This window comes from Otolemur garnettii, unplaced genomic scaffold (genome assembly GCF_000181295.1).
Source record: "Otolemur garnettii isolate 467f Iridium unplaced genomic scaffold, OtoGar3 scaffold00106, whole genome shotgun sequence".
Taxonomy (NCBI): domain Eukaryota; kingdom Metazoa; phylum Chordata; class Mammalia; order Primates; family Galagidae; genus Otolemur; species Otolemur garnettii.
The window spans coordinates 1,539,015-1,600,547 of record NW_003852501.1 but is presented as its reverse complement, the minus strand read 5'-3'; the positions used below and the strand labels follow the sequence as shown (position 1 = coordinate 1,600,547).

Sequence of the window (61,533 nt, the reverse complement as noted above, 5' to 3'; positions counted from 1 at the left end):
GATACTTTGCTAAGAAGAACATTTTCCAGCCCCATCCATGTGAACATGAAGGACGTAAAGTCTCCATCTTTCTTTATGGCTGCATAGTATTCCATCGTGTACATATTGAATGTAGGCTTCTAAAGTGATAATTTTTCCTCTCAGGACTGCTTTTGCAGTATCCCACAGGTTTTGGTAACTTGTATCTTCATTATTGTTATACTCAAGGAAGTTAATGATTTTCTTTTTTATTTCTTCCTACACCCAACTATCATTCAGCATAAGATTAACTTCCATGCCTTTGTGTGAGGTTGAACGTTTTTGTTGGAGTTGAGTTCCACTTTTAATGCCTTGTGGTCTGAGAAGATGCAAGGTAAAATTTCAATTCTTTTGATTCTGTTCAGGTTTATTTTGTGTCCTAGGACATGATCAATTTTGGAGAATGTTCCAGGGGATGATGAGAAAAATGTATATTCTCTGTCTTTGGGATGGAGTGTTCTATATACATCTATCAAGCACAGTTGTTTTAGGGTCTCATTTAAATCTCTAATATCTTTGTTTAATTTCTGTTTAGAAGATCTGTCCAGCTCTGAGAGAGGAGTGTTAAAGTCCCCTGTTATCATGAGGTTATAGGATATCATATTGCTCAGACTAAGTAAGGTCTGTTTCAAGAATCTGGGAGCACTTCAATTGGGTGCATAAATATTTAGAATTGAAACGTCTTCTTGTTATCTTTTTCCCTTGACCAATATAAAATGACCATCATTGTCTTTTTTGATTTTAGTTGCTTTAAATCCACATGTATCTGAAAATAAGATTGCAACCCCTATTTTCTTATGAATTCCGTTTGCCTGAAAAATTGACTTCCAACCTTTAACTCTGAGTTTTAATTTGTCTTTTGATGTGAGGTGTGTTTCTTGCAGACAGCAAATAGATGGCGTATGTTTTTTAATCCAATCAGCCAATCTATGCCTCTTTAGTGGGGAATTCAAGCCATTGACATTTATTGAGATAATTGATAAGTGCGGTGGTGTTCTATTCATCTTATTTTGTGAAAGTCCATTGCTTAGTTTTGTCTTTTGCATCATTGTGGAAGCTAGGCTCTGTCCTTTAATTTCTGGGTGTTTACTTTGCTGAAGGTCCATTGTGATGTTCAGTATGTAGAACAGGTTGAAGTATTTCCTGTAAAGCTGGTCTTATTGTGGCAAATTTCCTCAATGTTTGCATATCAGTAAAAGATTTGATTTCTCCATCAATTTTAAAGCTTAGCTTAGTGGAATATAGAATTCTGGGCTGGAAATTGTTCAGTTTAAGTAGATTAAAGGTAGATGACCATTGTCTTCTGACTTGAAAAGTTTCATTAGAGAAATCCGCAGTCACCCTGTTGGATTTGCCCCAGTAGGTCAGTTGGTACTTACTCCTAGCAGCTTGCAAAATCTTTTCTTTTGTCTTGACTTTAGATAGATTCATCACAATGTGTCTTGGAGAAGCTCTATTTGAGTTGAGGTGATCAGGGAACCTATATCCCTCTGAAAGGAGTATGTCAGAATCTTTGGCGATATTTGGGAAATTTTCATTTATAATATTCTCTAGAGTGGCTTCCATTCCTCTGGGGCATTCTTCTTCCACTTCTGGGATACCTATAACTTGTACGTTTGAATGCTTCATAAAATCCCATAATTCTGTCAGTGAACGTTCTGCTTTCTCTCTCTTCTTTTCTGCCTCTTTAACTATCTGAGTTATCTCAAGAGCTTTGTCCTCTACCTCTGAGATTCTTTTTTCTGCATAGTCTAATCTGTTGTTGATACTTTCCATTGCATCTTTAAGTTTCCTAATTGACTGCTTCAGTTCCTTCAGCTCTGCTATATCCTTTCTATATTCTTCATGTCATTCATTTCTTATGTGATTCTGTTTTTGGATTTCCTTTTGGTTATTTTCCTCATTCTCAGCAATTTCGTTCATCGTTTTTTGGTTGTTTTCTACTTCCTCAGCAATTTCCTTCATTGTTTTCATCATTCGTGTTTTAAATTCCCCTTCTGTCATTCCTAACATTTCTTTATAGGTGGAATCCTCTGCTGTAGCTAACTCATGGTCCCTGAAGGGGTTGCTCTGGACTGGTATTCCATGTTGCCAGGATTTTTCTGCTGAATCTTCTTCACGAGTGTTTTCTTGTATCTGTTTCCTTGCCCTAATTTTCCTTTCACTTCAGCTTGCTCTTTAAATTTCTGTGCCTCTGGCTTAAAGTTTTAATGAGTCCATTTGGTACAGGACCAGGAGGATGAGAAGACTGAGGAGCAAGAAGGGTAAAAAGATTTAAAAAAGAAAGAAAAAAGCGAAAGAAGAGGGGGTGAAATATTGACAAAAAGGAAATATTGACCAAAGGAAGAGAGGCACTGAAAGAAGGAGACAGGAGTAATATAGGTGTATAGTAGGGTACTTTGACCTAATATTAAAACCCCCAACCTCTGGGGGTGCTGACTTGGATGGTTCCCTTGAGGTCAGCAGTTCTTTGCCAGCCTGATCAGACACAGTGCCCCACCTCCACCAGGTAGAAAGGAAAGACAAAAATACTATAAACCAAACTGAAACAAATAAACAAAAACCCTTACGGGATAAAATTGAGGAAAAAACCCCAAATAATAGGGGCAGAAACACTAGCATAAATGAAGTTCTAATTGTTAAAGAAGGTAAAATGGAAGATTGTATTTAAACTAGAATAGTGGGAGGGGGGAGAGAAAAAAGAAAAAAGGGGAAAAAAAAAGAAAAATGTTGAAACTCAGGAAAAAAAAACCTCAAAGCCCCCATAAAACAAAACCCCCCAGATCAAAAAACCAAAACAGTATATATCTATCTTGCTGAATATTGTCCAGGCAACAGGTGATCATCTGAGGTATGAGATGTTAATCACAGTGCTGATACAGCTGTACGAGATGGAGACTGGAGGCCTCTGCTGATTTCTCAGACCCCACAGGCTTGGGAGCCCAAAAGTCTCCTCAGCCCACTTATAAGACATTCCAAACTGTGAACCTTGGCTAAGCAGAATCTTTTCAAGGAAAGCACTTATCTCTGGGATCTCTCCCGGTGTGGCTGCCCACTTATCCAGTGTGCCCAAACCAGTCTCACTCTATGCCCCTGAGGGCCAAAGCTGTGATCTGCCAAACACTTAGATCTCTGCTCTTCCCCAGCGTCTCAGTCCCCACCTTTGGGCAGCTCAGTCACTAGATTACTCGCCCAAGGTCTCTCAGCCCATCCCTGCACTGCAACTGGCAGGGGCAGCTCCACCACAGAGGCTATGCGGACAGCCCATAGCTGAACGATATTAGCTCCTTTCTGGCTCAGCAACTCAGTCCGGGGCCCCAGACAACGTCAAAAGTGGTCTGCACACCCACCCAAGATCTCCCAAGGCATTTCAATCAAGTCCCCAAACCCCCAAAACAGCCCACAGGTAAGGCTTTTCCTGCTTGCAGTCTTGCTATTGCAATGGTTACAGCTGCAGGTAGCCTCCTACCAAATAAACGCACCTACCACTTGCCAGTTTTCCACTGCTTTTGTCCTCCTCATTGGGTCTAGAAGTCTCTCGCTGACTGTGTCACCAAAGGGAAGTTTCTGGGCAGGTCCCACCAGCCAGAGATGCCTGGAGTCTTTTCTCCCCAATCTCACTGCACTCGGTTGCACAGAAGCTGTTACTCAGCTGCCATGTTGCTCAGAAGCCCTCAATACTGTAATATTTTCTAACTGTGGTTGACTGTGAGTAACCGCAGCCACAAGAAGTGAGACCATAGCTGGGCATGGTTGCTCATGCCTGTAATCCTAGCACCTTAGGAAGTCAAGGCAGAGGGATCGCTTGAGCTTAGGATTTCAAGACCAGCCTGAGCAAGAGTAAGACTATCTCTACTAAAAATAGAAAAACTAGCCAGGTGCGATGGCAGGAGCCTGTAGTCCCAGGTCCTTGGGAAGCTAAGGCAAGAGGATTACTTCAGCCAAAAAGTTTGAGGTTGTTGTGAGCTATGATGAAACCATGGCACTTTACCCAGGGCAACAAAGTGAGAGTCTGTCTCAAAAAATAAACAAACAAACAAAAAAAAAATGAGACCACTGATAAGAGGGAAACTACTGTACCAAAAGAAAAAGAAGAAAAAAAACAGAGAAAAGAGTGTTGAAGATGTAACATAATTGAATGACTAATTTAGATTGGGTAAATGACACACGAAACCACAGAAACATAAATAAGGAGTCTTTGGGTACAATCCAATGTCACTGTATTAATTATTATTGATAAATAATTCTTGATATTCTGAAGTGTCCCAAATGTCTCATGTTTATTTTATGGTTTAATTCTATATAAAGTTAAATACTTTTAAAATGCTATTATTTATTTATTTTGATTTAGGGATAATGTAAGAGTAATATGATTAGGTTACAAGGTTTGCATTTGTTAGGAAAAGTTTAAGTTGTATTTGAGTCCTTCGCCCAGGAGGTGTGCCCCCACTACATTGTATCCATTAGGTGGGGACTTACTGAGTCCCTTTCCCCTCTTCCTTCCTCTTCCCTTCTTAAATTTAATTGTTTTTCCTCTCAGATGGGCCTGAAGAAAGTATTTTTAATCCCATTCTTCAGAAGTGGAACTTGAATCTCAAGGGTCAAGACACTACTAAAAAAACACAATAAAGTAACACTTTTATTAATTTCTTTTGTGTCTTTTTGGAATCTGTGTGTGATTTTAACCTGTGTAAACATTGATAACTTTTCTTCCCCCTTTCGCTCAAAAGCTAGAGTATTTGACAAACTGTTCTACATGTTTCTTTTCTTATAAAAAGATTGTGGGGATCTTTTTACGTTAAGTAAACAGTTCCTCATTCTTTCACGTGGTTTTGTAGTACTTCTTCATGTGATTAGATAATTCACTTAAAAATCCTTTTTTTGAGGGGGGCAGCACCTGTGGCTCAAGGGAGTAGGACGCCGGCCCCATATGCCAGTGGTGGCAAGTTCAACCCTAGCCCTGGCCAAAGACTGCAAAATAATAATAATAATAATAATAATAAATAAATAAATAAAAATCCTTTTTTAGTGGGCATTTGGACCAATCTTTTGCTATTGCAAATAATGCTGTGGCTTCTGCTTCCTGTTAACACATAGACTGCAAAATATCATTACACCCGGGGCTAGCAAGAGTTTGGCGGAGGGCGAGGGAGCCCGGGCCTAGACTGGAACAGGACCCAGACAATGCTGGGGAGCGGCTGCCTGCATCTCTGGGCACACCTGTGCCACCTGCGCAGGGGCCTCCGGCGCCCCGCCCCGCCCTGACCAGCCGCCGGAGCCTGACCTCCTGCATTGATCCTTCCATGGGACTGAATGAAGAGCAGAAAGAATTCCAGAAAGTGGCCTTTGACTTAGCTGCTCGGGAGATGGCTCCAAATATGGCCGAGTGGGACCAGAAGGAGCTGTTCCCAGTGGACGTGATGTGAAAGGCGGCCCTGCTGGGCTTTGGGGGGATCTACGTGCGCACAGATGTGGGTGGGTCTGGACTGTCCCGGCTTGATACCTCCGTCATCTTTGAAGCCTTGGCTACAGGCTGCACCAGCACCACGGCCTATATAAGCATCCACAACATGTGTGCCTGGCTGATTGATAGCTTTGGAAATGAGGAACAGAGGCACACATTTTGCCCACCGCTCTGTACCATGGAGAAGTTTGCTTCCTAAGGCCTCACCGAACCAGGAAGCGGGAGTGATGCTGCATTTCTTTTGACCTCGGCTAAACGACAAGGAGATCATTATATTCTCAATGGCTCCAAAGCCTTCATCAGTGGTGGCGGTGAGTCAGACATCTATATGGTCATGTGCCGAACAGGAGGACCAGGCCCCAAAGGTATCTCATGTACAGTTGTTGAGAAGGGGACTCCTGGCCTCAGTTTTGGCAAGAAGGAGAAAAAGGTGGGGTAGAACTCCCAGCCAACTCGAGCTGTGATCTTTGAAGATTGTGCTGTCCCTGTGGCCAACAGAACTGGGAACGAGGGTCAGGGCTTCCTCATTGCCATGAAAGGACTGAATCAAGGAGGATCAACGTTGCTTCCTGCTCCCTGGGGGCTGCTCATGTGTCAGTCATCCTCACCTGAGACCACCTCGATGTCCAGAAGCAGTTTGGGGAGCCCCTGGCCAGTAACCAGTACCTGCAGTTCAAACTGGCTGATGTGCAACAAGGCTGGTGGCCTGGAGACTGATGATCCGCAATGCGGCGGTGGCTCTGCAGGAGGAGCGGGAAGATGCAGTGGCCCTGTGCTCCGTGGCCAAGCTGTTCTCTACGGATGAATGCTTCGCTGTCTGCAACCAGGCTTTACAGATGCATGGAGGCTACAGCTACCTGAAGGATTGTGCTGTTCAGCAGTATGTGCGGGACTCCCGGGTCCACCAAATTCTTGAAGGAGGCAATGGAGTGATGAGGATGCTGATCTCGCGCAGCCTGCTGCAGGAGTAGCACCTGCGGGTGCGTTCTCGAGTGGCCTTCGGTGTCTGCTGTCCATGTTGAGGGCTGCCACGTGGGCCTTTCTGTTCCAGATGAATCATGGATTAGACTGGAGGGCTGAGCGCTTCCAGCATAGGACATGCTCTCTGTGTAGGCGCAGCAGAGTCCTCAGTGGAACTGGAGGAGCTGCCCTGATGAGAAGTGTCACAGGAGAACAAACTGCCTTGTTTTACTAATGCCAGGAAGGTGACAGGTGAAGATTCACCATCAAACCAAAGACCTTTCTTGGATCCACATTGTCTGCATTTTGCTGGGTCCCTGGATCCTTCTTCTAGGAGCCTGGAACTTGCATGGAAGCTCTTTTGATTATACAGCAAAGGCGTCCTGGGGAAAATGGAGGGAGAATGTTCTCTTGTCTGCTTCTGTTCTCTGTTGCACAGCTGAGCATGCAAAGGGTTTCTCTGGACAGCACTCCTCTGAACGTAAATCATGATAAAATGAGTCTTTGGGAAACTGCTCCTGAGCTGTGATTTGGGGTTTCTTTCCACTTCTGGACTACTTGAGTATCAAGGGCTGAGATTATTTGGAATTTTGAATATTTGTGGTCTTTCTTTTTTAGAAGCCTGTAGTCTAGGATTGGGATTCAAGTTTTGAATGGGTTATTCAGTCTAACCCATCCTGATAAGTACTTTCTGAGTGTTTGTTTCCTTTTATGAATTTGCTCCTTCCTCTTTTAAAATACTTTTAATCACTACATTGACAAATAAATTCTACCCCTTTCTGTATAAAAAAATACATATATATATATATCATTACACCCATGGTAACAATAGCAAGAAAACTGATAAAATGAAAACTATACTATAAAATGAAACTGGGAAAACTATGACAATTACTAAAGACCACTGGACAGAATAAGCTTTGATGACCTGATTTTCAGGGAGTGAGAGGGAGCAGAGAGTCACAGCTGCCCTGCAAGAGGCTGACTTGTCTGTGAGACGTGGAGAAGCAGGCCTCAGCTGATGAACAGGGTTGAGGAAAAATCAGCCAAACCTTTGATAACAGTGTGGGCTTTAGATGGATTTGAAATTAGAAGTGCCCCAAATGCCAAAATAAATTGTTTAGCTCAACAACCAGCCCCCAACCACCAGGATCTTATTACAAATGTAGCAGTAGAAGGAGGGGTGGAAGGCAAAGAGAAGCAATTTCACAGGCTTGAATTTCAGAGTTATATTGGAGTTGAATGTAAGGCCAGCCAAAATAATGTAACATCTCTGTCCTAGCCTCCTTTCAGCTCATACACTAGAAAGACCAGAGAGACCACTCACTTCATAGTGGAAGTGTAGGGAATTGAGGTTAGGCTAAGGAGTAAAAGAGAATGTGCTCAATTTAATTAACACTACAGCTCAGTCTCATCTCGACCTAACTCTTTTTTAAAAATCATTATTGGGGATTCATTGAGGGTACAAGAAACCAGGTTACACTGATTGCATTTGTTAGGTAAAGGCCCTCTTACAACGGTGTTTTGCCCCCAAAAGGTGTGTCACACACCAAGACCCCACCCCCCTCCCTCCTTCCCTCTCTCTGCTCTGACTTAACTCTTGATAAAATCTGAAAGATCAGATTCTCATACTAGCCACCTGGTGAAGAGAAGAGGACTTAGACTCACTGGAAAAAACAAAAAACAAATAAAACCCTCCTGAAGCTTCTTCCACATCCAACGTCCAGCATTCAGTAAACAGTTACAACGTGCGTGAAGAAACAGGAAAATGAAACCCATCATCATGAGAGAAGGAAACAGTCAAGAGACTTAGACTCACAGGTATATTAAAAGCAAAAGAGAGGGGAAAAAATAAAGCAAACTCAAATTGTAGGGAAGCTGAAGTGGCTATACTATATACAACACACCTCAAAGCAAAGAGATTACCAGAATTAAAGAGACACTTCAGATGATAAAGGGCCATTTCATCAAGAAGACATCAATCCTAAATGTATGTCCACTAAATAACCAACTAAGATCCAAAATATCCATAGATGGATAAAAACCAAACAAAATACACAAAGGCAAAATTGAAAGCACCAAAGGAAAATGCCAATTCACGTTCATAGTTATAATAACTGAGTCATTGATAAAAGAACATGAACACAAAAGTCAGTGAGAATAGGGCAGGGAAGATCTAACCAATACTGTCAACTGACTTGAGCTCATTTACATTTGTAGAATGCTGTTTCCAGGAATACACATTCTTTTCAAGTGTATTTGGAATGTTTGTGGAGAAAAAACACACTGAACTATGAAACGAGTCTCAATAAATTCCCAAGAATAGAAATCACACAATGTATATTCTATGGCCATTGCAGAATTAAATTAGATACTTATATATCTAGAAAATGCCAAATGTTTAGAAATTAAACAAATAACTCATGAGTAAAAGAAAGAATTATGAGAGACATTTAAAATCTTTTAAATGGACAAAAATGAAAACATGAATATCAAAATTTAGAGGATGTACTTGAAGCAGTGCTAACAGAAATTTACTATTTAAATGCATATATTAGGAAAAAAAATTAAAATTGATTATCTACATTTCCATCTTATGAAGTTTGGAAAAAGAACAAATGAAACTCAATATAAATGTACAAAGGAAATGATGAAAGCTTTAAAAAAAATCAATGAACTGGGGCAGCATCTGTGGCTCAAGGAATAGGGCACTGGCCCCATATACTGGGGGTGGTGGGTTCAAACCTGGCCCCAGGCAAAACTGCAAAAAGAGAAAAAAAATCAATGAACTGGAAGGTAAATAATAAAGAAAATCAAAGCCAAAACTTAATACTTTTTACCTTCATGACCTCATCTAAACTTAATTTTCTCCCAAATCTTCCAATTCCAAATATTACCACACTGGGGGGGGGGGCAAGGGGGAGATGCAGGGTAGGACCTCAAAGTATGAATTTTGGAGGGACACAATTCAGCCCATAGCATTTCTAGCAACACTAAATAAGAAAAAAAGGGAGAGAGACATAAAACATTGTTAGGCATGAAAGAGGAAATCACTGCAGCTCCCACAGACATTTAAAATGTTAATAGAAAATGTTAACAACACTGCGTAATATATATAATAGATATGATAACCCTGTCAATACATTTAATAGCTTTATTGAAGTGGACAAATTTCTTGAAAAACAACTTACAAAATGGATAAAAAATTATCTGGTAAGAAAATTGAATTTGTTACTAAAACTCCTTCCCACAGAGAAAATTTCAGAGCCAGAGACCTTCACTGGTAAATTCTATTCATATTTAAATAATAAATAATACAAATAATACTCTAATCATTAGCCTGGTACATATATCATTATATGCTTATGCAGTTACTTCTGTAGGACAATGTCTCCAAACTAGATTTGCAGAGTCAAAAAGTATGTATTAAAACATTTGTTTTAATAATTTTGATAGATATAGCCAAATTGCCTTCCATGGTGGTAGAGCCAATTTACATTCCTATTAGCAATGAAAGCCTGTTTTTATACAACTTTGTCAATGGATTTATAATAGTTTTAAAAGTTTATTAAAAATTGCACTGCTAGTTATTAAATGTGTTGATGCTACTAGAGGATTTTTCTCACTGACCGATTAATTACTTGGTCTTTTATTTTCAGAACATATATGTCTCCTTTTTACTTCTTTGTACCCTTTCTTTTTTTCCTTGTTAATTACTGGTGCAAAAATTTAAATTAAGATGGCAAGTTGGGATCAGTATGTGAAGTCCTTGGAAAGAAGTATGTGAAAGATATTTTTGGAGACCTGCATTAGAGATCACACCTCTACCAATCTCTTCCTGAGAATATGTTTTATGAAAATCCTCTGACTAGTAGAATTGTTGGTAGTTTTGAGTTTTATTTCACTTACAGTAACAGAGTGACATAGAAGAAGGAAAGGAGAGAGACAAAGATATATTTGATAATCATTTTTTCAATACTCAGGAAAACTTCTTAAGAATATATGCATGTCTTGAATTTAAAGAGACTAAGACACTAAACAGTATTCATTCAGGTGACTTTGATTCCTGGCAACATGTCAGTAGGACTTGCCCTAAAATTTCTCCTTCCCACCTAAAATATAATAATTCTCAAAAAATATCAGATTAAAAATCATGACAAGTAGCTAAGTGAAATAAATGACAGGGAAGTTTGAAAGTGCCAGAAATGAAGGGAGAACTCAAGGTTGGCACTGTGAGTAGTAAGTGGAGAATGGATCGGAATGTGGAGCCTAGAGGCTCATGCTGGTGTTAACTTCCTCCTTACAGGATTTATTTTTGCTTCTGGAGGTTGGGTTAGGGGAAGTGCTATTAATCCAATTAAGGATTAAGCTGATTCAAAGTTTAGCTTCAGTCTTAAGTGTCTTATTTCTAGGTACTCTTTGTCTTACGAATCTGTTTTGATGTCCAGAATGAAAGATTGGGGTATTTACTTCTAGTTTTTGTTTGTTTGTTTGTCCGATTTTTATTTTACAAGTTGATAAATGTCTTATCTCTTTGCTCTTCCTTTCTCTGTGGGACCTTGGCCCTTCAAGTCCTTGCTACTTTGGTATCTCTCTGATGCTTTCAAACAGATGTTTAGTTTATGCTGTTCAATTTCTCTCATGTTTTCAGCAGTAGTGTTTAACTTAGATAAACTAGCCCACTGTTATTGAACCAGAAATAATCTGCTTGTTATTTAAAATTATACAGCAGATATGTTAAAAATTCTCATCACACGTTCTAAATGTTTTGATTTTCTTTATATATACTTTGACAACATTTTAGAAATTTTTATTATTTCAGATGATCTACTATATGAAACTTACTTAGGACAGTCTTATAAGTTTTTTCTCTTTAATGAGTATAAAATCTCTTTCACTGAGTTGTGAGGTTTGATAAAAATATTGGTATTTTGGTAAAATATATATTCCTATTTTTAGCTCTTAATGATGTGACTTTTGAGCATCACTTTTATCCAGTGATTATGTTACTAGTAATCATAAGGCAGTGCTTTTGTTGAAACAATAAAACTGCATTTTATTTCTGAAATACAAATTACTAGTGATTCTTGCACAATATCAGAAATCTTCCAGGTCATTCTGATTTCTTTTGGAGTACTAGGGGTTATTCTAAATTCCTTTTTTTGTCTCTTACAGATTCTGAAGATTGCTGCTTTTGATACTTAAACATTAAAAATTATCCAAACTCTGTTCCTGAGGGATTATTTTTAATATTTTGTTGTAGGTTTCTGAATTTATAAATATAAGCCACTGCTCCTTTCCTACTCACACAAGAATGACAACTTATTCATGAGTAATCAAAAACCAAAAGTACGTAATACGAAGAAAATGACAGACTGGTGATCCTCTAAACCACAAAGCCCTGCGTGAGAGCACCTACCACAGCCAGGCTGTCCCCAGCGACAGGGACTGGGCTGACAGAGCTGCAGGACTTCTCAGGTGTCACTCACCCATTTATTTGTCAAAGGTCTTTGTGATACTCTAGGACAATTAGCTAGAACTGTGAGTTTATAATAGCATTTGCAGTATATTATTCATTATTTTTACTTCTCTCTTTTTACAGTTACTATTACATTATTTCCAACTAGTTTGGAAGCAATTTGATAATTCCACAGGTAGCATGGCTATTCCTACAGTTAAAAACAGCCCACTATTTAGTGATGGAGTATTTTAACGCACAGAAAATTTCTTTTAAGGGTAAATTAATTCTTTTTTATCATTTAAAAAAATGACAAGTAACAGATAATCAGCAAAAAAACCCAGACAGTACAAAATCGGGTAGAATAAAAAGCAAAAGTCATCCCGCTTCTCTTCCTATGAATGGGTTAGTATGTGATCATCCACTCTTTCCTCTGTGCTTTCTCTCACACAGCCTCGGGTTTGTGTGTGTGTGTGTGTGTGTGTGTGCTTGCCCTGCACAAACGGGGGCAGAGCGCGTGCTCTGTCGTATCATGCACTGCAGAGCTACCTGGTTCTGTTTAAAGCCACCTACCATTCCATAGCATAATTCAGCTATAATTTGTTTAACTGTTTCCCTATCGATTGTGAGAAAATTGTGATGGTGGAAACAGTGTGGACTGGGCTCCCCTACTCAGATCCTGCACTTGTCATTTTTTTAAATCATAAAAAAGAATTTACCCTTAAAAGAAATTTTCTGTGCATTAAAATACTCCATCACCAAATAGTGGGCTGTTTTTAACTGCAGGTCTAGCCATGCTACCTGTGGAATTATCAAATTGCTTCCAAACTAGTTGGAAATAATGTAAAAGTAACTGTAAAAAGAGAGAAGTAAAAATAATGAATAATATACAAGCCAAGACAGCCTGGCTTGCACACCCTGCAGTCTACACGGGTCTAAGGTATGTTCTTCTTCACATAAGGGAGTCAATGTTTTGCAAATATTGATACTAGCTAACATCCCTGGGTTTTTCTTTAATAATGGATGTATACATTGCTTCCATTGTTTTACTATTAGAAATAGTTTTGCAAACACATCCTTATTTTGGTATCTTTCTGCACTTGAGTGTTTCTGTAGTGTAAATTTCAAAAGTGGGATTACTGGATCAAAAAATATATTTTCACTTGTGGTAATTCTGCGGATGTGAATTTCAGAGGAGAAATTTCTGTGCTGACTGAGGAGACAGGTGGTAGGTAGAGCAGGTCGGGTGCTCCTGGAAGGGGAAGGGGACCTTTGGCGGGTCACATCGGACCTGGCCGTCGTCCACCTCCCCACTAAGCCTGAGTGCTGGGATGTGGTGTTGAGGACAGGACTTCAGACAGCATCTGGAGAAAGGCCTTGGAGAGCAGCCGAGCCTCTGTCCATGCCCCTTCCATTCCCCTGTCCCTCAGGCGGTGTGACAGGGAAGAGTCAGTGACACCAGAATTTGAGTCTTTGCTCCGCCTCTTCTCATGCTGGTGGCCATAGGTGGAGCACCTCCGCCATCTGACATCTGAGTGAGGTGGCTCTGCTGTCAGACCTGGGGTGCCAACACCGCCTGGGTGTAGAACACGCAGAGCTCGGCCTACATGGGGCTGGCAGGGCCCGTGAGCAAGTATGATTCCCAAACTGGAGAGATTCTCTGTGTGATGGAGGAAGGAATCATAGAATCATAAGGGACAAGGGACAGCTGGAGCAGGAGGGTCCACCTTTATCGGGATGTGCCAGCAGCACCCATGTCCGGGGCCTCCTCAAACCTGGGCTCCGCCACTCGGCCAGAGCAAGTCAGGACACTTTCCTGTGTGATGGGCTTAGCTCCTGACCTTTTGTCGGTATCGGAGAAGATAAGTGAGAACATTCTGAAAGAAAGGAGAAAGAAGATAGGCACAGGGAACAAAGCTAAGGAGCTGGCAGAGAAAGGAGTGAGGTCTGTAGCACCAAAGGGAGAGACACCGATCCGCCGCCAAGGATAAAGACGGAAAGGGGATCCTAAAAAGTGTTTATCAGAGGCCTTTAATGTGGTTTCCTTTGTGAGAAGAGGGACGGGCTGACCATAGGGTGCTTGAAAGGACGACTTATCCGACCCCTGGAGACCCGGCGCTGGGGAGTCCTGGGCTGGGCTTGCAGACGCTCAGGCGGGGCGGTGGCGCTGAACGCGGGCCCCAGGGCCTCTGCCCCATCCCTGTATGGAACAAGTTGCTGAAAGGACAAACTCCTGTTTTGATTCCAAGGGCTGAAGAGAGTTTATAGCGTTTATACACTAGTTTTTGTCAGCCTGTGGCTGGACGTGACATGTTGTAGAGGTTTGTCCAGAGTGGAGCTATTTCCAAGAGGAACAGCTATTTTCAAGGGACCTGCGTGAAATGGCACGTGTCTGGGAGTGTTTCTGAAGGCCAGCGGGAGGTGAGGATCTCCTACATAACTTTGAAAATGCAGAGTCCCAGGCGGGCCCCAGACCAGCTGCGGTGGCCTGGGAGAACCACTGCATTTACCTCACCGGGTCATTCCCAGGCACACCGACATGTGACAAGTTTGCCTGCTCCATAGGGACCGGGAATGAGGCTGAGTGTATAAAAGTCAAGTCTGAAGTTTGTTAAAGTACAGATTTCTGGGCTGTCAGACCAGAAATTCTGGGTTAGCAGATTTGGGGAGCCATGTGTGGAGGTTTCTATTAATTTAGTCTTCATGATCTTGTATCTGGACCTAGTGTTTGCTGTGGACTGGATGTTCACGTCGTCCCCAAAGATCACATGTTGAAATCCTGACTCCAATGTGGCTGTGTTCAGAGGTGGGGTTTTGGGAGGCCTTTAGGTGGAATGGCCTCTGTACCTTATAAAGAGATCCCGGAGACCTCACTGCCTCTCCTATATATGAAGACACAGCAAGCAGGCCCCACCTGTGAGCCAGGAAGCAGCCCTCACCAGATATTGAATTTACTGGTGTCTTCTCATGGACTTCTGGCCTCCAGTACTGTGAGAAATACATTTCTGTTGTTTATAAGCCATTGAGTCTGTGGTATTCTGTACAGCAGCCCGGGAAGACTAAGACAGCACTATTCTGAGAAACGTGCTACAGGAGAAACTTAAGCTCTTGACCCCATTAGCATTACCTCCAATTTAGGGCTGTCTGTCTTCTGCTTGTGTGAGAATGTGGCGTATGGGGAGGAAACACAATGTGGTAGAATTTCAAATCTCAAGCATCTGGTAAGTAGGTTAGAGGCATGGCACATTTTTAGTCAAGAGAATCTCTCTGATATTAATGTTGAAGTCAAATATTAGTCCTTGATGAGTTCTGGCTGGGTGAGCCCCTTCTGTGAACAGAGTCTAAAAAACTATTCATTGATCTCTCTTGGGGCTGAAAGTTGAGCAGGTGTAGTCAATTCTCCTCTGGATTCCTGCCTTCCCTTTTCTAAACATTGAATAGTTGAATAGATACCGATTACAAGTCAGAACAGACCATCTCAGGTTGTATTAATATGTTTTGAATGGGAAACTAATCTCTTAAGTTATTAAGAGATGAATGAGGGCAATGTGGTATAAAAAGAGATAATTTCTTATAGCTTAGTGCTAGCCATAATTTAAAATGCCACATTAATCCCAAATCCATAAATTTAAAAGTTAGGTTAGGTAAAAGCGAGACATAAATTATTTTGGTCTGTCTAATAAATCATACCTAGAAATAATTTAGGTTAACAAGTATTATTCCTTCATGTTTATGAGGCTGATTAATGAAAGTATCTCTGCTGTCTGTAGCACATGTATTATCTCTAAAAAGATTCTTGGCTATAGTTTCACAGTTAATTTTATTCTTCGTCTTGTTGAGTTTTTCCCACTGCACTCTGCCATCTGAATGGTCTCAAGGCATTCTGTTACTTCACCAACTTTTTTCCCTTTTCAAATGACCTGAAAAGGCCTTGGCCAGGCCACTGTGTTCCTCCATCAGCATTCACCTACGTACTCCTTGTGGGTGGGAGAAACCATGGCAACCACAGTTCTGGCACTCAGGGAAGTTGCTCACAGGATTCCAGAAAGCTACCCGTGGGTCTCCTACAGTAAGGAAGCCAAGGAGCCGTCTTCCTTTCTCCACAGCCATGCCACACATTCAGGAGGAAAAGGATTGACATCCCAACCCCAGTTGGTTCAAGATCCATTTACTGGTGCTCACTATGTGAAGGACCACACTGGGGCCAGGGCAAAGGGCATGAGATAGGCTCTCCTCTGTCCTGGAAATAGCGGGAGAACTTTGGAAAGCACAAACACTTAGAGCGAGCCTGAGGAGGAGGGTAAGGGGAGCATGGAACTGCACAATGCAAACAAAATTCTAAAAATCATTTAAGCAAACCACAGAAATCCAGGAAAAAGAAAACTGAAGTGAAAAACAGGCATAACAAAGGAAAACAAAAAATAAAACAGCAGACTTAACACATTAAAATATCAACAGCTACATTAAATGCAATTGGTTTAAGCATACCAATTAAAAGAGATCAGCAGAATGAACTAGAAACCATGATGCAACTATGTGCTGTCTGCAAGAAACTCACTTCAAATTTAATGATATAAGCAGGATGACAGTAAAAAGATGGAAAAAGATATATCACACAATCATCAATCAAAGGAAAGTTGTGATGGCTATATTAATATTGGATAAAGCAGACTTCAGAGCAAAAAATATTACTAAAGACAGAAAGAGACAAAATATAATTCCAGAACTGTCAATTCATTAAGAAGACATAACAATCCTAAATGTGTATGTGCCAACAATACAGCAGAAACGTACATGTAATGTGATGAAAAAACTAATAGAACTGAGAGGAGAAACAGACATTTTCACAAGTATAGTTGGACACGTCAACACCTCTTCTTAACCACTGGTAGAAAAAGTAGACAGAAAACCAGCAAAGACATGAAAGAATTTAGTAACCCCATTGACCAACAGAACCTGACATTTGACCCAACTTGACCCAACAACAGCAGAATATATATTCTTTGCAAGTGCCCAAGGAGTATGCACCAAGATGAACCCATATTCTGGACTATTTTAAAATGTACTCCTGGTTTGTTTTAATCAGATAAGACATGCAAACATGGAAATGACTGTTCTGAAGGAAGAGGTTTTGACTTACAGCTCTCTAGAATTAGGAGGCAGAGTGCGTCATGTAGGGCTGCACGGAGAAGCCCTAGAGGCAGTCAGGAGGCAGAGCATTGAGGGGAAAATGTGGGCAAGAGTCTTTAGTGTGGTTTCTATAGGAAAAGCAAGGAAAGGCTTAGCAGGCTTAAGACTGGCCAATTTGAACAATATTAGTGGGCTCTGAGGTTTAGGAGCATTTAGGCGTTGTCTCCAGTGGTCTAATACCTGGCTTGTGATTAGGGCAGGTGGATAGAGGCCTGGAATGTGAGAGGGCTGTGAGGAATGTGACTGAGAAAGGGGGTGGCTTGGGCCTGGGGTTTGGGTTTGTTTGTTTGCATATGATTGTTGCACTCCCAGGGGAGTTGTTTGCTATTTCTAGGGATTAGCTGACCCTGGGAAGGGAAGTCTCCTAGGTTTAGCAAGGCCACAAATGTTAACCTCAGAATAAAAAGACATGCTTAAAACACCATGAAACAAACCTCAACACACTTCAAAGTATAGAAATAATAAAGTGTATTCTCTGACCATGATGGAAAGCAAAGAAGGACAGAAAGATAAAAAGAAAGTGTCTGAACACTTGAAAACTAAAACATACTTCTAAAGAAATCATGGGCCAATACATTGTACCAAATGAAAATTAAAAAATACAACATATCAAAATTTGTTAGTACAGCTGAGGGAGTATTGATAGGCACATGTATGGCACACTGAATGCATGCACGAGTAGAGAAGAAAAGACTCAAATTAATAATCTAAGTTCTCACTCCAAGAATCTAGGGAAAGAAGAGGAAAATAAGCCCAAAGTAAGCAGAAGGAAAAAAATAATAAGGATAAGAGCAAAAATCAGTTATGCTGAAAGCTAAAAAAGAGTGGAGGAAATTAATGAAACAAAGAGCTGGCTCTTTGAAAAGATCAAAATTGATGAACCTCTAGGGAGGGTGACAAAGAAAAAAAAAAAGAAAGAAGGTACAAATTATCATGATCAGGAATGAAACAAGATGTATCACTGCAGACCTTGGGGAGATCAAAGCAATAATAAGGAAATACTAAGAACACATATAATTTTTGCAACTTAGACAAAATGGAATATTTTCTCAAAACCCACAAACTACCATAACTCAACCAATATAAAATAGATGATTTGAGTAGCCCTAGTAGTATCATATTAGGGAAATTGAATTTATAATTAAAAATCTCTCAAGAAAAGAAATATCCAGGCTCAGAGAGTTTTGCTGGAGAATTCTCTCAAACGTTTAAAGAATCACTACCAGTTCTATTCAATGATATTTTTCAGAAAGTAGAAGAAGGGGGAACATTTCCCAGTTAATTTTGTGACTCTAGTGTTACACTGACACCAAAACTGGACAAAGACAGCACACACACAAAAGACAACTACAGATCAATTGTAGTTATAGTAATTTTATATAAAATTATTCATAAAATAGTAACATATACAGTAATATACAAAGAGAAATACATACCTTGACCAAGTCAGTTTCATTGCAAGGATGCAAGGGTGGTTCATTGTTAAAAAATTTGATATAATCTGCTATGTTAACAGGCTAAAGAAGACCACATGATCCTATCAATTCATGCAAAAAACTTTTTGACAGAATTCAACACCCATTTATGATATAAAATTCTCAAAAGCATAAAACAGAGACAAACTTTCTGAACTCAATGAAGAGCATCTACAAAAAAAAAACTATAGCTAAGATTATACTTAATGATAAAAGACTGAGTGTTACTACTGTAAGACTAAGCTTCACTTAAAATCAGGAACAAAACAAGGATTTCTGCTTTTACCATTCCTATTATTCACAGTGCAGGAAGTTCTAGCCAGTGTGATATGGCAAGAAAAGGAAATAAAAGGCATATGCACAGGAAAAGAAGAAATAAAAACTATTCCTATTTGTAGATGATATAATTGTCTATACAGAGAACTCTAAGAAATCTACAGAAATCTCTTAGAACTAATAAAGGAATTCACCAAGATTGCAGGGTATAAACAAGCAAACAGAAATAAAATTTATTTCTATATACCACCAATGAACATGTGGATAGTGACTTAAAATACAATACTATTTTCAATCACTCCAACAAAATGAAATACTTAAATGTAAATCTAACAGAACATTATTTACGTAAGTTGTATGCTGAAAACTACACATTGCTAATGAAAGAAATTGAAGAAGATATAAATGGAGAAAGTGCGTTTGTGGATAGGAAGATCCAACAGAGTAAAGATATCAGTTCCCCCCAAATTGATACACAGGTTTAATGCCATTCCTATCAAAATTCTAGCAAAAATTTTCATGAACATAGGCAATATCATTCTAAAATAATCCCATATAATGGATCTACTCGAGTAATAGAAAGGCAAAGGAACTAGCATAGCAAAAACAAGAATAACGTGGGCAGAATCACTTTTAGCAGATTTCAAGGTTTCTTATAAGCTGCAATAATCAAGACCGGTAGGTGTTGGTGGAGAGATAGACCTGAAGGTTAACAGACTGGAACAGAGAATCCAGATAGAGACCCACAAGCCAAGTGTAATTGGCTTCTGGCAAGGATACAAAAGCAATTCAGTGAAGGAAATGTCGCCTCTCTTGTCAAAAGATGCTAGAGCAACTTGATATTTTTCTACAGGCAAAAAATAAAAAATAAATAAAAATAAATAAATCCCAATTGAAGTCTCAGACCTTATATAAAAATTAACTCAAAATTTAGACCATAGATATAAAAATAAAGTGTAAACTTTTGGAAAAAAAATACAGAATAAAATCTTCAAGATCTGGAGCTAGGCAAAGAGTTCTAAGTGCCTGTTCAGAAAAGGAAAAGCTATAGAGATGTGTTTAATTTGTATTAAAGCCACCAAGTAAAAAATACATATATATTTGCAAAGCATGTATCTGTCCAAACTAGTGCCTAGAATATGTTGTTTAAAGAACTCTCAAAACTCAACAGTGGAAAGACAAACAATCCCGTCAGAACATAGACAAAAGACAGGAAGAGGATGTAGAGAAGACAAATAAGCACACGAAAAGATGTTCAACTTCAGTTAACTGTAATTAGGGAAATTCGAGTTAAGCACATCTGTCAGAATGTCTCAGACAAAAAGTAGTGACAGTATGAAGTGTTGGCGAGGTAAGGAAAACTTGGCCGTTCATCCATGGCTGGTGGGAATGTAAACTGGTGCAACTACTCTAGAAAATGGCGTGACATTTTCTTTGAAAACAAGCACTATAGCTACCATATGGCCCAGCAATTGGGCTGCTGGGCATTTACCATAGGGAAATGAAAACTGTTGCTCACCAAAAGATCTGTAATGGGAATGACGTATTGTCCACATAAGTAAAAAATGAGAAGCAGCCAGCACATAACTAACTTCAAAAGACTACATGCTGGAGGATTCCTATGACGCAACATTCTGTAAATGACAACATTATAGAAATAATGAGCAGATTAGTGGTGGCCAAGAGTTAGGCAGGGGCTGTCAGGGTGGCATGGGAAGGAGCTGGGTGTGGAAAACATGAGGGGTCCTTGTGGTGATGGAAATGTTCTCTATCTGGACAGTAGCAATGGCAGTTTCCTGGTAGTTCTGTAAGACATTAGCACTGGGAAACTGTGCAAAGAGCACACATATCTCTCTGCATCATTTGTTTTGTCTTTTTTTTTTTTTTTTTGTAGAGATGAAGTTTCCCTCTGCCACCCAGGCTGGGGCGCAGTAGTGTGATCCTAGCTTACTGTAACTCCCATCTCCTGGGCTCAAGTGATTCTCCTGCCTCAGCCTCCCAAATAGCTGGGATTATAGGCACATGTTTCTGTGCTCTGCTAATTTTTAAAATTTTTGTAAAGATGGGTTCTTGCTATATTGCCCAGGCTGGTATCTAACTCCTGGCCTCAAGCAATCCTCTTGCCTCTGCCTCCCAAAGTGTTGGGATTACAGTTGCGAGCCACCATGCCTGGCCTCTGCATTGTTTCTTATGCCTGCATGTTATTTGTTATCCCCAAATAACAAGTTTATTTATTTTTTTTTTTAAAGAGAAAGAAACATTTATAGGACAGTTGTGGAATTATGAACACCGGCTGTAGTTTTAGTATGTTGGTGGCATTGAGTTTTTGTTTTAAAAGATAAGTCTATAAATATGAGAGAGAAGCAGGTGGGGGCTGGTTCGGAAAACGAGTAGTGATGAGCAGATGAATGTGATAATAGGCATGTGGGATCCTTAGCAGCAGACAATAACATGCATGGAGCTGGAACAGACAGAGTGAAGTCATTGACTTTGGAGGCAGTCAGGCCTGATATGAATCTTGGCTCTGCTACCTATTAGCTGTGTGACCTTAGGTAAGTTATTTAACCTCTCTGAGCCTCAGTGTCCTCATCCATAAAATGGAGCTAATATGTCATAGGGTAACTGTACAGATAAGCCAGATTGCCAAGGAAGAGTGTAGGGTGAGGGGTAACTTCACGAAGGGAGGAAAGAAGAAAGGGAGAGAAGCCAGAGCAGGAGAGAGACATGCAGGTGGAGGTGGGGCAGGAGACCTGAGGTTGAGCCAAGCAGTATCTTAGAATCCAGAAAAAGATTTTTAAGAGTGGTAGGAAGATGATACCTGGGAAGAAGCCATCAGATTCAATGTTCAGAACATCACTGGTGCTGATACAGGCTGGGGTTCAAGGGTGGGGGCCCCAGATCCAGAGGGGAGCTGGGGAACAAGGAGGTGGTGCCCTCTACTCTTAGAACATGATGATAGCCCAAGACAGGTTAGAGGTCAGAAAGAAACAAAAAAGGAAGAGGTTGAAAATAACAGAGAAAGGAGGGTTGTTTCCATATCTTGGCTGTTGTGAATAGTGCTGCATTGAACATGGGTGTGCAAATATCTGCTTGAGATCCTGACTTCAATTCTTTTGGGTATACGCCTCAAAGTGTGATTGCGAGATCATATGGTCATTCTATTTTTAATATTTTGGGGAACTTCCACGCTATTTTTCATAGTGGCTGCACCATTTTACATTCTCACCAACCCTGAGCCAGGTCTCCACTTTCTCCCTATCCTCACGGTCACTCATCTTCTGGTTTTGTTTTGTTTTTAGTAATAGTCATCCTCACAGGTGGAAGGTGATAGCTTACTGCAGATGATGAATGAAGAAAGTGCGGTGCATCTATATAATGGAATATCATCCAACCTTGAAGAAGGAAGTGCTGCCATGTGCAATAAAATGGATGAACTTGGAGGATGCTGTGTTAAGTGAAAAGAGCCAGTCACAGAAAGACAAAGGCTGCACGATTCCACTTACACTCTATAGTCAAACACACAGAAGCAAGGAATTCATAGTGGTTTCCAGGGCTGTGGGTGAGGGTGGGTTTGGGGAAGTGGGGAGTTACTATTCAGTGAGTCTACAGTCTTAGTTTTGCTGGTAGGTGCAGTTGTGTTATGTAGCCTCCTGCCTGCCACTAACAGCACATACTGTGCACTTCAAAATGTGTTACAAGGCTGGATCACATGTTAAATGTTTTTGTGACAAAAAACAAAGGGGCACAGGAAACTTTTGAAGGTGATGGATATGTGTATCACCTTGATCGTGGTGATGGTATTATGGGTGTTTTCCAGGTTCCAACTCATCAAATCAGACACATTAAATATGTGCATTTCTGTGTAGATCACTTTTACATCAATAAAGCTACTTAAAAAAGGAGAGAAAGAAGGGAAAGTTGTGGAGTCCTGAAGGAATGTAGTGGGAAGGGAACCCCCTCCACGGGCTGTTACCAGGCCTGTGCCAAGAGCCCCTGGCATTTCTCTTCCTGTTTATGGGGGTCACATGATAGCCGTTCGAACAGCTTCTTAAAAAGAAAGTAACATCGCAGGAGAGCTAGGAATGACGAAAGCTGATGAGATTTCTTTTTAGGGATGGTGGAGTTGTGATTTTGTTTTAAAACATCCTTGGTTTTTATAGGTGGGTACTAAAATACTTGAGTTTGTAAGATGTCTAGGATTTGCCTTAGACTGTGAAGAAAATGAAAACCACTCTTTGGTTTTTCTGGAGATGCCAAAGGAGGCGGTCCTTTGGGACCAGCATGCCATACCAAGTTGTCACATGTGTGCACTATTCACTGTGATGTCCCCGTGGGCAGAGGCCGCATTCATTGTGTCATTACTCCCAAGGTGACCAGTCTGCACTGGACTCACCCACATCCACACTAAAGGTACCTGTGGAAATGCCTGGGGAGAGAGCAGGTTCCTTATCTATGGATGGGAAGCTGCGGGCAGTGCTCTGTCACCATGGACTGGACCAAAGGACTCAGGGAATGGGTCCTTTGAGGTGTGCTTTGCCTGAAGGTTGCTTCAGACCTCCTGAACCTCCTATCAAGGCTGAACTGACCCAGCAGACATCTTCCTACTGTCCTGCAAGCAGCCCACCCTTCTCTAAGCCAAGCACCTGGCAGACGGCTACCAAGTTCAGCTTGTGTTCATTTGTGGTGAGGATGCAAGAACTCCCATTGATGTCCTAGACCCTCCACACACAGTGACGGGTGACCTCCCCAACAAAGGAGACCTGACCAACAAGTCACACTCTAGGGATATGATGGGGGATGGAGCAGAAACGACAATGCACACGAAGGCTTAGGCAGGGACCGAGCTTTATTGAGGCAATCACACTCACACTTCAGTTGTTCATGATGATTGGCAAATAGGCTAGTTTGAAAAAGCTTCCCCCTTCCATACTGCCCCTCTACATTCAGAAAGCAGTAAAAATATATAGTACAGGGAACACGTTCCACCTTAAGAGTGTCATGACAGTTCATAAATTTACCAACAGACAATGCAAAACAATTATTTACCCTTTCTAAGCTCAAAATTCAGATACTTGTGGTACAATTTTAAAACTAACATTGTATGTTTTTTTCAGTCATTATAAAAATACTTTATATAAATTCAAAGTCAGAACTAAAAACATTCAATCCTATAAAAATATCTTTTACCCATAAAAGTACCAATTTCTAGATAATTGTTCCTTATCAACAAGGGTTACTAAAGTTTCAGGAAGTACCCACCATGTCAGACAGTCCACTTAAAACCAACGTGTCAAAGTGACTTCAAGGCTCAGTGTCAACCAGTCTTTTGTTTTCAGAGATGAACCCCATATTTGATTATGCTGCATATAAACGGCACGAGTATTCTACAAAAAGTTAATGCAAGTATCTATTTACCATGAAAGTCATGTATAAAGACAAACTCTTCATCCTAGGGAAGGAAATCTCAGGTTGGCATTGCCTTCTGGAGAAGGAAGATGTTTTGCTATTGACTCAGCTACATTTTACCTGGAAATGTTTAACTTGGAAAACCTGTGATTGCATTTTGGCCACTATCTGAAATCAGCTCATTCATTTCATTTTGCTTACTCTCTTTTAGGGCATGGTTGGGGTGATTTTTTTGGGTCTGTGCTCTTTTTGATCTCCTGAAACATACTTTTAGCAGCAGATAACACAATTTGGCCACATTAAGCAGCATACAAATCACAGATGCAGAGATCATAAAAATGGTGAACACAGTTTTCTCTGTCGGCCTAGAAATAAAGCAGTCAACGAGGTTGGGGCAGGGCTCGATCCCACATTTCAACACCCAGGGCAGGTGGTACCCATTGTAAAGGAAGTAAAACACGTACATAAAGGAGGCCTCAAAGATGATTCGGAAGAAGATGCTGCTGGTGTACGTCCACCACAGCGACCCCTCTATCCGAACCTTCTGCTTTTTAATGTCCTCTATGTCTTTGAATTCATTCCTCTTCTCCCCTCGCTTGAATTTTCGGGCAGTTTCATGCCTGTAGTAGGCCACGTGCATGGCCACCAGCAGTGCTGGGGTGGACACGAAGATCAGTTGCAGGGCCCACAGCCGAATGTGGGACACTGGGAAAAAGTGGTCGTAGCATACGTTTTTGCATCCAGGTTGCAGAGTGTTGCAGACAAAGTCTTCCTGCTCATCACCCCACACTTCTTGGGCAGCCACCACAAGGATCATGACGCGGAAAATAAAGATGACTGTGATCCACACCTTCCCAATGCTGGTGGAGTGTTTGTTGACACCCCCAATGAACGTGTGCAGGGTCCCCCAATCCATAGTGCCTGTTCACTCCTAAATAGACAGAAGCGAGCATCGGTCAGTAAGTGGAAGGTGCTTTTGAACCAACATAGGGGCACAGTGATACTACAGACTGAAGCAAATTTCTTCTAAAGTAGGTTGTGATATTTTACAACTTCACCTCCTCCGTTAGTGGGAGGTGGTTTCCTGATGAGGAATATCTACTCTAACAACATCCTAATGTTTTTCTCCAGAAATAACTTTTTTTGAAGGTGGGGGCATTACGATCATCTTGATTCAACTGAATTTAGATTCTGTATGAGGCTGCTGTTTGCCCTTCACCCAGGAGCACGAGTGAACAGATTCATTCACTAAGTAAATACACATCTCGTCAGACTGGCTCTACCCCGGGCTCACAAGGCTTCTGCAGTAGACTTTATTTATGAAATGGCTATTCAAGGAATAAAAAAACCCCTCATTCACGGGAATGACATAATCTGGTTTGCCCAGCACGCTAAAAAGGGAAAAGAAAAATACTTACTAGTTTACTTTATACAGTATATTTATACTTATTTCTAGCTTGAATAACATCATCTGCTGTGATCATGTGCTCTTAGGAAATCTAATATTGTCGGCTACTGAAAGAGCCTCTTCCAAGAGAATCACAAGCTTTTTACAAAATTGCTCTGTTGTTCTCCAAGTAACCAGGCCCAAGGCTGGCTCGGCCTCACCAGCAGGTCCCATTACCGCCAGGGGCCACTGAGAAAGGGGAACCACTGCCACTGCACCCAGGGCCTCCCTCCCTGTGAGCACACTGACTTGGTCCTGAGAGAAAAAGCCCTTCTTTACTGCTAGAGGAATTTTTGCTACAATTCAAACAGCCGCCTTCTTTTTTGATACTGCCACACAAAACTAAAGAATGGGTCAGTGTTCTCCTTAAAAAAAAGAAAGGATAAATCATGGACCCTTTGAGAATCTTCAGAAAGTGAAAGAACCTCTTCTCTGAAGACCACACTCAGGCAAGTTCACATACTTCCAGGGCATGCGGGAGTCACCAAATTCCTTTTGTCCACTGGTTGTAGAGAGACTTCCTTGTCCCTGAATGGGTGAGGGACACCAAGCCTTCCCCTCCTGCCCCTCGGGTCACACAGCAGTCAGGAAACAGAGGAGGCCTCACCCTGCCCTGGAGGCTCCTGCGCTGCCCTGCACTGGGCCTCAGTGAGGGGCCTTTCTGTGCCCATCAAGGCAGCACCTTCTGTAGACTTAATGAAGTCAGCAGTCCTGTATCATAAAAGCCAACTCTCATTTTAGTTGGTTTTCTGAGCAACTCATTTTTGGCCAATCAACAACTCCTAACTTCTCCCTTTCCCTTGTACCTGGTAACTACCATTCTACTTTCTATGTCTATGATTTTCTTTTCTTTTTTCTTTCCCTCCCTCCCTCCCTTCCTTCCTCTTGCTCTCTCTTTCTTTCTTTCAACAGAGTCTCAAGCTGTTGCTCTGGGGTAGAGTGCTGTGGCATCATAGCTGACAGCAACCTCAAACTCCTGGGCCCAAGCGATTCTCTTGCCTCAGCCTCCCAAGTAGCTGGGACTACAGGTGCCCGCTACAGTGCCTGGCCATTTTTTTGGTTGTAGTTGTCATTGTTGTTCTAGCTGGCCTGGGCTGGGCTGGAACCTGCCAGCTTCGGTGTATGTGGCCAGGGCCCTCCCCACTGAGCTACTTTCTATGCCTATGATTTCTTTTCTTTCCTTTCTCTCTTTTTCTTTTTTAGAACACATAAGTTTATGTTATATTAGAGAGAGGGAAAAGAGTGGGGGGAAAAGATGAGAAAGGGAGACGAGAGCAGGGAGTGAGAGGTGAAGATGGGGAGAGAGAAGCAGCAGAGAATCTGTGCCTATGGTTTTCACCATGCGGGGGACCTCAAATATATACTGTATGTGTATTTTTATGACTGGCTTATTTTCATTTAGCATCTTGTCTTTAAGTTTCACCCATGGTATACTGTGTGTCAGAATTTCCTTCCCTTTAAAGGCTAAATAATATTTTATGGCATAGATGGATACATTTCTCCTGTCCACTCCTCCATCAAAGGTTACACTTGGGCTGCTTCTACCTTCTGGCTATTGTGAATAATGCTGCTATGAACACAGTTGTGCAAATATTGTTTTGAGACCCTGTTTTCAATTCTTTTGGGTATATGTCCTGAAGTGAGATTGCTGGACTTAATGGAAATTCTATTTTTAATTTTTTGAGGATTTCCACAGAAGATCAGAATAACCATTTTTTTTCAGAATGAAAGAGGGGCCCAATGCCTGGAGAAAGGCAGCTGATCTTGATTTTGGAAATAATATAAAGTTTGTATGTGTCAAGTGGGGAACTTTTTATTGTGCCCTCAGCAAAATTCTGAAACATCATTATTAAACTTTGTTAAAGAGTTCAGTAATAATAGCCATGAAGATGAGAATGGCATAGAGTGTCTTAGTTATAAAAACATTCATTGGCCAGGCGAGGTGGCTCATGCCTGTAATCCCAGCACCCTGGGAGGCCAAGGGAGGTAGATCCCTTGAGCTCAGGAGTTTGAGACCAGCCTGAGCAAGACTGAAACACTGTCTCTACAAAAACATAGAGGTGGCAGCAGGCACGTGTAGTCCTAGCTACTCAGGAGGCTGAGGCAGGAGGACTGCTTGAGCCCAAGAATCTGAGGTTGCTGTGAGCTAGGCTGATGCCACAGCACTCTACCCAGGATGCCAGAGTGACACTATAACCCTCTCTTCCTGGCCACAAACCCCCAACAAAACAAACAATAAAATAATTTGTTGAGCCCTCTCCTATCATCAGCAAATTAGTTGTATTTTCATGGTTCGTTAAATAATTCCACCCATTAGGAGTTATTTTACTTAAGGAATATATGTATCAGCAGGATATCGGTGCCAACCACAGGTGGCAAAAAAGAAACTCAAGGTCAGGCTATGTAAAGAGACAGAGTGGCCAGCTCCCTGGGCAGCCACATCTGTAGCACTGTGTTCATATTCCAAGGAAGACACTGGCTGGCTGGGATGTGCCTACAGGAGTGTGAACAGGCGGGGGGTCTGGAGGTTACTCACAGCTGAGGGAACGAGAGCAAACTTTTGCTTGAGGAAGACTATGGGGTGCAGGACGCACTGTCAGGTGTGCGGTGAAAGGAGTCGCTCCATTCCTGTGGAACCAGGACTGAGAACCACAGTGAGAGCTGAGCATTAACAAAAAGCCAGAGTTTTGCTTCAAAAGCAAACTGAGAAAAACTGAAATAGGTCACCTTTAAAGATGCAGTTTCTCATCCCTCAGAGTCTTTAATCACAGGCTGGTGAGTGGCTGCCAGGGGTGACACAGGGGACTCCCCAGGAGAAGTGGTTCCAGAGGCCCATAATTACATGTATTTATTAACTCTGCTCTTACATGCACCACTTATTCCACAGCCTAAAGAGACTCCCAATGCCCACAGCAAATGCACCTTTGCTTTTAAAAACTCATGTTAAATAATACGAGTTATGAAATGAATTTTAGTTCCTGATGAAAAGACATAATACATTTTCTTAATTGTTAATGTTCTATCCCAGAAGCATTTGAGAATGTGTGTGTGTGTGGGAAGGGGGAGAAAGGCATAGTACCTCCTGATGTTTAAACACATCAGTCAGTTTAAACACATTTAAACACATTTAAATGTGTTAAACACAGTTTAAACACATTTTACAGCAGCTGTTCCCCTGAGGGCTCAGCCCTGTGTGTTTGTAAAACGAAGATGTTTTCTCATTTGCCGATAAACAATCATCCACTTTTATCAAATAAAAGTTTCCTGTTTTCTCAATCACTTCAGAGTCCATAGAATTGAGTCTCCCACAGCCAAGAAGGCTGTGTTCTCTTATACCTGCAGCACGTAGCCTGTCTGGGTAGGTCCCTTAGTACTTGTCCTTCTAGGAAGCAAATGGGTCAAGGTGTAAAACCTCAGTGTGAGCTAAATAAATTCTGAGAGGCTAAAGTCACGGAAGGGGTCAAGAGGTCACAATTTCCCCCCAAGAATGCTGGCCCCAGCTTTCTAGAAGCAAGGAGCCACAGAGGACAGAGGTGACAGTGGACGATTCAGCAACATGTAAAGAGGACACTCATCCCTAATCCTCAGTAGGCAGAGGTGCAGCGGCCAGCGTGTAGACAGACTGCAGAGGGCCCAGAGGAAGGACAGCAAGACAGCACCAGCCCTTAGGCTCCCCCTGGTACAAAGATACCTAACCCCGGTGTGATCTTTCACCATGCTTCAAGTGAAGCAGATGTGAAGGCTATTTCAATTTGGAGAACTGTCAAATTATTCTCCAAGACAACTGCATCCATTGGAACATAAAATAAAATATAGGTACTTCTTTCATGATTCCAGAGGGCTAGAGCCAAGGGAAGGAACTTTTTTTAAAACAAAGTAAAAGATTAACTCTTTCTTGTAATCCAGAGAGCTTTATTTTAATTGATGCTTTCCTGTGATCTCTTTTTAACCTATCCTAACCTGAGAATCTCTTTTTAAAGGAAAGACTAGATGTGCCTAGCTTCTGTAGTCTTCCACTTATAAGAACGTGGTTACATTTAAACTGAAGAAGGTAAACAGAATTTGGTATCGTAGCAGATTGTACTGTAGTGAAGAATAACACGTCGCATTCTTCGTACTAAAGCTCCAGTCTGAAATAACCAAAAAATAAGGAAACCACTGACTTTACTTTTGAGGATACACACAGTATTATGATGATGGATTGGTCTTCCCTTTTAAAATTAAAATAATGTAGGTCTATTGGCATTCTACTATAGTAATGTAATGTCTGAATTGTTCTAAAACTTCTTATTTAAGAATCTAATCACAACTAGCTTGTTTAACAATGCCATTTTAGATTCACTGATGACAGAGCCCAAACTCAAGCCTAAGAGGCACAGTGTTATCCTCAGCATTCACCAAGAGGTGGAAAGGATCTTTTTCTAGATAGTCCTGTCTCCCTTCAAATGACACACTGAAAATCATTCAGTGAATATTTGACAGATCCGCCAAAAGAACACACACTTCACAACTTCTGCATTAGCTGTGGATAGTCAAGGAGCCTGTATAGGCGAAAGGAAAACATCAAAGCAAGACAAGCAAACCTGAGTCTATTTCCACGGACTCGCAGCTTCAGGCAGGAAGAGGGAGGGCAAGGCCCCTGTTGGAGGAGTCAGACTTTCTTCCACACCACTTGATGCCTGGAAGCCAGCACAGCAGCGACCATGCGGACATCAAGCTTTGCTGTTTCTGCGTGTCAATGAGGATGTTACCTGCGGAAGGGAAAACAGTTGTTGCCAAATTTCTTCAACTTCTCTCCCACACGTCTATTGACTGAACTTCATGAGTGGCTTTTCTTCATCCCCCGGAGCCGTTAGGAGTTAAGTTCAGAAGTCTCCTGAATAATACCCACCCCCAAACCTCAAGCTCATTCACTGAACCTTAAAAAAAAGGAGTGAGGATAGTTTGAGACACTAGGTACACCCTGACCCTGAATCAGCAATTAAAAAAAACCCTCAAACTCCTCAAACTCTTTCTTTTACCAAGAAGAATCTTATGGTTTTTGTCTCTAGAAATCCTAGGTCATCTGAGAGACAACTCAATAGTTGATTTTTAAATTTAATGACCAAAAAAAATCAACAACTGTCCTTTCAAAGTAATGACAAGTGATAACAATGGGTTTAGGATCTATGTACTTCTTCAAAATTTATGATAAAAGTGAAACATTTTTCTGTTTATGGAGTCTAAGTATAAACATGGACAATTAATTCATGGAATTACATGTATTTCTTTATTTGAGAATCCAAAGAATTAAAAAAAATAATTTCCATTAAGTTCAACTTTCTTGCTCTGGCTCTGTCTACAGCATCTGTTCATTTAGACAAAGTTGAAAATTTAAGTTCATCTGGATTTAAATGACTCTGGGAATAAAAAAGGAAAAGACCCTTTGGGGCCCACTTGCACGCTCATGAATCAAGTAAGTAAAGAGAAATCTAACCCTAAAAACTGTACCCAGTGGAAGGACTGTGCCCCAAAGATCAAAAAGCTTATGTTGAAAATTATATTCCCACAATTTTATCCCATTTAACATTTAACTAATGCATACAAACTGGCCTTAGCTCCTGGAATATTAAGATTGGATAAAGAGGGACGGTAAGGGTGTGCTAGTTAGAATTTTCCTTTCACTCTATTGAAATTGTTTACCCAGATCTTCTGTCATTCTTTTTCTTCTTAACTTCCTCTTATGATTTAGAAAAGTAAGTAAAAGAGAATAAAGTCTCCATTGCCTACATCAGAATTTGTTTCCAGGAACCAGTGGGACAGGTGGACTGTCAGTGTGATGGCAGTAAGGAGCCTTTCACAGCCCCCAGTTATGTGACAGGCTAGAGCCTGGGTGTTCTCTCTCCAGAAGTCCCACTCTTTGGCAAGGCTCAAACAATACCCCCCTCCCCCCAAACTCTGCTGGATCCAAACAACAGACAAAGCTCTCCACAGACGCAGTTTGAAGCAGCATCCTGCACTTCTAAGGAAATTGCATTGGGGCAGGACATTTTCTTCTAGAGCAGTGGTTAGATCCTGCTAGAACTGGGGCAAGAAAAACTCTCTGTAGCAGAAAGGCTACACCAGGGAAAAGCACAACAGTGCATGGTTGAAGTCAATCAGGTGCTAAACTCACAATGAGATTGTAGGGGGCTGAGGTTGCTGGGCCAGGGGTCTGGCTGTGGCCACAGGTCTGCAGTTCCTGCAGACGTCCCAGGCCACAGTCCTCCCAGAAAGGGAGGCCAGCCCCGACGGCAAACAAGGAACCCGGTGGCACTGCAAGGACTGGTCCCCTTCACCCACAGGAAAGATGTGTAATCGATTACTTTAAAACCATGGTCCACACTTCGTCATCGGCATTTCGCAAGTTTGTGGACGTACATCCTGTAGCCCGGCTGGTCAGTTCTCCCGGGCACTTAACCATCGCAGGGTTTGGGTGAACTTAAACGCCCATCCTTAACCCGGCTTTATTTTCCCCAAAGCCAAACCGGACACATTGGTGACCCACAAAAGCGAAGAAAATCCAAAACGCAGCAAATGAGATAAAGAAAAGGGGCACAGGCTTCGACTCCAGTGACTTAACACACGACACAGTACATTTATAAAACCAGTCGTGCCAGTCAGAGGGGGGCTGTGCTAGGGTAAAAGTCAAACCTGTCCATCCTCGTTCCTCCGCGCGCAGAGGCGCGGACGCGGGAGGGTGCGGATGGCGCCGCGCAGGGTACCGCGGCCCGCGGGGGTCCTGACACCCGCGACTCTGCCCCGCGGCCACAGGGCCCACCTGGGGCGGTCGCCGGCGGCTCCTGCACCCGACGGGGGCGACCAGGGCGAGGGAGGGGACAAGCCGAGGACCTTACCTGCTGGGCTTCTCGGAGGAAATTCCTCCGCTGAAGGGGCTGAGAAGGCACCGCCAGCTCGCGTCCCCAGGCGGCCGTCCTGTCGCAGCGCGCCGGGCGCCCGTTTACCTGCTCGGCGGACGGCGCGGGGCTCCAGGCGCGGGGCGGGCCCTGCGCTCGGGCGGGACCGCGGGTCGCTCTCGGGCGGGCGGGCTGAGCGCCGGCTCGGGGAGAAGGTCCGGCTCCCGCCCGCAGAGCCTTTTAATCCGCCCCACTCCGCCTCTCCTGACGCGGCGCGGGCGGGCTGCGGGAGGCGCGCGGGGCGCAGGGCGGGGTCTCCTTTGGGATGGTGCAGGAGCGCGGTGCGGAGACCGGGGATGGGGCGGGGGGCGGGGGACAGGCGCGGGGCGTCCGGGACGCAGCAGCCAGCTGCGGGGGGCTGGGGGCGGCGAGGACTGGGGGCGCCTGCCGGGTCCCCGGGGCAGCCCACTGCAGCGACGCTTCCGACGGGGCCGCACCCCCTGGGAGCAGTGTTAGGGGCAGGCTGTGTTTCTGTCGGGACACTTCGCCTCCTTGCGGAACGCTGGGTCCTCGTATAGCCCTCCAGGTGCCAGAGCAGGCCCTCTCCTAGCCAGCGACCTGGAGGTTCTTTCTTAATCAATGACCTCTTTCTTAGAGGAGTTGGGGGTGGGGGTTGTTTTGTTGGTCGCCTTTATCCTTTGAAACCTCCCAGGGAAGCGGAGCGGGCGCCCCACTGACAGACCCGGGTTTCAGACCCAGCTTGGAACTCTCTGGGCCAGCAGCGGGGGCCGGTGGGGTGGAAACGTTGGAAGCTGTTTGGAGACTTGGCTTTCAGGTTCAAACCCGTCCTACATCAGACTTGCTTATTCCACAAAATTGGTTGGTAATTAAATGTCCCAACCTAAACCATATGCTGCTTGTTGGGTCATACAACGCAATTTCTCATGAAACGGGATTGAGGGTGGTTCTTAAGCTGTCATGAAAGTTGAGCCACCTTCGAAACATTTTGAGAACCAGATTCTCGGAGAATTGCCCTTGAGTTAAGTTTAGAATGCTTAGGGGTGGCTCCTGGGATGACCTCGAACCTTCGGGGTCGGGAGGCACAAAGGACTCTTGAGGTCTTCTCAGTGGACATCCTGGCTGCCAGGAGGGCCCTGCCTCTCCTGCTCCCACAGTCTGACCGTCTTGGACTCACCGTCTTCCCTGGATGGTGAGGGACAAATACTCCAGCCAGGTTCATTTGTTTGCATAGGAAAATAATTTTTCTAAGTGACTTGTAAAGCTCTTTGGAGGTTATAAACAATTTAAGCTTTTGCTTTCTTTTTTGCATGTCCACAGTAATAGATGAAGTACATTGCAAATAGTAGGTGCTGGTCCATGCTTGTATATATTGCTTGGCAAAGCTGAACTAGCATAGCAGATAATCCTGGAAATGGCTCTTGCTTTACCTAAAGCATTAACCAGGTTCTGACTCTTGCAGCTGGATACCATGCAAACATATCTGCTTTCCTGTTTGGGTTATCTATTATCATACAAGTGCCCTGGCACAGCCCTCTAGTTTGATATTTATGTCTTAACATTTAACCTAGTCATTCAGTTTTCACATCTCATCAGGTGGTCTTTTGCAGCAGAAATTAAATGCGGTCTGTATGTAGCTAGAGACATTCATTTGAAAACAGAAACATTTGTTGTTTTTTCTTGAGTTGCTCTTTTGGAATCCCACAGATTCCACTAAAATTCCATAATTTTAACAAGAAAAGAAATTTATTTCTCACAGTTCTTGAGAGTGGGAAGTCTGATAGTAAGATGCTGACATCTGTCACATCTTGCAGCGTCATCCCCAGGGTAGAAGGCTGCAGAGCAAGAGAGCCTGGGGGAGGGGAGGCGGGAGTAAGGCAGGAGCAGGAGCAGAGAGAGAGAAAACCCACACTCATCCCTTTCTCAGAGAGAGTCTGCATTATCCATTCAAGAGGGCAAAGCCTCATGCCTAATCACCTTTTAAAGGTCCCACCCCTTAACTAGGGTGCACTGAAGATTAAGTTTACAATACCTGAACTTTGTGGGACACGTTCAAACCACAGCATTCCTTAGTTAAATGTTTCATGCTAATGATAGGGAACTGCTGAGACCTAGGAAGCCATCTAGAGTTGCAATTCGATTGTATGACCTGGAGTGCCAAGTAGGAAACAGGTCAGGAGATGATTATAACCCTAATGTCCACTTAACAGTGTCATGACATTCTGAAGACAAGACATTGTAGGTCTGGTTGTAATCAGTGGCATAAAATTCATTTGATTATTATCTTCTCTCTGAATCTTAATGGTGATTTCTGAGACCATAAATTTAATCAGCACGGAATGTATCAGGTGTGGAGATCCCTTTGCAATATCAGGAGACTTGAAGGGATGATGGGTGAGAGGCTCCACTGAAAATCTATAAATTCTCTGGGCGACCTCTTGTGCCTTTACATGAAGAATAGAGAGGGCACTGGTCCATCTGCTCGTGGAAGGACTCAGTTTGAGTGCTGCCAGCCTGGAGCTCTACTTGGCCTGGCCCTAGGTGTCTGGAGGGAAGGGAAGTGTTTGTTCCTTTGAAATGAAAACTAACATTTGTCTATTCAGTCAACAAAAAAGCAGAATGTCTCTCTATTGGGCTTTGTCTGGGTTTTTTCTCATGATTAGATAGGGGTTATGTGTTTTGTGCCATGTAGGTAAAGAGCCATTAAGGTAAAGACCTCCGTTAAGACCATGGAGGTAAAAAGCCATTTCTGTCGCATCCCATGAAAGGCACAGACTATGGTCAATATGACCTGCTTCTGTTGATGTTTGGCTTGATCATCTGGCTGCGGCGGTGTCTGTCAGGGTGCTCCATCCTAAGGTGACTTTCTTGCTGTCCGTGGAAGGAAGTCACGCAGCACAGCTCACGGCTGGGTGGCTATGTCATCATATGTTATTCTGCAGGTGAGATTCATCCCTTTTCATGTATTCAACCATTTGTGTGTATTAGCAAGGACTCGTGGATATTTATTTTATGCTTTGGTTTATAATCCAATACTACATTCTTGATCTTATCATTCAAATTGCTTCAGCGTCAGCCACTGGGAGCACTTTCATTTGTTTTCTCTTTCCCTTCTGACGCACACCCACATGTACATGTGGGCTTATGTGTACGTGTGTGTAACACTTTCATTATGGTTCTGCACGATGCACTCTAGACCATCTTGTATATTCCTGCCCAGCCCTGGAATTGGCCGTTTCTCTGGGTAGCTGTGTCATGCCTTTGTGGCCATGGCTGCTCACTCACTGTCCCTCTTTCCATAGGCCGTGGACTCCTTGTGGGCCAAACCACAGCTACATCATCCAGGGTTTTTTTGCCCTGAATGGCACCAGTGCCATGCTTAATGTGTTCTGAGGATTAACAAGTGTTTGTTGAGTGAATGAATGCGTTAGAGGAGTATTTGTTGAGTGGATCATTCAAAGACTGTGGTAGGTGAAAATAGAAGGACAAGGTAGTTCCAGTGTGTCTTAAAATCAGTCAGGTGCTTCATATTTAACAGAGTGGAAGGTATAGGTCATTGTGCTGACCCTGAAAGGGTAGGAATCCGCCCAGGAGTCATGACAGCTGTTATAGGGAAGGGGGCTGTCAGACGCAGAAGTTCCCTCCAGCCAGTGAGGGATTAGGGGGGTTCCTCAGTTACATATGGAACACAGTGTTCTGGTCCTTTGCTCTACAGGCCCAGAAAGGATGCTGAAATCATTCTTTTTGTTGTTGCAGTTTTTTTTTTGGCCGGGGCTGAGTTTGAACCCACCACCTCCGGCATATGGGGCCAGTGCCCTACTCCTTGAGCCATAGGCGCCACCCAATGCTGAAATCATTGAACCCAGCACAGATTGGATCCAAGGCCACATGCCAAGTTTCTGTTGGAGATGCACCTGGCCCCACACACTTGGCGGGAAGGCCCATTGGGAGGCCAGTGCTTCCCACCCCATATGGCTTCTGCTGAGCCTAGAATTAGATCAGAAAGGGTGGGTGCTCCAAAGGATATCTCCATCAAGCAGTGGTAGTCTGAAAGATGGACTTTCTCTGTCAAGTATCTGGTCTTGATATTGTGATGTCTTGCATTCTAAGACAGAGCATAGCTCTTATTCAAATGCGTCTTTACTTCTCACATGCATATCATCTGGTTGGGTTGTAACTTTTTTCTACTAATATTAATACAGCCTGTATTTCTTCTTTCATTTGCTTTATTTATTTCTAAACAAACTTTAGTATTTCCAGAGTTTCTTTAGTGATATATCAGTGATTTTGTGGATTTAGATGTTACTGCAGTACTGGGTTTTGGTGATATTTTTGTGACCTTAAATCCACATCCTGGCTGTCTCACTATAATCCTTAGTCCTGGCTACAGAATATATGAGTATTATACATAATAACAGTGTCACACAGTCCATTATTTCACGATATAAGATACCTGAGACATAAAAGAGAGAGCTCAATGAAAATGGAAATATTTGGGGAAAGTGTTAAGCCTGGGCAGAGGGGAGAGGGTGTCTGGGCAGGCCTAGGGATGACGTGTGGCCATGGGAATGAATGTAGTGGCCAGCTAGCTTGCTGCTGAGAAAGGTGGGGTGGGGTGTCAGGAACATAGCAGTTAGGTAGGGCCACAGTTGGGGAGGGTTGTCAGGGAGAGGAGCCGAGACCAGTGGAGACATGGGGACAGGGAGCAGACAGCACTGGGCAGGATCCCAACCTGGGCATTTTAATGAAGTCTGGGTCCATTACCAGCTAGTGTCATCTGGCTGCTGGCCGGGAGTTGAACATTTGTCCCTTCCAGACCTCATGCTGAAATTTAATTGCCATTGTAACACTATTAAGAGGTGGGACCTGTAAGAGGTGATCGATTCTATTATGAAAGGGCAGTTCACGTGCTCTTGTACCCTCTGCCCTTCTGCTGGCCACCACGTGGAGAGGAAGCTTCCTCTCCTGCAGGGAATGCAATGGTAAAGGTGTGTTTGGAGTCAGATCCACCAAACTTGCTGGTACCTTGATATTGGACTTCCCAGCTCCAGAACTGTGGGCCAAATAAACTTGTATCAGCCAGTCCGTTGTTTTCTGCTATGGCAGCACAAAATGATGGAGATACTGCCTGGCAGCCCTTGTAATTCCGGGCAGCCTCCCTAGAAGTTTAGGGTCTCAACCAGGTGGACATGTCCTCCCTATTCTCTAAGCCTATCAGGTCCCTCCTTCAGGAACTGAGGACTTGGCAACTCTTGTCACCTTACAGGAGACACCTACAGACTGTGGATGAGGTGGGTGGGCATCTGGCAGGGGATCCACACAGAGCCCACAGGGGCAGGACCAAGCATCTTCTCAGTGGCCTTGGAGCATGAGAGTCCATAAGCCTATGGAGAGACATGCTGACCACACAGTCCATAGTTCATGTTGGACCCGAAGGCACCAGGGAATCGCATTTCTCTGACCACAACAGGAGGTGCCAGCAAAGGACCCAGCTGGGCAGCCAGTGCTGTTAGTGCCGCTGGCTGTGTGGTGTGGAGGAAATGTTCTCCTGAAATGCTATGGGGTGTCGGACTGAGGCTACAGATCTGGCAACCCAGTCTTATCTCCAGCCCTCCCCCATTTTTTCCAATCTATCCTGAACTCTCCCCCCAAACCCCAAACCTCATAACCCCTTTGTGACTTGCCTGTCCCACAGCCTTCCTGCCCCCGCTGTCACCTCCTCTGCTGCCTAACCCACCTGCCTCCCTCTGTCACAGCTTGTGTGGGCTTGGACGCCTCCCTCACCATGGTCTTCTGGATTTTTCAGACATTACAGGGCAGAAGTCCCCACCTGTCTTCCTACCAAGGTCCCTTCCTTACCCCCAGTGAAATGCAGGCCTCCCACCTGGCCAGCTGCTGCAGCTGCCTGACTGGTGGGGTTCTCAGTCACATCTCCATGGGGTCATGTCCATAAGTGCTGGACAGAAGGCCTGAGACCACCCAGGTGGGACAGAAGTTGCAGGTCTAAGCACTGAGCTTTCTAGAAGGGGGCTCCAGAGGCAGCCCCAGAGAAGGAAGAAGGACTCCGAGAGGGAGGGGGCCAGGCCAGGGAGGGGCCAGTGTAGTGGTGCACTGACCACCAACCCTTTCTCCAGTGGGGATGGCTTCCTAAAGGTGGTGTGTTAGGGCTCTCCAGAGAAACAGAGCCACTGTACACGTAGGCACGCACCCCCACACACCCTGTATGTGAGCACACACACAAAACAGCAAGTGCAAAGTCTGCAGGGCCACCAGGAGACCCAGGGGAGAGCTGGTGATTCAGGCTGGAGTCAAAAGGCAGCCTGGGCGGTCCCTCTTCCTCAGAGGACATGGTCTTTACTCTTGAGGCCTTCCACTGATTGGACGAGGCCCACCCACATCCTGGGGAGAGGGGTGATCTGCTTTATTCAAAGTCTGCTGATGGAACTGTTGATTTCATTTGAAAAATGCCTTCATGGTGACAGCTAGCCTGGTATTTGACCAAACATCAGGCCTCACAGCCTCGCCCTGTTGCCAGCCACAGGTGGGTCTATCCTTCTTCCTGACTAATGCTTACTAACTTTTACTGTGATGAAGTCTCAGGGCACCCCAGCCTGCAGGCGACTTCTCCTCAAGGGGCTCACAGTCCAGTGGGGGTGGCCAGCAGCCCAGCAAGTGCTGCACAGCAGTGAGGGCAGCAGACAGGGAGGTCCAGGGCAACAGGGGCCAAGACAGATGAAGAACCGGAGGAAAAGAAAGGTTTCTGAATAAGGACTAGAATTGTTACGACCCTCATTTTATGTGTGGTATGCATATAAAAAGGAATTACCACAGTATGGTACCAATCATCTGCTACCAGGTATAGGTGATTTTATAAGCCTTTTAAAAAATTTTTTTGCTACAATGAATATGTGGTAATTTATTGTAAGAAGTAGTTAAAAAATAAACTAGAAGAGAGTAGAGATACTTGAGAGTGTGATTGTAGCCATCATTTCTTTAAAAATAATGGAGAATATACATGGGCCATTAAGAAAATTTTGAGATAGACAAAAATCAAGATACATAAAATCCACTCAGAAACAGATGAAGCCCTCCTGGCAACACCAAGGAGCCAAGCAAGTTGACACTTCCACAGGTAAATCAGAAAGCACACTGCTGAAAGTGTTTATTGGAAGTGAAATGACAGACCATCACACTGTCTGTCTCAAAACTTTTATAGCAACCTGGGAATGTTTGTGTATGAGTGTGATTTTTGGAAATGAAGACATCACCTGCTAGTCAGAGCTACGTCAGTTAGTCACAGATGCATCCTTTACAGCAATGTGCTTCTCACGTTGAGTTTGTCTTTTCTCTCCTTTTCCTTGACATTCTCCAAAATACATGATTTTTTTTTTTTTTTTTTTTTAGTTGAGGGCCTTAGATAGGAAGTGAAGAATTCAGCATGGAATACTGAATGCACCAAGAATAAATCGGCATTCCTTGTGCAGTAAATAACAAGGACAGTTTATTCTATTTTTTGAGACAGTTTATTTTGAATCTACTCCTGACTCTCTGCCTTCGTTTGCGGGTGACCTTTTTCAGTACCTCTCTTGATGATGATGAGGCATTTTCAGTTGTCAAGGTCACAATTCTTCCCAGTGAAAGGTACTTTACTAGAGATTTCTTTTATTTTATTTTTGAGACAGAGTCTCACTTTGTTGCCCTCAGTAGAGTGCTGTGGCATCATAGCTCACAGCAGTCTCAAACTCTTGGGCTCAAGTGATTCTCTTGCCTCCGTCTCCTAAGCAGCTGGGACTAATGGGTGCTGGTCAGAATGCCCAGCTACTTTTAGAGACAAGGTCTTGCTCTGGCTCAGGTTGGTATCAAACCTGTGAGCTCAGGCAATCCACCTGCCTCAGCCTCTGAGAGTGCTGGGATTACAGGTGTGAGCCACCGCGCCTGGCCTGGAGATTTCTTTTAAATTGTCAGCAGTGTTTTCCACCCACAGAGGTTGAGCTCAATTGGGGCAGCAGTCCCTGGCCCTGGGGTCCCTGACTCACCTTGCAGCAAGTCCTGGGTGTTGTCTCCAGGAGCTGGGTGGGGCTGGAGGAAATTCAGAGGCTGGGGATGAAGGCCTAGGGCTGGAGAGAGAGCAGGGAGGAGCCAGGGACTGTAGTGTCCCTTCCCCTCCAGATGCCTCCCTTAAAGCTTTCCTTAGCATCTCCCATGGCAGGAATCCTTCCTTCCCCAGGCTTCCTAGTCAAATCCAACCATCTTCCAATCATGAGATTATAATCAGAACATCCTTATTATTTATTAATAAATATCATAGGTTAGGCATTATCTCCACTTTCTAACAATGCTTCAACGTGGGTGATACTGTCCCCATTTTAAGGGGTGATCATAGTGATTTCAAGAGGCCTCCTAGATACAGGAGGCAGAGCTAATTTCAGTTCCCACTCTGTGACCTTTCCTTGCCTGGCACCACCTTTGCCTCCCCCTCCTGGAAGCCGACTCCCTCAGGCTGCAGGCCTCTGCTCCTCCCGACCAGTGTGCTTGTCACTCAATGCTGCATGGATTCCTTCTGGGTGTGGCCTTCTCTCTGCTTTGTCCTTGGTGTGTGCTGTGGATCAACTATCAGCTGGTCAGGAAGACTCTGAGGGCTTCCCATGTGGCTGGGGGTAGAGGACCTGACTCTAGCCGTGGCCCAGCTCTTGCTAATACAGACCCTGGACAAGGTAGCTGAGACAATGACAGGAAAGCTCCTGAGGGTCCCTGGCCTTGTCAGGTGCTCCCGGCAGCTCATCTCTCCCTTCCCTTCTCTTTCTTTTCCTCTGTTCCATCCTCACACTCCTTTCTCCTCAGTGTCCTCCTTGGCACAGTGGGTATGTTTAAGCACCTCACAGAATTGTTGGGGTCTTCAACGAGACCCTGTCTCTGAAAGACCAACCTCGCTGTCTGGAATATAATAAAATCTCCATCTCTGCCCCACTCTATTCCTATGTGACATTTGCCACTCAACAAAACAAAGCTTCAGCTGCTGATGATCTCAGTCGTGCCACGTTTCCTGTCCTTTGCCCCTTTCTTGTCTTGCCAGGTTGCAGTTTGATGGTGCCAACACAATGTGAGTTTGGGTCTAGTCTCATGCTGTGGCTCGGCGGCCCCTTTTCTCCCGGGGTCCCCATCACGTCACTCAGTGCCTGGGCTGCCTGGCCCTGCCTTGCTCCATCAGGTCAGCCTCCTGCACACTCTCCCTTGTGCCCAGGTTATCTGTTTGCATGTGATGACATTGCAGGGAGATGTCACAATGACCGAAGATCAGGGAGGGTTCGGCTGAGAACAGTCCAGGATATGGGGTCCTAAGTTATTCCATAGGTTTCTTTTGCCTTCACTTATTGAAACATATTTTGAGAATAGCTTGTTATTCCTTTTGGTTCTTTTTAGATTAGGCTGACTTGAATCAGCTGTCCATCACTTTACGGTGTTATATTTTAGGAGCAAAGGCAAGTCAAAGAAGAAAAGATGATATTTTCAACAGATAAACAGCTGGGTATTCACATGCAAAAAAAAAAAAAGAGGAATCTAGATACAGACTTTACATCTTTCCTAAAGAATTATCTCAAAATGGATCAAAATTTTAAACTGTTTAGAAGAAAACAGAGGAAATAGTCTAGGTGACTTTGGGTTTAGGGATGACTTTTTAGATACATCACTGAAAGCATGATCCATGAAAGAAGAAAGTGATAAGCTGGGCTTCATTAAAATCAAAATCTTTAGCTTTGTGAAAGACGCTGTTAAGGAAATGAGAAGACAGGCCACAGACTGGGGGAGAATAGCTCTAAAACACAAAAGGACTCCTGTCCAAAATATACAGAAGATTCTGAAAACTCAACACTAAGAAAACAAACACCTCAATTAAAAAATGGGTCCAAAGCTTAACAGATAGCTTCTCACAGGAGATATCCCCATGGCTAACAAGCATGTGAATAGATGCTCCATGTCACATGTCAGCAGGGAAAAGCAAATTAGAACAACTAATTACCACTACACACCTATTAGAAGGCCCAACCCCCCAACACTGCCAATACCAAATCCGGAAGATGTAGTGCAATGGGGATTCTCCGTCATTGCTGGTAGGAACACAAAAATTGTAAGCTTCTGTGGAAGACAGTGTAGTAGTTTCTTGCAAAGTAAAATATAGTTACCATAAGATCCATCAATACTATAAGATCCGTAAGTCAAACTTCTTGGTCTTTACCCAAATTAGTTGAGAACATGTTCACACCAAAACCTGCACATGACATTTATAGCAGCTTTATTCATAATGGATGAAACCTGGAATCAACCAAGACGTCCTTCAGTGGGTGGATGGATGACAAACCATGGTACGTCCAGGCAGTGGGATGTTACTCAGCAATAAAAAGCAATGAGCTATCAAACCACAAGGAGACATGGACGAACCTTAGAGGCACTTTGCTAAAGAAAGAAGCTAGTCTGGAAAGGCTGCCTACTGTGTGTTTCCAATATAATGGAAAAGGTAGAACTGGAGAAAATGAAAAGATCAGTGGATTCCAGGGGTTAGAGTGCAGGGAGGAATGACTAGGTGGAGCACAGAGGACCGTTAGGGCAGGGAAAACTTGTGTATGCTATAATTATATTACATAGTGGTGCAAACTGGTCTTTATACATTTGTCCAGACCCTTAGCATGTGCTACACCAAGAGTGAACCTTAATGTCATCTACTGAGCAGTGAATGATAATGGGTCAATATTGGTTCATTCTTGTCCTTTAGGGCTCAGCTTCGAGGGCTTGCTTTTCTGGATTTCCATTAATAACAGTAATTTTCCTTTGACCATCTGAAGTGTGTTACTCACACAATTAGTGTACAGACAATCCTGCCATGTGTTACATTGGAGGATTATTTGCATTTCCTTGGAGCGGTGATTTTCAAGCAGTGTGCTGTGAGAGGATCTTAGGTGTGCCTCAAAAATTTTTAAAGATCATTCAGCTATTTTCAAAGGAAGTTCAAAGCACAGTAAGCATATATATATATTTTTGATCGATATAATTTAAGTGTGTTGTGGAAGTTTAACTATAGGTTCAAGTATACCCTGAGATAAAAAAGGTTGAAAAATGTTGCCTTAGAAAAAAGATCCCTGAGGACAGAATCATTATCATTCCCTCTCCTAGCACCAGCACCAGCACTAGCACTCAGCACTCAGTACCCAGCACTCAGTGCCAGCACCCAGCCCCCAACACTCAACATCAGCACTTAGCTTTCAGCCCAGCGCTCAACACCGGCATTCAGCACTGGCACCAGCACCAGCACCAGCATCCATCCTTTAGAAAAATGCCTTTGTATGAGGCACTTTTTAAGTTAATGTATATTAAACTGACAACTCACTTCCCTAATCCAATTAACAACTTTAAAGAAGACTGGTTTTTTATTAAGAAAACATCAGTGCAAACTCACAACTCTGTGGGTGTGGGTTGTCGTAAATGTTTTCTCATTTAAATAAAATTTAATATCCTATAATTGCCGACACCTAAGTCTGTGTAATTTAGTATGGTGTAAGGAGCGACTCTGAAATACATTCTAAACTTATGCTGAGTGGACAGGGTTAAGCCCTGCAGAGCTAGTACAGATAGAATTGGGAAGGTGGAGTTGAAACGTGAATCCACGAAGCTCCATTCTGTAGGCAAAAACACTAAGGAAGAATCACCTTTATTGAGCTCGGGTCTCCACTGTGGCTGGGCTGGACTGGCTCCCTCTCTCCATGCTACAGAGAGATGTGGAGGTCAGTCTGGAGACTCAGTCTCGGGAGTTGCATTTCCCATGTCCCTCATTAACGAAAGGAGGAGGTGGGTATTCATGTCGATGTGCTGTAATTGTCTAGTGCTATATAGTTTGGGAGGAGATTTTACACACATTATCTCATTTGAAAACAATCCTCAGAAGTAGATGAGGCGAAAATTGTTTTCATTTTACAGAAGCAGCAGCTAAGGGTTCAGATGGTTCGTTAGTTTCATTAAATAACTATTTATTGGCCATGGCTGTGCAGACATAGGGACTGAGGGGACAGCCCCGGCAGATAAGCAGCTGGGACCTGGGACTCCCGACACTGCAGTGAAACCTCAGTGTAATACTCAATGTAAAATGATAACGTTTGTTATCTTGTATATTCTATCTTGTATCTCTTGTAATTGCAGAAATCCAATGTGACCTGAGCATTACAATTTTAATACGTTTTCTTCCTTTCTTAAAACGTTGTATACATTTCTCGGCATCCTCTGTACTTTGCTTCTCTGCTTAGATTGAAAGCTAAGCTTGCGATAAAAAGGCCAACTCCAAACCTCCTCGCTGGGAGGGCTCCCAGCACATGTGGGTCTTCAGCAGGGTCCCACGGGATTTTTTCTAGTTGATCTTTTCCCCCTCTGTCTGTCTGATCCAGCCACCCAGTCCTATGAGAGCCTGGTTGCTTGGCTGATTTTGGTATGTGTTTGCTGAACAATTACTGTTTTTTCAAGTGGGTGGACTACTAAGAAAACACTGCTGGAACATGGGTGGTTGTGAGTTTCTTTTGAAATAAACTGGATATTTTAACTCCTTTATATGAAACATTTCCCCCAAACAGCACCACAAGGGTGTCTTAGAGCCAACAATCCCTCAGGCTCCTAGATCTGGGGGCAGCAGCCAGGACTTCCTCTGGGAGATCTCCCGGTCTGTGCCTGCCATCAGGAGCTGGTCTCTGTGGTAGGTGACTGGCTTAGATCCCTGGCAGATGTGGGACCACCTGACTTAGGAGCCCTGTTCCCCACAGGGGCTGTAGATGCAGTTTCCAGGATCCCCATAGGCACAGGCTTGCTGAGCCCCCACTCTGAGCAAGGCCTGAGGAGATGGCTTCCCACCCGGCTCACTCCAGATGCAGTTACCACTCGGGGTGTTTCTACATCAGTGGGGCTGCTTAGTGACATAGTTACACACTCCCTCTCCCTCTGTTTCCATGAGAACAGAGCCCAGGAGTTTACCACAGGGCAAGTTCTCAGAAAGAAGGGGAAAGATTTTGTTAAAACTTTGCCCACGTTCTCGTCAAAACTTGGATAATAACACCCCCCTTTAGATCTCAGCAGAATCATGGGGGCATGTGAAGGTCATTGAAATGTTTGAAAGGAAAACAATTTCATTTAGGATAATGTCCTACTTCTGCCCTCCAACCCTTGCTTAAGGAGAGTCAAGGGATATTGCACACATCCCCAGTGTGGCCAGTTGACCCTGTTTTCTGACATGGTGTTGGTGACACAGAAACGCCATCTCGTGACACACAGTGATCTGTCCTGCTTTTACCTAGGGAGCTGTCCATTGTTCCTGAACAACTCACTGCCATGCCCGCACCCCTGTCTGGCAAGAGGGCACAGAGAGCTCTGCAGAGGCAGCTGATCAGTGCAGTGATGGTGTGCCTGGACCAGGGGGGCACACCAGCCACACAATTCCTGGCCCTGAGCCCTCCTGGCAAGGGTGCTGCTCACTTGTTCTCACTCAAGTTTAACAGCCACTGGGGATGGCAAGCCCTGACTGGGTTCACCCTGTTCAGGAATATCCCTCTAGCAGCAGCTGAGTATAACTCGAGTCTCTGTAGGGAACAGTGGGATAAATGGCCCTGGTGGTTTCTTAGGCAGGTCCCTGCAGCATAACACGCACTATGGATTATGAATCACAAACAGGCACCAAGGTGCTTCTGGTGTGGCTTGTTCTCCCAGTAGGGTGGTGGTGGGGTCCTCAGTCAGGAGTGGCTGGGAGACTGGGCCAGTGGACAGGTGGGACGGTGGCTCTGGCCATGATCTTCTGTTCCTAATGTTCTGCCTGGGAACCCTTTGCTCCAATGTCTGCCCTCCTCCGATCTGTGCTCACCCGTCTGCCTCTTAGTAGGGGAAGCTCCTTGGCTGTGCCTGTGGCTCCTTAGCTCCTGTGACCAACCTTCATTCTCACTTCAAACAAGCGAGAGAAATGACAGAGAGGAGGAGGCCTGGACCGTGGGCTAGTTAGGGACTGTGGGCCAGTATGGTGATGGCTATTAGTCCACATAGCAGAATTAACTAACTTTGGGGACTTCTGGGAGTTTCCTGCTGGCTGCCTTGGGACCATGTGCAAGCTTGGCTTCCTGTGACCACATCCTTCTTAGGTGCAGAGTCCAGGAGCTGTCTGGGAGGCGTGTCCCCAGGGGAGGGTCATGGGAGATGCAATACCAGCACTTGCCACCTGGGCTTCTGCTACAGACTGCAGCTCACAGGGCGTTTTCACGTGGCCTCTTGGTTAGGCGCCTCCTGTAGTCTCTGACTGTGTGACTTACCATTGTTTACCCATTCTGAGACCCTCCTCTCTCTATCCATGTAGTATGTGTTCCTTAGAAACAGACAACTTTTTAGATTTATCATTTAGCCTTACTGAATAATTTTAAAAGTCATATGTAACCTTTTTGTTTGTTAATAGCATGAGATCCTTCTCCAAAGAAGACAGACGAATGGCTAACATATGAAAAATGCTCATCGTCTCCACTCATCAGAGAAATGCAAATCAAACCACCCTGAGAAATTGCCTAACTCCAGTGAGAATGGCCCACATCACAATGACTCAAAGTGCAGTTGCTGGTGTGAATGTGGAAGAAAGGGAACACTTTTACACTGCTGGTGGGACTGCAAACTAATACAACCTTTTTGGAAGGAAGTATGGAGACTCCTCAAAGAATTCAAATTAGACCTTCCATTTGATCCTGCAATCCCATTAGTAGGCATCTACCCAGAGGGAAAAAAATCCTTTTATCACAAGAACATTTGTGCTAGACTGTTTATTGCAGCTCAATTTACAATTGCCAAAATGAGAAAACAACCTAAATGCCCACCAACCCAGGAATGGATTAACAATCTGTAGTATATGTATACCATGAAATACTATTCAGCCATTGAAAGAGATGGAGACTTTACACCTTTTGTTTTAACCTGGATTGAGGTGGAACACATTCTTCTTAATAAAACATCATAAGAATGGAGACTCAAGGATCCAATGTACTCAATTCTAATATGAAGGCATTAGATGACCTAATAATGTGGTGGAGGGTAGGGAAATGAGGGAGCGAGGGAGGGGGGAGAAGAGAAGGGAGGGGATTGGGGGGGGTCACAGTGTATGGCACACCTCTTAGGGGCAGGACACAATTATAAAAGGGACTTTACCTAACAAATGCAATCAGTGTAACCTAATTCTTTGTACCTTCAATGATTCCCAAACAATAAAAAAAAAAAAAAAGAAAATAGCATGGGATAGTCTATCAACTAACAGAAAGATCAGGGCTTTTGTCTCTACTGGGAACTTCTGTTTGATTTGTGAGCTTATCTTCCCTCTCTGGACTGTGACTATTTTACATGCACTTCCATGCAGACAGGACTAGAACAAATTTCAACTTTATCTTTCACGTTCCCTCCTCTGCCAGCTCCATCTTTGGTATGTTTTCCTCCACTTTTCTTTCTTTGCTTTTTTCAGGGACCCTTAACTTGTGCTCCATTACCGCTGGGTCTTGCCTTGGCTGCTTTTGACTCATTGCTTTTAAGAAGTGAGGAAATCTAAGTTCAAGATGCTGTTTCTTGGAGGAGTTTAAGTTGATAGGAGTCATTGGTAACATTTTCAGGTATTCTGAAAGCCGCTGAAGGAGCTAATTTGGAGCAGAGAACTCTGTTGAATATTTCCAATTCCAAAGACTGATTCAGGCAGCAGTGGTGGTGGGAGTGGGTGTACTAGAGGGCTGGGGTGTGTGTTTGATTTTAGTAGACACACTTACAACTATGCATTTTGAACTCTAAGTCTTGTTTTAGTTATACCCCACAATTTCAATCTTGCATCTTTGTTATCATTAGGTGAAAATGATTTTGTAATTTACCTGGTAAGTCTTCTTTGACCCCACGAGTTAATTAGATGTTTACTTTGTACATATTTGAGGCTTTTCCATGGATCTATGGTTAATTGATTTTTAATTTAGTTCCATTTTGATTAGAGAACATACTCTATGAGACTTTGAGCTTTTGAAATTTATTGAGACTTATTTTAAGGCCAACATGGGGTTGACCTTAGGGAAGAGTTCATATGCTTTTGCAAATAATGTATGTTTTATGGTTGTTGGGTGTTGTGTTTGGTGGGTGTCAGTTAGGTCAAGGTGGCTCATGGTGCTGTTCAGATCTTGTATTTTCTTGTTGATTTTTTGTCTAGTTCTCTGTCAATTAATGAAAGAGAAAGACTCTTGTTAGATATGGCTATGTCTATTTTTAATTATATTAATTTTACTTCATTTCAACATTTATTATTAGGCATATGCACTGTAATTGTATATTTGTGGTATATTGGCCTTTTTATAGTTATGAAATATATCACTTCATCTCCAGTAGACTTCTTATCTTGAAGTCTATTTTGTCTTTACTAACATAGTTCCTCTAGCTATATAGGAATATGTATATATTTAGTGTATATTAGTATATATATTATATATATATATTTAGTATATATTAGTATAATTGGGAACAAGGAGGAAGGGGAACAGATGCTTTGTTTAGAGGTGTCCATTGAGAGGCAGATGAGGCTAGGAGATGTTTTGTCTACTAGGAGGAACAAATTGACCAGGGGAGGCTCCCAAGGAAGGACTGATGACATGTTAAGGGGGTGCCCAGGTACTGACCAGATGTTTGGTCTGCAATAGAGGATCTTCAGGGAGCGACCAACCAAAAAGAAACAGAGAAACCACAACATAGAGATATGATCAAGGACTGGATGACGAGTGTTTGGAGCATGTACATGGTTGAGGTAACAGTGTCCCTAAATGACCTACCCTTATTAGCGTAGTAAAATTCACACCCATCAGTGTCATGACAGTTTACAAACCCCCTGGTGACCCCTTTACAAGGATAGAAAAGTTCCCAATCCCAAGAATTCTCCACCCCTCTTCAAGAAAAACATGAATATTCTACACCCCTCTTAACATAAAATTAGAGTATCAGCATAAAAGGGGAAATGTGTTGAACCTCCTCTGACTGTACTGTGCGTTTATTAACAAACTCTGGCACTTTGCCTGCTTGTACCTGCTTGCTTTGCTCATTTCTCCATCATCTTGGTACCAGTAACTATTCTTCAGTACTGGGAACCAAGAACCAGGGAACGTAGGGATCTGGCATCTGGTCCCCACACCTAACAATTAAGTGTTTGCATTAAAATATCTTTCTCCATCTTTTTACTTTCAACCAAATAAATTTAAATTCAGTTTTTTTTTGTAAACAGAATATACTTGTGTCTTGCTTCTTTTTTACCAGTCTGCTAATCTTTGCTTTTAAAAAAATCTTTTAGTCTATTTACATTTAGTGAAATTATTGAGATGATTGGATTCAATTCTGCCATTTTTCTATGTATTTCCTATTTATTTTCTTTCTCTTTTTTTTCTCTTCTGCCTTTCTTGATTTCTTTAGAGTAAATCGAATATTCTAATGTATTCCAAGTATTCCAATGTATTTCTTCTATTCCCTTTTTTAGCTCTTTTTACATTATTCTTTAACAGGTTGCTCTAGGGAAGTGGCTCTCATACTTGGTGTACATCAGAATCGTCTGGAAGGCTTGTCAAAACACAGTTTGTTGGGCCCCACCTCTAGAATTTTTTAATCAGTAGGTTAGGAGTGGGGCCCTAAAATTGCATTTCTAATAAGTTCCTAGATGATGCAGATTTTGAGATATGAGAACCACTGCTGTGGGGGTTAAAATCTGCATGTTGAACTTTCTACAGTTTACTTAGAGTTAATATTGTAATACCTTACATGGAAGCCAGCAGACAGTTTTACTGACATGCCACCTGATCATTTGTGTTGTTGCTGTCATATATATTACACCTACTTAAAACTTAAAAACTATGATATATTATTTTACTTTTTGTACTAAAATGTCATAGTCATATGCCTTTAGATAAAATTAAGAAAATAAAAGAAAAAATAGGTTTTTTTTAAAACCCACAGATTTGCCATTTCTTGTGATGTTCATTCTTCTTGGAGATTGAATTTATGATGTGGTAGTGTTTCCCTTCAGCCTATAAAACAACCCCTTAGCATTTCTTCAAGACAGTGTCCATTCACAATAAATTCTCTCAGTTTTTGTTTGCTTTAAAAATGCTTTTACCGGCTCAGCACCTGTGGCTCAAGTGGCTAAGGTGCCAGCCACATGCACCTAAGGTGGCGGGTTCGAATCCAGCTGGGCTAGCCAAACAATGATGATAGCTGCAACCAAAAAATAGCTGGGTGTTGTGGCGGGCGCCTGAGCCCAGGAGTTGGAGGTTGCTGTGAGCTGTGATGCCACGGTACTCTACCTAGGGGGATAGCTTGAGGCTCTGTCTCAAAAAAAAAAAAAAAAATGCTTTTACCTCTCTTCATTTTTAAAGGATATTTTTTCTGGAGGTAGAATTCTGGGTTGATGAAATTTTCATTTTGATTTTGAAAATCTATTTTATTTATTTACTTTTAGAGATAGAGTCTCACTGTGTTGTCCCAGCTAGATTGCAGTGATGTCTTCATAGCTTACTGCAGCCTCCAAATCCTGGGCTCCAGTGGTCATCCTGCCTCAGTCCCCTGAGTAGCTGAGATTATGGGTATACCACCATACCTAACCAGAGATCTTTGTTTTAAACAAGCACCCAAGGTTATTGTCATACAAAGTGTCTGTGTGCCAGTGTGAGGAAGACTATAGTAAGTGTCTATTACTATCATCTGTTCAGTGAAGAGATCATTAGTGGTCTTGATTGTGGAAGCTGCATTGAGTGGTGGGGAGAAGGGGTTATGCCAAGCAAAGAAGGAGGTAGAGATGGGGCCTGTGGACAGTGCTTGCTCTCTATCAGACTTTTCATCTCTGGCTTCTTTCCTCTTAAAACATACTGGATTGAATTGAGGTTGCAGTCTGTTGATCTACATTTTTGGCGTAAATGGGGTAGAGCCTTGATTTCATAGACCCGTTCAAACTGTCAGTTTCTTCTGTCTGTGCTTTACCTATCCCATGAGACCTTGTAACCACCCTGTCCATTCCGTTATGAAGTGACTATGTCAGTAGAAAACAAAATAGACTTCAGGATAATGAAGCTACCAGAGATAAAGTGGTATGTTTCATAATGATGAAGAGGTGATAGATTGCCACCACAAATTCATAATAATCATATATATTTGCCTAAATAATAAAGCCTGAAATGCATGAAGCAAAACTGACAGAACTAAAGAGAAAAGTAGACACAGCTACATCTAACAAGAGTTAGACAGTAACGCCCCTCTTTCATTAACTGATAACTGATTCTGAAGGTCTGGGTGTCAAGATCTCATGGCTGGTCCCGGTGACGCTCTGAAAGAGGCAGTGCTGGCCTGATGGATTTGTGCAGGGGACAGACAGGATGACCTAATGTCATGAGGTTGATGCTTGAATAGAGGAGGAGTGGGTCCCCAGGACACATTCTTCTGAGCACATGGAGGTGTCTGCAGACCACAGCCTTCTGTTTTCTGACACCTCTGGGAGACATGCTTGAGCTGGCACTGTGGAGGCAGGAGTTAGGTTGGGGAGAAAGGCCTGTGTAGAGGAGAAGAGTGACAGGCCCATGGTGATAACACATCTCAGAGAATGACAAATGTCAGCAGGGAGATGCCAACAAAATACTGCCGTCTTTGAGAGCAGAGTACATGAAGAGCATACTATGGCAAGCAGCCTTTGTGGCAGAGTAAAATAGGAGGAGGCAAGAGTGGGAACTTCTTGGGGGCTATCCAAACATAGGACTGTTTCATGGATATGGAGAATAGTTTGAATGGCCCCCAGAGTCAAGAGCTGACCAGGTGCTCTTTAGTGACTTATTGGGGACATATAGATGACTGTATGTGGCTTTGAGCTCTTTATGGCCAACCAAGCTTGTTTCTTCTGGGCTGAGTCCCTTATGACTTCAGGGTGATTCAGGTCTTCAAGCCTTCCCAGGTGGGAGTAGCCAGTTGCACGAGAAAAGCTCCTTACATAGCTATAAATTATAACACTAAGAGATAAAGATCCGGTGTGTACCAGTAGAATGGAGACAGTCTGCCGCCACCATGGGACACAGTCCTTGGGGGTATGTGTTAAAGATTAGACACAGGTTCCACTCTTAAGAACACTGTGTTTTAATTTGGGAAGCCAAGGACATCAGAACAATCAACATATGTGTCAGAAGAGTCATCAGTTGGAGTGTTAAGGGCCTTATGCTATCTGAGGATATGGGGTAAACAGGTTACAGCTTCCCGAAGGAGAGGGAATGTAAAACAAAGCAAAAATGTAAGATAATAAGTTGGAGTGAGAGAGGGTGCTTATCTAGGATGAAAGGACACAAGGTTTCAACTACAGGGCTGGCTGCCATTGTGTAAAATCTCCTGAGATACCCTGGATCTGTGGGATTAGTTCCCCTTTTCCATTTTTTTTCACAAAAATCCGCTTATCTTTGGCATCTTTCTTATTGGTGAAGCTTTTAATGATGCCTTTGTTTCATTTCGCCCTCACATAGGCTGCCGAGTCCCTGCTGCTAGGGAGGCTAAGGCAGGAGGATCACTTGAACCCGGGAGTTTGAGGTTGCTGTGAACTGTGATGACACCCCAGCACTGTATTTGGGGGTGATGGAGCAAGATCAACAACAAAAAAAGAACAACAAAAAAAGATGTTTGTAATTATGACTCTTTTTTCCTCTTCCATCTGTGACAAGATGTGGACTGAGGTACAGATAGAGAGAGCCGAGTTTGAGAATAAGGACCGTGATCTTAAAAGGCAGCACCTCTTGAGGGATTTTTACATTTGGACATAGCGGCCCCTTTGGACAGCCGGCACTGTATCGCACCTCCTGCAACGTGCAGGGCACCATAGGGGACGGCCCACCTCTGAGTTCCGTCTCTCCGGGGCATCTTTCCTTAGCACCCACCCTGCCCTTCTGGGTAGAAGTTAGACAGCTTGTTCTGCTCACTGTGAACCAGCTCCGTCTTGCCCCTGTCTGTGCAACCGGAGCTTCATCAGCCTCCTGACATCCCATGCTGTACATGTAACTTCCTCAGGGTCTTACCAGCAGAGCTGTGCATGGCAGCCATGTCAGGAGCAGACTGCCTGAGCGGGTGGAAAACACAAGGTGGGTGGCCAAGTGTGGAGGAGCAGGAGGGGTCTGGAAAGCCTGAGACTGGCAGGATCAATTAGCAGACCCTGCTTAGCCAGCTGTATGGCAGGGCTTGGTGGAAGCTCTAACAGACCACAGAGAAACGGCATCTGGCACCAGAAGTCACCAGCTTCCTGGTTCAGATCTCTAGGGATGTTCCTCCTCCCCTGTAGTATGTTGAGTGACCATTTCAATGGATGCCTATATGAGCAAAATGCAAAATGAATAAAAATATATTAATGGAAAAGGCTACACATCTGAGTTTGCATTTATAAGTCAAATGATGTGGAACTTGAGATAAGGGTTAGGAAAAGTGACTCAGGCTGATGGATCTGAGCAATCCAAGTGGTGCCAAGTGGGATAGTATCAGTTGTTCGTTCTCTTCTCTTCCCACCCATAACAGGCAACAGGATCAATTTGTTCATCACGATACACCCCAGTAGTTCTTATATGATTGGACGATGACTGTTTTTTTTTTTTAACTGCCCATTAAGAATGCAGCGTTTTGCCTTTCTGCATTTGCTTTAAAACTTTTCTTTTAGAGTCATTGTTTATCTGTTGCTGTGTAACAAATCATTCTAAAACTTAGTAGTTTAAAAAAGCCATGATTTGTGATTTTCCATGACCCTGTGGGTCAGTAGGGCTCAGCGGGGTGGTTCCTGCAGCTCTCCCTTGGGGTCTTTGTGCAGCTATGTTCAGTGTAAGCTGGGCTGGACTGGGCTCTCTTCTTCCTAGGTCCTCTGTGCATGATGTCCTAGCACTTGGTAGTTTAGCTGGAGTGTGTGACGTGGCAACTGGACCCCAAGGTGAAGGACCCAGTTCTGCTTCATTCTACTGATCAAGTGAGTCACGAGCACAGCCCACATTCACGCAGAGGGGACATTCCTCTACCTTTTGTCACTCTCTTCAGTTCACACACAGCGTATGCTAATGTATGATTACAGTGTGCAAAGCACATCTACATAATTTCCTAATGTGATCTGCAGAGCAATTATGACTCTCACACCCAAGAAAGCCACATCTCAGAGCAGGAAAGAGATCTGTGCTAGGTCTTGTCCATAGTGACAGGTGGATCCCAAACCTCTGTGGATCTCCTAACTCCCCGCTCCATATGCTGCGGAAACTGCTCATGAGCAGACCTGGCCCCAGTGGAAGTGAATCTGATCCTTGGAGCCACCCGAATGTCATCCTACACTGGGTCTGGTTAAAAACAAAGTGATTGGCAGAGCTGGGTGAACACTGCTTCTGGTCAAATATGTGATGAGACCATGCCACTTGTTCTCTGGCATGGCTCATTAAATGACACCTGGGCATGTGGAATATGAGTGTGGTCTCCCGGGGGACAGGTGTCCCTTTGTCAGTGCCACACACTGCCCCTCATGAGCACAGTGTGCCTGGAGATCTGTGCCGTCATCTTTTGGGGTGGCCCAGGAGACTCAGGGCAGGAGCTGGGTGGGTGGATCTCTGCAGGTCATTTGCAGCTCGGTGGGGGTGAACTCCACTGCGCTGGTTTGCAGTTATTCTGCTCTCTTTTCAAACTTCAGGAAGATGTGGGGAAAGAAGGAAGCTTTGAAATGAAAACTTTTATCTTTAAAAAGTTTTCTTCCTAAATGACTTTTTCCAGTTTTCTTTCATTTCCCTTTTGCCTCCTGAGCCTGGTTCTAAATTTCCCTCTGTCATCTCCAGAACAAAAATAATCATTTCCTAACATGGGATCCATTTATTGATAGTTTCCATTTCTATTGCTTCAATGGGGTTGCCACACAATAGTGTTGGACTCATTATTTTCCTTCTTTTTAGTTAATGAAAATACTTTTACAGTCATTCTTATCACTCTCACTTTTAGCCTCTCACTTTTTTAAGATCAATTTTTTTTTTATATATTCTATTTTGATTACTTGGATCCACTTCTCAGGTTAATATCCCGCCACAGTTTATAATCATCAGTCTTTATGGTCTCACCAAAGTCCCTCAAATTTTATTTATTTGGGAAGTATGTATTTCCTTTAATCCCATAACTAATGGTATTGCTGATTCCAGAACTGGCATTAAACTGTAAAGGATTGTGTGCTTGTGCGTATATTTATGCAACGGATTCTTTTTTTGTGGCTGATGTGTAATAGATTTTCATAGTTGGGGGGTACATGTGATAATTTAATACATTCATATAACCTGTGAGGAGAATATTGGGGTATCCATCACCTTAACTATTTGCCTTTTCTTTATGCTAGAAAGGTTTGAATTATTCTCTCCTAAGTATTTTAAAATATATAACAGATTATTGTAAACTATAGTTCCCTCTACTAATCTATCAAACACTAAGTCTAATTTCTTCTCTCAAACTGTACATTCCTGTCCATTAATCAATCTCTCTTCACCCCACTCCCCTTCCCAGCCTCTAGTAATCACCAATCTGCTGTCTGTCTTCAGAAGACCCACATTTTTAGCTCCTACATTGAGTGAGAAATGCAACATTTGTCTCTCTGTGCTTGGCTCAGTGATGTTCATCTTGACTCAATTAACATGAGCTCCAGGGCCATTCATGTGGCTGCGAATGTCAGGATTTCATTCATTTTTATGCCTGAATCATAGTCTGTGTGCATATATACTATATTTTCTTTCTTCATCTATCGATGTAAACTTAGGTTGATTCCATATCTTGACTATTGTTTATGGAGCTGCAACAAACATGGAGGTGCGGATTCCCTTGGACATACTGATTTCCTTGTCTTTGGCTATATACCTGGTGGTGGGATTGCTGAATCACATGCTAGTTCCATTCTTAGTTTCCTGAGGACCCTCCGTACTGTTCTCTATAATGACTGCGCTAATTTACATTCCACCAACACTGTGCCAGGCTCCCCTTTCTCCACACCCTCCCCAGCATCATTACTGTCTGTCTTTTTGATAAAACCATTTTAACTGGGGTGAGATGATATCTCATTGTGATTTTGATTTGCATTTCTCTGATGATTGGTGATATTGAGCACATTTCATATACCTGTTAGCCATTTGTATGTCGTGTTTAAGAAACATCTATTTGGATTTTTCACCCATTTTTAAATCAGATTTAGACCAGTTATTTTTGAAACACTTACTTGGAGCCCCAAATTGTTGTATGCATTTTTCACAGCACAGAAGTTATTATGCGATCAGATAGTTTGTCATTTGTTACTTACTGTGGAAATTTTTTTAGTAAGTACACTGACAATCATTTATTTTCTCATACAACAAAGATTTATCAGGTTCTAACTATGTCCAGTGACCATCTTAAGGTCAGAGATTATGGTGGAGAGCAAGATAGATGCAGCCCCAGAACTCTGAAGTGGCAAGGAGCCATCCCCTGAAATTTTGTGATTTCGAAGTTTCCTGATTTCAGGGAAGACATGGGCAACAACTTCTGCTCACTTTCTTTAAGCTGGTGTTAGGAGCCAGGATTCATTTGATCCAGGGTATTATCAGTCCTTGGGAACTATATTGTAGAATTATCTTTTATACAACCAAAATTGCCTATAAATGAGGATCTATTGGGTCTTTGATAATAATCATACGTTATTGGGTGGGGTTTAAAGTCTTAAACTTCAATTTTATATGGGTATAGTTATGAAGGAAGAAGAATATTATTAATGTCTTATTAACAACCCTGGAGAAGCTGATCATCCCAATTTTATAAGTGACAAGAACTTAGCACAGAAACTTCTCTAATTTTCCCAAAGCCACAATCCACATGCTTTAAAAGGGCACGTGAAAGGGACAAGTGGGCAAAATGGCTTGGACCAATCTAGGCATCTTACCTAAGTATTGGACACACAAACGTTTTCTCCTAGTGCCTCAACCCTTTAATACAGTTCCTCATGTTGTAATGACCCCCAACCATAGTATTATTTTTATTGCTACTTCAGAACTGTAAATTTGCCACTGTTATGAATCATAATGTAAATATCTGATACGCAGGATGTATTTTCATTGTTACAAAGGGGTCACAACCCACAGGTTGAGAATTGCTGTTCTAAATTCTCTCTCATTAAAAACAGTATTAAGAAGTAAAATGTTAAGTCTTTAGGGGTCTTTCCTTTCAAATTCATCAAGTCTCCAAGTCAGTGTGTGCTACAGGATGTTATCAGCAGTAATATTGGTAACATTTCCCCAAGGCTGTCATAGGTGGTATCTATGGGTCTTTTCAGCTTGAAGGTTATATCCAGTTCTGTCTCATTGACGATCTAATCTTGATGATTATATGATTATATTGGAAAATCATTTCATTATTTAAATTTGTGAGATGCATGTTTTAGTTGTATTTCACACTATTTGATTAGCTATTAACTAATGGATTGGCCATTTTTAATTTTTATCACAGCAGCAAATGTTTAAAAGTTGAAGTGTCTCTATCCTCTTCCCATTCTGTACTCAGTTCATCCCACCCAGTACTTTGCCCCAGAGGCAACCAGAGCCTTTCATTTCTTACTGCTCGTCTCCTATTTACTTTATATTTCTCAGTAATGTGTTTATTATGCCATTTAATGACTTATGGAGTTTCGGGACCTGTGGACATTTTCATGATGGTAGCTGAAGGGTTAGCTCTGACTAGCCAGCATGCATGCCCCTACCCCAGCCTCATGGCATAGCCAAGGCCTGTGCTTGGGTTAAAGGCGTGATGGTTATTTACAGCATTTTCATTATGTGCACTGTCACTTGTAGACCAAGTTTCATGCCATGTTTACATTTTCTTTTGTTTATAACACCCCTCTCCATCCCAGCCCTCCCACCCCCGTAAACCATGACTGTGGTTTTTATTTGCTTAGTTTTCTATATGTCTATTGTTCAATTTTTCCTACTTGTCCACCAAATCTGTTACCTGCCTGTAAATAATTTTTTCAAGTTTCAAGCATGGTTCTGAACACCCTATCTGTTGGTCAGTGGGCTGGTGGGGGGAGTGCTATCCCTCTGCCGGCGGCCCCCCGGGACTCCCTTTGTCTCTCTTTTGGGAGAAGCTTTTTGGCTTCTGTGTCTCCTTCTTTCTTGGTTTAGGCCTCATTTTGCTGAAGCACACCTTCTAGCAGGTTCCTAAGAAGGACAACATGGAGGTAAAACTCTGTGTCCTCCTGTGTAAGGAAACTTCAGGTCGCCGCCCAGCCTGATTGCCTTCCTGTCCTCGCCCATTTTCTTTCTTCTTATGTGTTTGCATTTTTCTCTTCACCGTCATTTAGTTGGCATGTATGACGGGAGTGGAGAGAAATATACATGTGTGGGCTCATATAGCCAGAAGTCCCAGCGTGCTTGTGTGCGTGTTTGATGAACTTACTGCAATTCTGCTTGTCAAGGGACTACAGGCCACATGCTGGGGGCAACTGGCCCTCAGGCACTGCTGAGAGGTGAGGAAAGAGAGATTCAGGGAGCAGGGGGAGGAACTTTCCTTAGGCTTCATGGCAAACGATTCCTTGGAAGAACTGAGGTTCCAAACCCAGTGTGAGTCAAAGACTTCCCTTCCGGCCCTATCACTCTTACTGAAGCCAGACTGCTGAGGGCCACACCTGCCACCTGGGAGTTGGCACCAAAAACCCCAAGGCTGGCTGAGGCTTCCAGAAAGAGGTGAAGGGGATGGCAGATATCGAAGATAAATGGGAGGTACAATTTCAGGGCCAGTAAGTCACAGGGTACCAGGAAGCTGCTGGCAATGCTGAGAAATAGCGGGGGATGGTTGGAGAGCGGCCATTGGGAGTCACGGCTTGAGAGGAGGGCTGGAGCCCTGGCCTGGGGGTGGACGAGCTCCACCTACTCCCAGTCATTTCTCTGAGAATTGGCTTCATTTGTGAGGTGAACAGGGTGACAATAGCTTCTTCAGAGTGTCATTTGGAGGATTAAATAACAGATGCAAAAAATAAGTTTTGTTAACTTGAAAGCCCTTAATGTATGTGAGATATTACTTCTATCACCCTGGGAAGATCAATTCTGATTACAGAAGACCTGGAAAGCCAGTCTGCAAAAATCCTATTCTCCCAGGCAAAGGAGAAACAGATTGCAGTTTTGATGGCTGTCCCGTGGTCTGACTGGCCAGCTGGGAAGCCCTGGAGTGTCCTTGGGCAGAGAGTTTGGAAGCACAGTGGTAGGGACTGGCCTCTGAATAGCGTTTGTGCTCAGAAGGGAGCTCAGTGGAAAATTTTAAGCCTCAGTTAGGAGCTGTGTATGGCCTTGGAAACTGAAGATGTTCCTTTCAAAGAAAAATCACAGTGCTTTTTAAACTCATGTGATAGCTTTGACCATTATCTGCTTTTCTCTCTTGCCAGCTCTAGAGTTTTCTTGGGATGTTATCAGGGCCAGCATCAGAACAATGCCCACTTCTGTTTTGTTTTTAACCTGAGTGACAGATTACCAACCAACAGATGTAGGCCGAGCAAGGAAGTTTCTTTTGAATGCTGAACTGTTGCAAAAATGCAGAAGCTTAGTGGCGGTTGTTATTTATTTTATTTTATTTTTTGCTTTTCTTTTCCCCGGTGAAGATAATTTTTATGTTCAGATTTAGAGGGCCCCTGAAGACTGAGAATTTGACTGCTGTGTCAGGACAGTGCTGATGTTTTTTGTTGCCAACTGTTATTCATTATTCTAAAACAAACAACAAAAAAAATCAAACAAACAAAAACTACCCCTCCAAACAACTCCAAGACAAACTCCAAACAAAATAAAACACACAAACTTCCCTATGGCTGCTGCCAGGGAGCAAGGTGCATCTCATTACCACAAAGTTCTATTTAAAATCTCAAGTTTCAACAGTACAGTGAATATAGCATTTATGTGATTGTTTTTGCCATCATGGATACGTTTCCTTCTTGAAAGAGGAATGCAAATTAAATTAGGCTTGCTTGGGTCCCCTTTTGTGGAGTTTAATCTTCAGGGAGGTGTCAGGCCTGCTGTTTCCGGGGTCTGGTGCTGCAAGGTCTGGGCGCTGTCCCTGTGTCTCCGTGGTTCAGCTTCTCCCCTCTCTGTGCTCTCAGAATACCTGTCCTTGCAGGAATGATAGGCTATAGGAATGATAAGGCTATTTGGGGACAGGACCATGTTGTCTTCAACTTTGCAGCCCCACCACCCAGCAAGGATTGATGCCCTGCAGGTTCTAGTAAGGTGCCACCTGCATCAGTGACACAGGTGGGGAGAGCAGTGGGGTCACCACCAGGGGCTCCTCTGTTGCACAGTGAGATCCTGGCTGATTTTTATTCTCTTTCTCTCCCTGGACCGCAATCTCACGAAGGGCAGGGTGTGCATCTTACTCATCTTTTCATCTTGTACCTGCCCTGTGTGATCATCAGTAAGTGGTGACTAAATGAAGAATGGGGAAGGAAGGAGGCCAGAAAGGGAGAAGGGATCTGAGTGCTTGAAAAAGTCCCCCCTCTGTGTTGGGGGCTTGTGCTGGGGTTTTGGGGACCTTGAGCCCTGGGGGCAGGATCTGAACTCTCATTGGCCCTAGCAGTTGCTGTCCAGGCCTGGCCATCTCCCAACGGTACACACTGGCTGCAGTGCATGACTTCTGGGCAGGAGGCACAGAGGGACAGCAATCACGCTCATGCATTTAAAACCCCATTCCAGTCGCAGTGGGTATTCCAAAGTAGAAGATGGCAAAATATTTTCATTTTGCTTTGTTGAAATGTATGTTGTTCCTTTCCCTAATTTTTATATTTCAAAGCTAAACCAGGATAAAACAACTATTAAAAAATCCATTTCAATGTTCTCCATTATTCCCCGGAAGACAATGGGGAAGGGAGGGGAGCAGCACTC

The 61,533-nt window shown here is 43.1% G+C and overlaps 1 protein-coding gene and 1 pseudogene across 1 annotated transcript; one reads left to right on the top strand and one right to left on the bottom strand.

Annotated features, from left to right (window-relative positions):
- The first annotated feature begins 5,202 nt into the window (after window positions 1–5,202).
- Window positions 5,203–6,453, top strand: LOC100942217 (annotated as a pseudogene).
- A 17,210-nt stretch (window positions 6,454–23,663) lies between these two features.
- GJB6 (gap junction protein beta 6) lies at window positions 23,664–25,175 on the bottom strand. Its single transcript, XM_003796685.1, has one exon. It carries the CDS (start codon window positions 25,161–25,163, stop codon window positions 24,378–24,380), a length of 786 nt encoding a protein of 261 aa, XP_003796733.1. The 5' UTR covers window positions 25,164–25,175; the 3' UTR covers window positions 23,664–24,377.
- Window positions 25,176–61,533: the final 36,358 nt, after the last annotated feature.

Coding starts and splice junctions, on each gene's coding strand:
- GJB6 (XM_003796685.1), bottom strand. CDS start 25,163: ATGGATTGGGGGACCCTGCACACGTTCATTGGGGGTGTCAACAAACAC.